At 43.5% G+C, this 70161-nt stretch overlaps 1 protein-coding gene, 1 long non-coding RNA gene and 1 pseudogene across 2 annotated transcripts; all 3 read left to right on the forward strand.

The window, feature by feature from the left end:
- Window positions 1-37852: 37852 nt before the first annotated feature.
- On the forward strand, window positions 37853-39207 carry LOC119282175. Its single transcript, XR_005138646.1, has 2 exons — window positions 37853-38612; window positions 38794-39207. It is a non-coding gene; the product is annotated as an uncharacterized LOC119282175 (long non-coding RNA).
- Window positions 39208-44765: 5558 nt separating this feature from the next.
- Window positions 44766-46107, forward strand: LOC119279988 (annotated as a pseudogene).
- A 2245-nt stretch (window positions 46108-48352) lies between these two features.
- On the forward strand, window positions 48353-48994 carry LOC119282176 (putative glutaredoxin-C2). Its single transcript, XM_037562494.1, has one exon. The coding sequence runs from the start codon at window positions 48427-48429 to the stop codon at window positions 48733-48735; it is 309 nt and encodes a 102-aa protein (XP_037418391.1). The 5' UTR covers window positions 48353-48426; the 3' UTR covers window positions 48736-48994.
- Window positions 48995-70161: the final 21167 nt, after the last annotated feature.

Consider the following 70161-nt stretch of genomic DNA (forward strand, 5'->3'; position numbering starts at 1 on the left):
GCTGAATCATATTGGACGGCCCACATGACGCTACTGGGCCTAATATGGATAGGGCATAACGGGCCCTGGGTTAGCGGGCTGTAAATGGGCTATATGCGAACATGCCGTTAACAGGCTTTCCGTGGGCCGGCCCGCCACTTTTTGACCAAGTCAAACGGGTCGGCCTTTTCACAAGAATGGGTCTCTGTTGGGCCGTGCCACGTGTCGCCGTATCATAGGCGCCTTCGGTCCAATGAGCGGATGACATCTGTCCCAATGGTGAGCCGACACGTGTTTCCTCCAGCCAATGATGATTTTACACGTGGAAAATCCCCATTGGTCGGGTTGTTAACAGGTTACCAGATCCAAAACCCCACCTGATAGCTTAACAATGTTCCGTTACGGTGGATGCCATGTGTCAGTCACCCTTGACGAGAGCACTTCTGTGACGCGCGATTTATCGTCATGGAAGTGGACACTTCCGTGATGATAATTTTGGTAATGTCATGGAACACATCTACGACAGCACAGGTATGACTATCTTGATTCTGTCATAAATTTGTCATGGATGTACATGCAGGACAAAAAACGCGACCTACTGTGACAAACACGTATCATCACGGAAGTGTATTTTTTTGTAGTGCTACAGATGAAACATAAATAGAAACTCAAACGACATCCACCCTGCTAGCCCAGGCTGCCGGCCAGGAGCCTAACCCCTGATCAAAGAAGAAGCAGAAGAACTCGAAAACAAGCAAGCATCGCTCTCATCTCGGATCATCGCATTATCTGTACCTGCCACTGTTATTGTAGTAATCTGTGAGCCATGAGGACTCAGCAACCCCATTACCATGGGTATCAAGACTAGCAAAGCTTAATGGGAATGGAATGGATAAGTGGTGAGGTTGCAGCAAGCGACTGATAACCCACAAGTGTAAGGGATCAATTGTAGCCTCTTTCGATAAGTAAGAGTGTCGAACCCAATGAGGAGCTAAAGGCAGAACAAATATTCCCTCAAGTTCTATCGACCACCGATACAACTCTACGCACGCTTGACGTTCTCTTTACCTAGAACAAGTATGAAACTAGAAGGACTTTGTAGGTGTTGTTGGATAGGTTTGCAAGATAATAAAGAGCACGTAAATATAAACTAGGGGCTGTTTAGATGAATACACAACTAAGTTAGTTTTAGTAGAGAGCTTTTTGTCACGAGAAAGTTATTTTTCCCTAGGTAATCGATAACTAGACCGATAATCACTATTGCAATTTTATTTGAGGGAGAGGCATAAGCTAACATACTTTCTCTTCTTGGATCATATGCACTTATGATTGGAACTATAGCAAGCATCCGCAACTACTAAAGATCATTAAGGTAAAACCTAACAGTAGCATTAAAGCATCAAGTCCCCTTTATCCCATACGCCACAACCCCCTTACTCGGGTTTATGCTTCTGTCACTGAAGCAACCCACTATAAGCGAATCATGAACATACTACAACACCCTACAGTGGGAATCCCTCACGCTTGCGCGACACAGAGAGCACCATAGGGCAGCATCAATAATAAAACATGCAACTCAAACCAATTACGGTCATCAATTAACCCATAGGACAAAACGGATCTACTCAAACATCATAGGAAAGCCATACATCATTGGGAAATAATATATAGCGTTGAGCACCATGTTTAAGTAGAGATTACAGTGGGTAAAAGAGAGGTTACACCGCTGCATAGAGGGGGAAGAGTTGGTGATGAGGGTGGTGAAGTTGTTGGTGTAGATTGCGGTGATGATGATGGCCCCCGGCAGCGTTCCGGCGCCAACGGAAGCAAGGGGGAGAGAGCCCCCCTTTTTCTTCTTTTTCTTCCTTGACCTTCTCCCCAGATGGGAGAAGGGTTTCCCCTCTGGTCCATGGTCTATGGCGTGGGAGGGGCGAGAGCCCCTCCGAGATTGGATATGTCTCTTTGTCTCTCTTTGTTTCTGCGTTCTCCTGTTCTGCCCTTTCACCGTTTCTTATATATCCGGAGATCCGTAACTCCGATTGGATTGAAACCTTCGCCCAGATTTATCTCCAAAAATTAGCTTTCTTGCGGCCAAAGAAGAGCAGTAATACGGGGTGCCCACGAGGGTCAGGGACGCGCTCCCTGCCCCGTGGCCCCCTCGAGCACCTTCTCGCGTTGGTTTTTCTTCCCAAAAATCATAAATATTCCAAAAATGATCTCCGTCCATTTTTATCCAGTTTGGACTCCGTTTTATATGGGGTTTCTGCCAAACATAAAACATGCAACAAACAGGAACTGGCACTAGGCACTGGATCAATATGTTAGTCCCAAAAATAGTATAAAAAGTTGCCAAAAGTATATGAAACTTGAATAATATTGGCATGGAACAATCAAAAATTATAGATACGACGGAGACGTATCAGCATCCCCAAGCTTAATTCCTGCTCGTCCTCGAGTAGGTAAATGATAAAAAAAGATATTTTTTATGCGGAATGCTACATAGCATAATCATGATCATATGTCTAACCATGGCATGAATATTAAGACATGAGTGATTCAAAGCAATAGTCTATCATTTGACCTAAGAACAATAATACTTCGAGCGTACTAAGAAAGCAATCATGTCTTTTCAAAACAACATGACCAAAGAAAGTTATCCTACAAAATCATATAGTCTGGCTATGCTCCATCTTCATCACATAAAATATTCAAATCATGCACAACCCCGATGACAAGCCACGCAATTGTTTCATACTTTTGATGTTCTTAAACCTTTTCAACTTTCACGCAATACACGAGCGTGAGCCATGGACATAGCACTATAGGTGGAGTAGAATATGATGGTGGAGGTTGTGTGGAGAAGACAAAAAGGGAGAAAGACTCACATCGACACGGCTAATCAACGGGCTATGGAGATGCCCATCAATTGATGTCAATGCGAGGAGTAGGGATTGCCATGCAACGAATGCACTAGAGCTATAAGTGTATGAAAGCTCAAACTGGAAACTAAGTGGGTGTGCATCCAACTTGCTTGCTCATGAAGACCTCGGGCATTTGAGGAAGTCCATCATCGGAATATACAAGCCAAGTTCTATAATGAAAATTCCCACTAGTATATGAAAGTGATAACTCGGGAGACTCTCTATATGAAGAACATGATGCTATTTTGAAGCACAAGTGTGGTAAAAGGATAATAACATTTCCACTTCTCTCTTTTTCTCACATTTTTTTATTTTCATTTTTTTTATTTTTTTATTTTTTGGTGGGCTTCCTTGGCCTCTTTTTTTATTTGGGCTTCTTTGGCCTCTTTTATATTTCATAAAGTCCAGAGTCTCATCCCGACTTGTGGGGGAATCATCCTCTCCATCATCCTTTCCTCACTCGGGCAATGCTCTAATAATGATGATCATCACACTTTTATTTACTTACAACTAAATGTTACAACTCGATATCTAGAACAAAGATATGATTATATATGAATGCCTCCGGCGGTGTACCGGGATGTGCAATGATCTAGCGTAGCAATGACATCAAAAAACGAGCAAGCCATGAAAACATCATGCTAGCTATCTTATGATCATGCAAAGCAATATGACAATGAATGCTCAAGTCATGTATATGATGATGATGGAAGTTGCATGGCAATATATCTCGGAATGGCTATGGAAATGTCATAATAGGTAGGTATGGTGGTTGTTTTGAGGAAGATATAAGTAGGCTTATGTGTGATAGAGCATATCGTATCACTGGGTTTGGATGCACCGGCAAAGTTTGCACCAACTCCCCAGGTGAGAAAGGGCAATGCATGTTACCGAAGAGGCTAGCAATGATGGAAGGGTGAGAGTGCGTATAATCCATGGACTCAACATTAGTCATAAAGAACTCACATACTTATTGCAAAAATCTATTAGTCATTGAAACAAAGAACGATGCGCATGCTCCTAGGGGGATAGATTGGTAGGAAATACCATCGCTCGTCCCCGACCGCCACTCATAAGGAAGACAATCAATAAATAAATCATGCTCCGACTTCATCACATAACGGTTCACCATACGTGCATGCTTCGGGAATCACAAACATCAACACAAGTATTTCTACTAATCCACAACTACCCACTAGCATGACTCTAATATCACCACCTTTGTATCGCAAAACTATTGCAAGGAATCAAACATATCATATTTAGTGATCTAGAAGTTTATGTAGGATTTTATGACTAACCATGTAAATGACCAATTCCTATCATCTCTCTAAATAGATATACGTGAAGCAAGAGAGTTTAATTCTTTCTACAAAAGATATGCCCACGCTCTAACAAATATAAGTGAAGCAAAAGATCATTCTACAAATGGCGGTTTTCTATGTGAAGAGAAACATGCCATCCAAACGTCAAAAGATATAAGTGAAGCACATGAAGCATTCTATAAAGCCATACTCAAAAGATTTAAGTGAAGTGCAATGAGAATTCTATAAATCAACCAAGGACTATCTCATACCAGCATGGTGCATAGTGAAAACTAAACGCAAAAGACGCTCCAAGACTTGCACATATCGCATGATCGAAACGAATCCGAAAACATATCGATACTTGTTGAAGAAAGAGGGGATGCCTTTCGGGGCATCCCCAAGCTTAGACGCTTGAGTATCCTTGAATATTTGCTTGGGGTGCCTTGGGCATCCCCAAGCTTGAGCTCTTGCCTCTCTTCCTTTTCCTCATATCGAGACCTCCTCGATCAAACACTTTATCCACAAAAACTTCAACAGAAAACTCGGTAAGATCCATTAGTATAATAAAGCAAATCACTACTCTAAGTACTGTTGCAAAAAAATCATATTTTGTTTTTGCATTGTGTCTACTGTAATATAGCTTTTCCATGGCTTAATCCTGTAACACTCCAAGATTCTTTTATTTGGTTTTTATCAAACTCTTTAATTAAATGGAAGGAGGTTATTTAATTTTTTTAAAGACTCTCCTTCTCAAAAAAATTCTTTTAGGACAAATTTTTTTTGGTTCTTCTCAACCTTGATTTTGGGTCTTGAGGGTTTTTCATCTTGTGTTGGCTCAACACAAATGATCTTGGAAAGTTTCTACAATTCTTTCTATTAAAAAGAATTCCTATAAATTATGAATTTATTCTTTCCCACTCAGAGATTTCTCTCTTGTCATGACCTATGTAGAATATTTCCTCCAAAACCCACCCCTCCTACTTTGGGTCAAGCAAAACCTCCAATTCCAGAAAGTTTCAATCTCTTTTAGATTTTTATTCTACTTATTTTATCCTCAAATCATTTTCTGTCATTTATTTTTTGACCTTGGTGGCTTACAAAGGAACTGCCAGGTTCCTTTTGAGTTTTGGTCCCAAATAAACTCCTATGGCTAGTTCTTAGTACCCACAAGCTAGATCCATCAAGCTCTGCTAGTCCATAGTTCAAATTTTTCAAAATTTGCTTGGTGCAAGTTTGGACCAGATTTGCCATTTTTTGTGAAATTCATTTGTTTTCTTTTCCTAAAAATCCGAGATAAATCAGGAAGCCTCTAGATGAATCAAGAGATCACCTCACCAAGTCCCAACTCCAGAAAAATTTTCCTCGTGCCCAAAACATTTCGTCGAACAGCTGGCGTACACTGTTCCTATCAAATTCAGAGTTTCAGTGATCATTTTCAGTCGTCAGTGTCATTTTCTTCAGAGCCTCATGTCGATCTCGCCAGTAACTGCAGTGGCGCCATGCTCCCTGTTCCTCCTTCTTATCCTTCGTGCCGCACGGTCATTTGGACGGGCGCAAGCGTCGGTGCCGACGTGTCTCACCAATGCCGGCCTCTTCCGCGGTGGCAGAACCGCCCGTGGCGGTCAGCAGGGGCCAGCTCTGCCATTCGGCGCCGTCCAGCACCGCCCACTCCACCAAAAGCCTTCGCGTGGCCGTCCTCTTCCCCATGCGTGCTGCAGCACAGTCACCGTGGCCAAAGAGGCGCAGAGCACACTCCCTGCCGCCGCCGAGCCCATGAAGCTGTTCCATTGAAGGCCTGGAGTATTGCCCAAGTCGTACCAAGATTAGCCTCTGGATGGAACCAGTAGACCAATCCGTAGCTGCCCAGTCACGTAAACCTCCAGCCCGACCACTGCCTCGCCGTAATTGCTCGTCGGAGATACCCCGTTCTCGGCAACCACCTCGGACCGGCTATAAAAGGAGGCCTCGAGCTCGTTCTCGACCAAGCACCTCCCCTCCTCGCCTCAGAGCCTCGCCACACCCACCAGAGGGCCTCGGGAGAGCCTTCTTCTCCACCTCCGGCCGCCCCGATCCGCTTCGGGCTCCGGCAAGACCCTCTTTGGTGAGAGCACCCCCGCCTCCCAAACTGCGTCAGTAGCCCCCTAGCACACCCACTCCTCTGACCCGCGCTTCAATTTGGCGTTTGCAGCCCTCCTCGGCGAGATCCATCACCGCCCGAACCACCGTCCGCCGGAGTGAAGGCTGTTGTCGACGTGGTGCTCGCCGACGACCAACTCCACCACCCACAAACGCGGGAGAGCTCTGTGAGTCCGTGGGTACCCTCCACTCCCCCTGCCTCGCCGTGGATCGACGCCGGCGACCACTGCAAGCGTCGGGCGCCGGCGGGACTCTATTTTGGTATTTAAACCTAACGGCTGGGACCCCCTCATCAGCTTTTTCTCTTTTTCGAAACATTTTTTGAAAGCGCCTTCGGGGAAAATACATTTTCTAACTGAAACGTTTTCTGTCTTTTTTTTTTTAAACTAGCCCCTGGAAAGTTTCTGTTTCATCACAGATTAGTCCCTGGACTAAACCCCTTATAACTTTTAAACAAAAGATGATTTTGAGTTGATTCTTTTTCTGCCATATTTATTTTTCTATCTAGTTTTTTATCATATTTATTTGAAAATTATTTGGAACAAATTTTATGCAGAATCGGTATTTACGTTAGTATCCGATTTTTTTAACATAGATACCGAAGGAGGTGACGGAGCCGCAAACTTCACCGAGCTAGACTCCGACTACTCTGAACCACGCAAGCATGTTTGAACCTTTGATATGATGAGTGTCTTGGATGATTGCTTAGTAGTGTTCTCATGGTATGTTTACATAAGCATTAGTGAATGTTATATTGCATGCAAGGTAAGCTACAAGTGAGCTTCGAAATTTGATGTGTTCATATGATGGTGAGATAACCTGATCATGTGGTGGCATGATAGGTTGCAAGCTAGTATTGTTGAAGCATGCCAGTCTTATACCAACTGTTTAATTCTAGTATTAACGTGGATCAAGTCATGTTCCCGTTCATTCCTTTTTCGTGCTGCCACATGTCTTCTGCAAAGAATGCGGTCTAGTCAGTTGCAAACCTCTTTCCTTGTACACACCAAATAGAGGTGCCGTGATGAGGGTTCCATGGCAAAGGGTTAAAGCCCGTCATCCAGTCAGGGGGCATGGGTGTTTCCGGTTGGGACCGAGAGGGGGGCACCCCTTAGAGCACGCGATATAAATTTGATCCCATGCTACTCAAGGTTGTGGCCTCCCCGTATTAAAGTTTTTATTGAATGTTGCCTAGGGTGATTCTTGGCAGCGGAATGTGGAATGGGTGCGTACTAGTTAGATGTGTTTCTTCTAAAATACCGTAAACGGAACTAGTCCTTTGTGACTACGGAAATCCGTTGGCTGTGGGTAAAGAGTACAACCTCTGCAGAGTCAAAACCATTCGAGTAACCGTGTCCATGGTCAAGGACTGTGATCAACATATCAATGTCAGTGTCAGTGTCAGTCTCAACGTCCGTCTCATCGTCAGTCTTAGTGTCAGTTTCAGTGACAATCTCCGGTGAATAAACATGAGTGGTAAACCCGGCTGAATGTTATTCCTGTGGATGGACTAACCCTTTTATTATTATGTATTGAGTATTTCCTTGGGATGATTTAAATTCATGAGCTACTTGAATTCAAATAGTGAAATATAAGCCCTTTATGTGATGTCGCTCAGACGTCCGACTATGGCATTCTCGTTATTTACTTTTGATATAAGCCCTTTATGTGATGTCGCTCAGACGTCCGACCGTGGCATTCTCGTTAATTAATTTTGATATAAGCCCTTTTTGTGATGTCGCTCAGACGTCCGACTGTGGCATTCTCGTTATTCACTTTTGATATAAGCCCTTTATGTGATGTCGCTCAGACGTCCGACTGTGGCATCCATGTTATTTACTTTCATTGTAAGCCCTTTTCGAGATATCGCTTAGACGTCCGACTGTGGCACGCACTGTCATTTACATTTCAATATAAGCCCTTTATGTGGTGTCGCTCTGACGCCCGACTGCGGCATGTTAATCTATTTCTTTCCTTTCGAGGCGTCGCTTCAGACACCCGATTGGTCTTCAGTTATTTTATTGGGATTTCGGGAGGACTACCGCCTGACTTCTTTTTTATTTAACATGTCGTGCAAATTTATTATCCAAGTGTCCATTACTAATCTGCTCATGTGCGTCATGTTTGCATTTGTTATATCTTATGTCCAAACTGTCTTGAGAGTACATTCAAAGTACTCACCTGGCTTGTTGATTTGGCCAGATGTTGACGAAGGCGATCTTATGGATGAAGAGTACGATAGCGAGTCCGACGCCTAGAGGAGTCCCAGTCAGTTCCGTGCGATCCTGGAATTGGTCACTTGTATCTTATACGCTTCCGCTACCCAAATAAAATCATCGAGCCTCACTCCAGCGCTCGATGAGCTGTAAGATTTAGGAGTCATGTCACCCACGTCACTGTGACATATCCACCACCACTTTTATTACAAGTCAGTAGTTATGCCACCATACTCCTTGTGCCATATCCGCCTTTATGCATAATATCGGTGTGCTTGTAATAAATTGTTGAGCAGCCTCAACTCAACCTTGTATAATAATTTAGTATTGGTGGATTTCTGTATCAAGGATTTATCTACTAGTAAGGAAGATTTTACTATACTGGTCTGATAAAATGGTCGATTTTTCAATAAATATTTTATTGGAAAACCGGTCCTGACAACCTTGGTATCAGAGCCAGGCTGACTGTAGGAAGCCACTAGGTGTGATCACTAATCGGTTATTAGCATGATAAGTGCTTTTATTTATCATTTTGCAAATGTAGCAATTTTCTGCTAGTCATCATAAATTTATGATTTGACTATTCGGAATTTTTGTCTACTTTTGTAGATCGCTGGCAGCGACTGTGAGTCATAGGTGTTCACCAATGTACCTGAGGGGTTTATCAAGCTTCTCGTCTCCATCACCAAAGTCGCGATCGGGCCATCGGCTCGTCCGGAGTTCACACTCTCCAGCACAAGATCAGCGACAGCGTGTCCATGCACCAGGCCGCGGTGCAATTCAAGGGAGGATGTTCTGAGTCACGCCGCTTCGATTTGTGGGAAGGGCCATGCCTACGGAGAGGCATGCCATGTAGATGGCTGCCCATGAGGCGATAGCTCATCTCCGGGATGCCCTCCCTTCGATGAAGGCTCGTCGCTACCGCTACCTCCCATGCCACGTGCCATACACATGTCACTATGCGTTCACTTGCGCTAGGGGGGAGAGAGATGAGGCTATTGAGATGTTGGTTGAATATCTCAAAGCTCTTGAGGCAGCTTTTGATAACCTCATGGATGACCTTGTGGCTGCTCGTATGGACTTTGTGCAGGGTTGTTCCGCCAACAGGAGGGAGCTCCTCCATACAGCACCACCACTGAATTACGTCTCGTCCTCAGCATCCTATGCACCTGCAATCTTTGCCAACACTCGCCGCCTACCTACCCCTGAAGAGTTTGACCAAGTCATTGCTCCTACTCCAGTCAGGGCTGCACCAGCTACCCCGCCCGCACCAGCTCCTCAACCCAGTACTTCACGCCTGGAGCCTATTAGTGAGGAGGAGGTTGAGTCTCCAGCATAACTTGGTCTTACCCTTGGCAGGCCGAGGGAAGTTCTTACCATCTACGACTGAGTGCACTAGCAGCCGTGTGATGTACCAGCTTGTATGATATGTTTATATGTATATAGGTTTGGTGAGAAGTAGTTTGTGTGCGCATCATGCAGGAACTCGGAGAAGTGCACTAGCCTAAATAACATGTCAGGAATGTGTACGCACATCCTGAGTGATGTATTGTATAATTACTGCTTGCATGTAAGATATGTACTAAGCGGTCCTTCTCCATGCGCAATCAAGTATTTTCTTGAAAAATCTTGGAGTTTCGCCTTGGCAATATTATTTAATTTTGCCACTCGGTTTTTCTCATAAGTTCTGCAAAAATACCCCAGAGTGGAAAATGCCTCGTCCCTGGACTCGTTCCATGCCAAGTCCACCGGAAGAAAATTATGGTACCCACACAAATAACAATTTCACACAGGGGCAGTCAAGTCAGCAAGGCAGTGAAGTAGCATTTTCTCAAGTATGCCGCCTTTATGAGCAAAGCCAGCAGTAGCATCAAGAAATGATGAACCATGTTATCAATATGGGAAATCACCGTGGACCATATCAGCAGTATTCCAAATTGTCTGAACTACAAAAGACACGTCCCTCAACGTTCTCTCACACTGATAGACCTCTTGACGCCGATGATTAGCTTCGAGATATTGAAAGGAAGTTAATTATTGAACAATGTTCGGACCGTGAGAAGGTACTTTATGCACCTCACTACCTCACTGGAGCAGCTGCATCATGGTGGGAAAATTTCCTACACATGCACCCCAATGAAAATAACATCACCTGGGAAGAATTTAAGGAAGGTTTTCATGGGGCACACATTCCCAGGAGCATTATGAAGATCAAGAAAAGGGAATTTGATGACCTCAAGCAGAGAAGCATGACAGTGACTGAGTACAATAGTCAGTTTACTCAATTATCTCGTTATGCCAACGAAGAGCACATGACTGAAAATAAAAAGATGGAAAAATTTCTGGACGGTCTGGCACCAGCACTTAAATGCCAGTTGGTCGTACACACCTTTCCGGATTTCAAAACACTTGTGGAAAAAGCCAGTACATTGGAAAATGAGCGCCGCAGCTTGGAGGATTTTCGCAAGCGCAAAAGAGACAAGACTACTCATGCTCGCAACAACCGGAACAAGACTGATTTGCAGAAAAGTGGAGCAATCAAATCCATGACCAATGTCCCACGCCCAAACAAAAACTTTCATGCAAGGGACAATGATTTTACATATCGCCCAGGTGTTACTTGCTACGCTTGTGGAGAGGAAGGACACTATGCCAAACAGTGCCCAAAGCCAAGAAACTCAGCCCCAAAGTGAAACAACAGTGGAAATAATTCAACACCCAAGCGTAACAACTTCAACCCCAATAACAATCACAAGAAGGGTCACTTGAACCATGTGACCAAGGAGGAAGCACAGAATGCCCCGGATATCGTACTCGGTACGTTCCCTGTCAACAAAATAGCTGCCACGGTTTTGTTTGATTCTGGAGCTTCTCACTCGTTCATTTCAAAGAAATTTGCTTCGCAACATGATTTTTTTATGCTTCCCTTGGAAAAATCCATGATCATCAAGTCCCCCGGGATTAAGCAAATCACTCACAGTTACTGCCAAGGTGTGGTTATTGAGTTTGAGGGACTAAAGTTTCAGGCAAACCTCATTGTATTGGAAAATAAGGGACTGGATGTTATCCTAGGAATGGACTGGTTAACCACCAACAAGGGATTTATCGACTGCTTCAATCGGACTGTAATTCTTACCCATCATCACGGGAAGATGATAAAAATTGCAGCTCAAGAAAGACCAATGTCATGGCAACCAAGGTTGAACAAGGTGGACGTTTCAGAGTTAAGACAAGCTCCAGTGGTGTGTGAGTTCCTCGACGTATTTCCCGAAGAACTACCAGGCATGCCACCAGACCAGGAAATAGAGTTCATCATTGAACTAGCACCTGGAACCACCCCCATTTACAAGAAACCCTATAGAATGGCACCCTCCGAGTTGGTAGAATTAAAGAAGCAAATAAAAGAATTACTGGACAAAGGATTTATACGAGCCAACTCCTCACCTTGGGGTTCACCAGTATTATTTGCCAATAAAAAGGATGGGACACTGAGATTATGTATTGACTATCAAGCACTCAACATGGTCACCATAAAAAACAAATATCCGATGCCATGGATAAATGATTTATTTCACCAGCTCGCGCAAGCCAAGGTTTTCTCAAAAATTGATTTAAGGTCGGGGTATCATCAATTAAAAGTACGGACAGAAGATATCCCCAAGACAGCATTCACCTCTAGATACAGACTATATGAATTTACAGTAATGCCGTTTGGACTGACAAACGCCGCTGCATATTTTGTCCACCTCATGAACAAAGTGTTTATGAAATTTTTGGACAAATTTGTTGTGGTGTTCATTGATGATATTCTGGTATACTCCAAGACACCAGAAGAGCATGTTGAACATCTCAGGATTGTACTAGGAGAATTAAGCAAACATCAATTATACACCAAATTCAGCAAATGTGAATTTTGGTTAAGACAGGTTGGTTTTCTAGGCCATGTGTTGACCCAAGAAGGTGTTGCCATAGACCCAGAAAAGGTCAAGGCCGTACTTGGCTGGAAACCACCAGCCAACGTAACGGATGTACGAAGTTTCCTGGGAATGGTAGGATATTACCGAAGGTTTATTGAAGGGTTCTCCACCATAGCAAAACCAATGACACAGTTACTCAGAAAAGATAAGAAATTTTTATGGACTGAAGCTTGCGAGAAAAGTTTCTAAGAACTCAAAAGGAAATTAACAACAGCACCAGTATTGGTTGTACCAGACATACACAAAAGTTTTGAAGTGTATTGTGACGCATCCCGGAAGGGCCTTGAATGCATATTAATGCAAGAAGGCAAAGTAGTCGCATACGTTTCCAGGCAACTACGAAAGCATGAAGAAAATTATCCTACGCATGACTTGGAGTTGGTAGCAGTCATTCATGCGCTCAAAGAGTGGAGGCACTTTTTGCTTGGAAATCATTGTGAGATATATACGGACCATAAAAGCCTCAAATGTATTTTCACACAACCAGAACTCAATTTACGACAACAACGCTGGTTGGAATTAGTGAAAGATTATGATGTTGGCATTCACTACCATCCAGGAAAGGCGAATGTAGTGGCAGATGCTCTTAGTCGAAACCCCAGCTCGAGCAACGACAGTCTACAGAACTTGAGACCTGAATTTCAGCAGGAGTTCGCTAAACTCAACTTGGTGATGGTCACTGAGGGCAATGTGTCAAATTTGTAAATACAGTCCACCCTAATGGAACAAATTAAGTAGGCTCAGCATGGACACCCCAGCATCGAAGGCATAAAAAGAAAAATGGGTTCGGACAAGACCTCAGAATTCGTCATAGACGATAAGGGGATATTATGGTACGGAGACAGACTTTGCGTACCAAATATAGAGGACCTCAAACGGCAAATTCTGGCCGAAGGCCACACCGCTCCATATTCAATCCACCCTGGAGGAACCAAAATGTACAAGGACATTCAGGAAAAAATTTGGTGGCACGGTATGAAGAGGGATATAGCCACATTCATTGCATGTTATGATTCATGTCAGTGCATTAAAGCCGAGCACCAGAAACCAGCAGGACTATTACAGCCAAACAAGATACCTGAGTGGAAATGGGACGAAATTGGAATGGATTTTATCGTCGGACTACATCGGTCACGACACGGAAATGATGCCATATGGGTCATCACAGACAGATTAACTAAGGTGGCACATTTCATCCCAGTAAAGACAACCCATACCACTCAGAAGCTTGCCAAACTGTATCTCTCTCGTATAGTTTGTCTGCATGGAATTCCAAAGACTATAATATCCGACAGAGGCACTCAGTTCGTCTCTAGATTTTGGGATCATTTACAACAAGCTCTGGGAACTCAACTAGTATTCAGTACAGCATACCACCCCCAGACTGGAGGACAAACTGAACATGTGAACCAAATTCTAGAGGACATGTTGAGAGCATGTGTTCTCACCTATGGAACCAGTTAGGAAGAAAGCTTGCCGTATGTTGAGTTCGCACACAACAACAGTTACCAAGCCAGTCTGCAAATGGCACCTTTCGAAGACTTGTATGGGCGGAGATGCCGTACCCCATTAAATTTGTCAGAAATAGGAGACAGTCGTATCTTTGGCCCCGACATACTCAAGAAAGCTGAGGAAAAATTTAGACTAATCAGGGATCGACTCAAGACAACCCAGAGTCGACAAAAGAGTTATTACGATAAAAAACATCATGAAGTCAGCTTTGAACCCGGTGAATATGTGTACCTACGAGTATCTCCTATGAGAGGCCTGCAACGATTCAAAGTTAAAGGAAACCTAGCTTCACGGTTTATTGTACCCTTCTGTGTGACTGCACGAAGAGGCACAGTAGCCTACTAGCTAGACCTACCCAAAGAACTGTCAGACGTCCACGACGTATTCCACATCTCACAGTTGAGGAAATGTGTAAGCAACCCAGAAAAACATGTATCTCATGAGAGCATTGACGTGCAACCAGACCTCACCTATAGGGAACATCCAATAAAAATATTGGAGGAGTGTGAAAGAAGGACTCGTCAGAAAACAATTAAGTTTTTCAAGGTTCAGTGGAGAAATCACACCGAGGGTGAAGCAACAAGGGAAAGAGAGGATTTTCTTCGGACAGAGTACCCACACCTATTTGAGGATCAGCTGAAATCTCGGGGACGAGATTTTTCCTAAGGGGGTAGGTGTTGTAACACTCCAAAATTCTTTTATTTGGTTTTTATCAAATTCTTTAATTAATTGGAAGGAGGTTATTTAATTTATTTTTTAAAGACTCTCCTTCTCAAAAAATTTCTTTTAGGACAAATATTTTTTTTTGGTTCTTCTCAACCTTGATTTTGGGTCTTGAGGGTTTTTCATCTTGTGTTGGCTCAACACAAATGATCTTGGAAAGTTTCTACAATTCCATCTATTAAAACGAATTCCTATAAATTATGGATTTATCCTTTCCCACTCAAAGATTTCTCTCTTGTCATGACCTATGTAGAACATTTCTTCAAAAACCCACCCCTCCTACTTTGGGTCAAGCAAAACATCCAATTCCAGAAAGTTTTAATCTCTTTTAGATTTTTATTCTACTTATTTTATCCTCAAATCATTTTATGTCATTTATTTTTGGACCTTGGTGGCTTACAAAGGAACTGCCAGATTCCTTTTGAGTTTTGGTCCCAAATAAACTCCTATGGCTAGTCCTTAGTACCCTCAACCTAGATCCATCAAGATCTGCTAGTCCATAGTTCAAATTTTTCAAAATTTGCTTGCTTCATCTTTGGACCAGATTTGCCATTTTTGGTGAAATTCATTTGTTTTCTTTTCCTAAAAATCTGAGATAATCGGGCAGCCTCTAGATGCATCAAGAGATCACCTCACCAAGTCCCAACTCCAGAAAATATTTACTTGTGCCCAAAACATTTCGTCGAACAACTGGCGTACACTGTTCCTGTCAAATTCAGAGTTTCAATGATCAGTTTCAGTCGTCAGTGTCGTTTTCTTCATAGCCTCACGTCGATCTCGCCAGTAACTGCAGTGGCGCCATGCTCCCTGTTCCTCCTTCTTATCCTTCATGCCGCACGGTCGTTTAGATGGGCGCAAGCATCGGTGGCGATGTGTCTCGCCAACGCCGGCGTCTTCCGCGGTGGCAGAACCGCCCGTGGCGGTCAGCACGGGCCAACCCTGCCATTCGGTGTCGCCCAGCACCGCCCACTCCACCAAAAGCCTCCGCGTGGCCGTCCTCTTCCCGGTGCGTGCTGCAGCATAGTCACAGTGGCTAGAGAGGCGCAGAGCGCGCTCTCTACCGCCGACGAGCCCGTGAGGCCGTTCCGTTGAAGGCCTGGAGTATCGCCCAAGTCGTACCAAGATTAGCCTCTGGATGGAACCAGTAGACCAATCTGCAGTTGCCCAGTCACCTAAACCTCCAGCTCGACCACTGCCTCGCCGTAATTGCTCACCGGAGATACCCTGTTCTGGGCAACCGCCTCGGACCGGCTATAAAAGGAGGCCTCGAGCTCGTTCTCGACTCAGCACCTCCCCTCCTCGCCTCAGAGCCTCGCCACACCCACCAGAGGGCCTCGGGAGAGCCTTCTTCTCCACCTCTGGCCGCCACGATCCGCTTCGGGCTCTAGCAAGACCCTCTCTAGTGAGAGCACCCCCGCCTCCCAAACTGTGTCAGTAGCCCCCTAGCACACCCACTCCTCTAACCCGCGCTTCAATTTGGCATTTGCAGCCCTCCTCAGCGAGATCCACCACCGCCTGAACCATCATCCGCCGGAGTGAAGGCCGCCGTCGACATGGTGCTCGCCGACGACCAACTCCACCACCCACAGACGCGGGAGAGCTCCGTGAGTCCGTAGGTACCCTCCACTCCCCCTGCCTTGCCGTGGATCGACGCCGGCGACCACCGCAAGCCTCGGGCGCCGGCGGGACTCTGTTTTGGTTTTTAAACCTGACGGGTGGGACCCCCTCGTCAGCTTTTTCTCTTTTTCAAAACGTTTCCTGAAAGCGCCTTCGGGCAAAATATGTTTTCTAACTGAAACGTTTTCTGTCTTTTTTTTAACTAGCCCCTGGAAAGTTTCTATTTCATCACAGATTAGTCCCTGGACTAAAACCCTTATAACTTTTAAACAAAAGATGATTTTGAGTTGATTATTTTTCTGCCATATTTATTTTTCTATCTAGTTTTTTTATCATATTTATTTGAAAATTATTTGGAACAACTTTTATGCACGCTTGGTATTTACGTTAGTATCTGATTTTTTTAACATAGATACCGAAGGAGGTGACGGAGCCGCAAACTTCACCAAGCTAGACTCCGACTACTCTGAACCAGGCAAGCATGTTTGAACCTTTGATATGATGAGTGTATTGCATGATTGCTTGAGTAGTGTTCTCATGGCATGTTTACATCAGCATTAGTGAATGTTATATTGCATGCAAGGTAAGCTACAAGTGAGCTTCGAAATTTGATGTGTTCATATGATGGTGAGATAACCTGATCATGTGGTGGCATGATAAGTTGCAAGCTGGAATTGTTGAAGAATGCCAGTCTTCTACCAACTGTTTAACTCCAGTATTAACGTGTATCAAGTCATGTTCCCGTTCGTTCCCTTTTCGTGTTGCCACATGTCTTCTGCAAAGAATGCGGTCTAGTCAGTTGCAAACCTCTTTCCTTGTACACACCAAATAGAGGGGCCGTGTTGAGGGTTCCATGGCCCTGGATTAAATCCCGTCATTCGGTCAGGGGGCATGGGTGTTTACGGTTGGGACCGAGAGGGGGCCACCCCTTAGAGCGCGCGATATAAATTTGATCCCATGCTACTCGAGGTTGTGGCCTGCCCGTCTTAAAGTTTATCTTGAACGTTGCCTAGGGTGATTCCTGACAGCGGAATGTGGAATGGGTGTGTACTGGTTAGATGTGTTTCTTCTAAAATACCGTAAACGGAACTAGTCCTTTGTGACTACGGAAATCCGTTGTTTGTGGGTAAAGAGTACAAACTCTGCAGAGTCAAAACCATTCGAGTAACCGTGTCCATGGTCAAGGACTATGATCAACATATCAATGTCAGTGTCAGTGTCAGTCTCAACATCCGTCTCATCGTCAGTCTCAGTGTCAGTTTCAGTGACAATCTCCGGTGAATAAACATGAGTGGTAAACCCGGCTGAATGTTATTCCTGGGGATGGACTAACCTGTTTATTATTATGTACTGAGTATTTCCTTGGGATGATTTAAATTCATGAGCTACTTGAATTCGAATGGTGAAATATAAGCCCTTTATGTGATGTCACTCAGACGTCCGACTATGGCATTCTCGTTATTTACTTTTGATATAAGCCCTTTATGTGATGTCGCTCAGACGTCCGACCATGGCATTCCCGTTAATTACTTTTGATATAAGCCCTTTTTGTGATGTCGCGCAGACGTCCGACTGTGGCATTCTCGTTATTTACTTTTGATATAAGCCCTTTATGTGATGTCGCTCAGACGTCCGACCGTGGCATCCATGTTATTTACTTTCATTATAAGCCCTTTTTGAGATGTCGCTTAGACGTCCGACTGTGGCACGCACTATCATTTACAATTCAATATAAGCCCTTTATGTGGTGTCGCTCTGACACCCGACTGCGGCATGTTAATTTATTTCTTTCCTTTCGAGGCGTCGCTTCAGACACCCGATCGGTCTTCAGTTATTTTATTGGGATTTCGGGAGTACTACCGCCTGACTTCCTTTTTATTTAACATGCCGTGCAAATTTATTATCCAAGTGTGCATTACTAATCTGCTCATGTGCATCATGTTTGCATTTGTTATATCTTATGTCCAAACTGTCTTGCGAGTACATTCAAAGTACTCACCTGGCTTGTTGATTTGGCCAGATGTTGACGAAGGCAATCTTATGGATGAAGAGTATGATAGCGAGTCCGACGCCTATAGGAGTCCCAGTCAGTTCCGTGCGATCCTGGAATTGGTCACTTGTATCATATACGCTTCCGCTACCCAAATATAATCATCGAGCCTCATTCCAGCGCTCGATGAGCTGTAAGATTTAGGAGTCATGTCACCCACATCACTGTGACATATCCACCACCACTTTTATTACAAGTCAGTAGTTATGCCACCATACTCCTTGTGCCATATCCGCCTTTATGCATAATATCGGCGTGCTTGTAATAAATTGTTGAGCAGCCTCAGCTCAACCTTGTATAATAATTTAGTACTACTGGATTTCTGTATCAAGGATTTTCCTACTAGTAAGGAAGATTTTCCTATACTGGTCTGATAAAATGGTCGATTTTTTAATAAATATTTTTTTGGAAAACCGGTCCTGACAAATCCACTGATAGAAATTGATAGTTTCATCAAAACAAGTAAACTATGCATCAAAAACAGAATCTGTCAAAAACAGAACAGTCTGTAGCAATCTGAACATTCACCATACTTATGGTACCCCACAAATTCTACCAAAATTAGGACAAATAAACAATTTGTATTGCAAGACAGTGCAAAAATAATCAGAACCATTTGACATTCCAGCAAAAAATGTAAAATCGCGCACTACAGACAAAGTTTCTGTCCTGCACTGTACAAACAACATCCTAAAGGCAAACCTTGGCACATTATTTTTATAATACAATGGAATTGTACAAGGGGATAATTATTTTTTATGAACAGTTTCTGTAATTAAGATTCACAAAGTTTCCGTGAGCATGAACAAAGTTCAAGGAGCTCCCCCACTTCAACAATGCTTGTCTTTCTCACTTTCACTTTCCTTTTTGAAAAGTTTTGGGTTGCCCTCTTTATTTTTTTGTTTTTAAACTATATAAAATCACTCAACAGAAATAAATGATTCCCTAAAAGTTCCGGGTTGTCTCCCTGGCAGCGCTTTCTTTAAAGCCATTAAGCTAGGCATATAGTGCTCAAGTAATGAATCCACCGGATCCCAAGGTATATCAAAGCCAAATTTAATTAACAATGATTTGTAATTTAGTAGTGAGCACAAAGTAACATATATCATGCAACAACAAAGTCTAACTCTCTTCCTATGCATCGGCATGTCATAAAAGAACAATTCATGCACACATAGTAAAGGCCAATGCATAGTATAAGCAACTTCTTAAAATTTTATCATATTGGAAACATAGAGAGGTGGAGATATAGTTCCCCTCTCATAATAATTGCAAGTAGGAGCAGCAAGCACATGCATATTATATCTATCAAAATCATCATGTGTAGTAGTAAAACGCAACCCATCAATATAATCCTTAATAAGCACAAACTTCTCCGATATAGTGTAGTAGGGAGAATTCAAGAAGATAATAGGACTATCATGCGTGGATGCAATATCAACAATTTCATGTTTAACATAAGGAAGTATAGCAAGTTCATCTTCATAAGCATAATTCATATTGACATCTTGGCCACAAGCATAGCAAGCATCATCAAAAAGGGATATTTCAAGAGAATCAACGGGATCATAACAATCATCATAGAAATCATCCTTCGGTAAGCACGAAGGGAAATTAAACAATGTATGAGTTGAAGAGTTACTATCATTAGAAGGTGGGCACGGGTAGCTAATCCGCTCTTCCTCCTTTTGTTCTTCGCTCTCCTCATCATATTTTTCATCCAATGAACTCACAGTTTCATCAATTTCTTCTTCCATCGACTCCTGCAAAATATTAGTCACTTCTTGGATAGCGGAGACTTCCTCAATAAATGCATCAATATCGGAATTGAATTCATAATTCTCATAGAAATATTTAAGTATAGCAAAATTTCTAGGTCTGTAAACAAAATCATAAAGATTTTCACATGTTTTAAACAAAGATTCAATTTCATAAGCACTCGTAAAAGCAACAAATTCTTCTATTTGTTCCACGTCATAGTAATCATATATACCATTAGTATAAGAAGCAAAGGTTTCATTATCATTAAATTTGCATGAAAAGGAAAGGTGTGGAACCTTCATCCTAGAGAAACAAGCATAACCATATCTCAAGCATAGTTCCCAAGCATACCAATGCAACATATGAATTTGATCCCATAATAGTTTCCCTTTTTGAGTCAAGCGATAATCCCTAAAGTATTCACGTTATTCCAACGTGTCTCCCATAACATAATTGAATGGGGTTTTCTCAGGATTATCAAAGTAGTACATAATATATTTCACATAACCAGCATCGAGGGTTTTAGGAGGTTCCTGATACGTCTCCAACGTATCTATAATTTATGAAGCATTCATGCTATTTTATTATCTGTTTTGAATGATTATGGGCTTTATTATACGCTTTTATATTACTTTTGGGACTAACCTATTAACTGGAGGCCCAACCCATATTGTTGTTTTATTGCATGTTTCAGTATTTCGAAGAAAAGGAATATCAAACGGAGTCCAAACGGAATGAAACCTTTGGCAGCGTGATTTTTTGGAAGAATATGATCCTGGAGACTTGGAGTTCATGTCAGAAGATCCTCGAGGAGGCCAGGAGATAGGAGGGCACGCCCACCCCCCTGGGCATGCCCCCTTGTCTCGTGGGCCCCTCGAGCACCCCCCGATCGACTTCTTTCGCCTATATAAGCCCACGTACCCTAAAAACACCGACAACAAAGATAGATCGGGAGTTCCGCCATCATATGCCTCTATAGCCACGAAAAACCTCTCGGGAGCCCGTTTCGGCACCCTGCCGGAGGGGGAACCCGTCACCGGTGTCCGTCTTCATCATCCTGGCGGTCTCCATGACGAGGAGGGAGTAGTTCACCCTCGAGGCTGAGGGTATGTACAAGTAGCTATGTGTTTGATCTCTCTCTCTCTCGTGTTCTCTCTCGTGTTCCCTCTATGGCACGATCTTGATGTATCGCGAGCTTTTCTATTATAGTTGGATCTTATGATGTTTCTCCCCCTCTACTCTCTTGTAATGGATTGAGTTTTCCCTTTGAAGTTATCTTATCGGATTGAGTCTTTTATGATTTGAGAACACTTGATGTATGTCTTGCCGTGCTTATCTGTGGTGACAATGGGATATCATGTGCCACTTGATGTATGTTTTGGTTACCAACTTGCGGGTTCCGCCCATGAACCTATGCATAGGGGTTGGCACACGTTTTCGTCTTGACTCTCCGGTAGAAACTTTGGGGCACTCTTTGAAGTACTTTGTGTTGATTGAATAGATGAATCTGAGATTGTGTGATGCATATTGTATAATCATGCCCACGGATACTTGAGGTGACAATGGAGTATCTAGGTGACATTAGGGTTTTGGTTGATTTGTGTCTTAAGGTATTATTCTAGTACGAACTCTTGAATAGATTGATCTGGAAGAATAACTTTGAGGTGGTTTCGTACCCTACCATAATCTCTTCGTTTGTTCTCCGCTATTAGTGGATTTGGAGTGACTCTTTGTTGCATGTTGTGGGATTGTTATATGATCTATCTATGTTATTGTTGTTGATAGAACTTGCACTAGTGAAAGTATGAACCCTAGGCCTTGTTTCCTATCATTGCAATACCGTTTGTGCTCACTTTTATCATTAGTTACCTTGCTGTTTTTATATTTTCAGATTACAAATACCTTTATCTACCATCCATATTGCACTTGTATCACCATCTCTTCGCCGAACTAGTGCACCTATACAATTTATCATTGTATTGGGTGTGTTGGGGACACAAGAGACTCTTTGTTATTTGGTTGCAGGGTTGCTTGAGAGAGACCATCTTCATCCTACGCCTCCCACGGATTGATAAACCTTAGGTCATCCACTTGAGGGAAATTTGCTACTGTCCTACAAACTTGTGCACTTGCAGGCCTAACAACGTCTACAAGAAGAAGGTTGTGTAGTAGACATCAAGCTCTTTTCTGGTACCGTTGCCGGGGAGGTGAGTGCTTGAAGGTATATCTTTAGATCTTGCAACCGAATCTTTTTGTTTCTTGTTTTATCACAAGTTTAGTTTATAAAAGAAAATTATAAAAAAATGGGATTAAGTTTGTCTCATATGCTTCATCTTTTTAATATCTTCCGTGAGAATGATGGTAAGGAAAATTGTGCTCAAGTGCTAGAAGAAGAAGTCTATAAAATGTTTGGCACTAAATATGTGAATGATGAGCATGATTGCAATGTTGTTAGTATGAATTCCGTGAATATCCATGATGCTAATGATATGCAAAGCCACAAGCTTGGGGATGCTATGTTTGATGAATATGATATTTTTTTCCCCAAGTTTTGATGAGAATATTTATTATGATGAAAGCATTCCTCCTATTTATGATGATTATATTGATGAAAGTGGGTTTGGAAGAGTGTCAACTTTAGGTAGTATTGATCCCACTATTTTGGAGGATATTGAATCTTATTGTGATGAATATGAAAGTGGATTTGGAAGAGTGTCAACTTTATTTAGTGATGATTCCACTATTTCGGAAGAGGTTCCAATTGATTATGAGAACAAAGTTGCTATCTATGATGGTTATTGTGATGACTTGTATTCTATTAAGAGTAATAATAACCATGAAACTTGTCATCATGATTTTAGTTTCAATTGGATTATGCCTCACATGATAATTATTTTTGTTGAGTTTGCTCCCACTACTATTCATGAGAAGAAATTTGTTTATGTGGTGAGTAGCAAATTTTCTATGCTAGTAGATCATGAAAAGAATGCTTTAGGTGCTGGTTATATTGTTGAATTCATTCATGATGCTACTGAAAATTATTATGAGGGAGGAACGTATACTTGCAGGAATTGCAATAATATCAAGTTTCCTCTCTATGTGTTGAAAATTTTGAAGCTATGCTTGTTTTGCCTTCCTATACTATTTGATTATTGTTCCCCTAAGTTGTTTGCTCACAAAATACATATGCATAGGAAGTGGATTAGACTTAAATGTTCTACTCATATTCTTCATGATGCTCTCTTTATGTTTCAATTCTTATCTTTTATGTGAGCATCATTATTATCATCATGCCTAGCTAGAAAAGGCATTAAAGAAAATCGCTTGTTGGGAGACAACCAATATTTACCCTACTGTTTTTGTGTGTTCACATGATTATGCTACTGTAGTAATCATGTTTTATAGCTTTTTTTTCAATAAAGTGCCAAGTAGAGCCTTTGGGAAGACTTGGGTGAAGTCTATATGATCTTGCTGTAAAAACAAAAACTTTAGCGCTCGCGAGATTAGCTGCAATTTTTTACATAAGAGTGATTTTAGGTTTATTGTTTTTGAAGATTATTAATAGACAAATTCCTCAGGTCCAGCAATTTAGTTCAGAATTTTTTGAGTTCCAGAAGTATATGTTTGATACAGATTACTACAGACTGTTCTGTTTTTGACAGATTCTGCCTTTCGTGTGTTGTTTGCTTATTTTGATGCATCTATGGCTAGTATCTAAGGGTATGAACCATATAGAAGTTGGAATACATTAGGTTTAACACCAATATGAATTTATAATGAGTTCATTACAGTAAAATAAGTGGTGGTTTTATTTTCTTATACTAACGCAGCTTATGAGTTTTGTCTTGAGTTTTGTGTGGTTGAAGTTTTCAAGTTTTGGGTAAAGATTTGATGGACTATGGAATAAGGAGTGGAAATAGCCTAAGCTTGAGGATGCCCAAGTCACCCCAAGGTAATATCCAAGGACAACCAAGAGCCTAATCTTGGGGATGCCCCGGATGGCATCCCCTCTTTCGTCTTCGTTCATCGGTAACTTTACTTGGAGCTATATTTTTATACACCACATGATATGTGTTTTGGTTGGAGCGTCATTTTTTTTTGTTAGTATTTGCTTGATTTTATTTATAATAATGTTTTGCATCTTTATTTTCAATAAAAATGTCAAGGATAGCCTTTACCATGCTTATTTTGCTAGTATACACGTTGCTGTTTCAAAACAGAAAGTTTACCGCTGTTGCAAAAATTCCCTAGAAAAGTCAGAGAAGGATATAAGGTTGAATCTTTTTGAATATTGAGCTCTGATAAATCGTCTACAGCGTAGTATTTTTCTTATTATTTTTGGAGTTAGGGAAGTATGATGAATCTTGCATTCTTTACAGACTATACTGTTTTGGCAGATTGCTGTTATGGTTGCATTGTTTGCATATGCTTGCTTGTTTAATGATTCTATTTTAGGATAGGAGTATTAAATATGCAGAGGCATTTAGTATTCAATGTTGAATAATGAATTTAGTGATTTGTTACAGTAGAAAATGATAAGGTTTTGCATTGGTTTATACTAACCTATCTTACGAGTTCTTGTTGAGTTTGGTGTGGATGAAGCTTTTGGTAAAAAGAGAAACCATGATATGAGAGGAATTAAGGAGACACAAAAGTTAAAGCTTGGGGATTCCCAAGGCACCCAAAGATAATATTTCAAGAAGTATCAAGCATCTAAGATTGGGGATGCCCCGGTAGGCATCCCACCTTTCTTCTTCAACAACTATCGGTTAGTATCGGTTGAACCTAAGTTTTTGCTTCTTCACATGAGTTGTGCTATCCTTGCAATGTCATTTTATTTTGTTTTGCTTGCTGTTTGAATACAATACCAAGATCTAAAATCCTTTAATGAGAGAGAGTCTTTGCATAGTTGCATAATTATTTAACTACTCATTGATCTTCACTTATATCTTTTTGGAGTAGTTTGTCATTTACTCGTGTGCTTCACTTATATCCTATGAGTAAATGGTTGAATGAGTTGAATGTCATAAATCTGAATTTATATATGTTTAATTTGCTTATCCCATGGGGATTAATGCCTTCACATCTAAGAAGTAGAGGTTGTAAATTTATTGACGGTTAGCAAGCATTGTATTGGTCATTTGAACAATTCATGAAAGAGTATTGAAGGAAGAGAGATTTCACATATAAATATACTATCCTAGACATATTTTATAATTGTGAGCACTCATTAAGTATGACATGCTAAAGAGTTGATGTTGGACAAGGAAGACAATGTAATGGGTTATGTTTTCTCACAACTCAGTTAAAGTATATTGTCATGGATCATTCAGACATGTTGAGCTTGCCTTTCCCTCTCATGCTAGCCAAAAATTCCTAGCACCAAGTAGAGATACTACTTGTGCTTCCAAATATCCTTAAACCCAATTTTGCCATGAGAGTCCACCATACCTACCTATGGACTGAGTAAGATCCTTCAAGTAAGTTGTCATCGGTGCAAGCAATAAAAATTGCTCTCTAAATATGCATGACTTATTTGTGTGGAGAAAATAAGCTTTCTACGATCTTGTTATGGAAGCAATAAAAGCGACGGACTGTATAATAAAGGTCCATATACAAGGGGCAATATAAAGTGACGTTCTTTCGCATTAAGATTTTGTGTATCCAACCCTAAAAGCGCATGGCAACCTCTGCTTCCCTCTGCAAAGGGCCTATCTTTTACTTTATGTCTTTTACTTTATGCAAGAGTCAAGGTGATCTTCACCATTCCCTTTTTCATTTTATCCTTTGGCAAGCACTTTGTGTTGGGGTGATCCTGATATATATATCCAATTGGATGTACGTTAGCATGAACTATTATTGTTGACATCACCCAAAGGTGAATACGTTTGGAGGCAACATTATAAGCCCCTATCTTTCTCTGTGTTTGATTAAAACTTCATAACCACAAGTATTGCACGAGTGTTAGCAATTGTAGAAGACTATATGATAGTTGAGTATGTGAAGTTTGCTAAATCAAAGCTCTGACATAGACCCTTCCTGAAAATAGGATGAATTGCAATTGTTTGATGACTAAGAATGAAGTTTGCTAGTTTTCAAGAAAGTTTATGGTCTATGCTTTAACATGTGAATAGCTTGTTACTTGATCATGAAAAGTTTTATGAGATGAACTACTATTATGACATATAATCATGCTAGAAAAGGTGATTGAAATTATCATTGATCAAACTTGGGCACCTACTAACATTCACACTTCATAAATTCTTTCTTTATCATTTACCTACTCGAGGATGAGTAGGAATTAAGCTTGGGGATGCTGATACATCTCCAACGTATCTATAATTTATGAAGCATTCATGCTATTTTATTATACACTTTTATATTACTTTTGGGACTAACCTATTAACCGGAGGCCTAGCCCATATTGTTGTTTTATTGCCTGTTTCAGTATTTCGAAGAAAAGGAATATCAAACGGAGTCTAAACGGAATGAAACCTTCGGCAGCGTGATTTTTTGGAAGAATATGATCCTGGAGACTTGGAGTTCACCTCAGAAGATCCTCGAGGAGGCCAGGAGATAGGAGGGCGCGCCCACCCCCCTGGGCGCGCCCCCTGTCTCGTGGGCCCCTCGAGCACCCCCCGACCGACTTCTTTCGCCTATATAAGCCCATGTACCCTAAAAACACCGACAATGAAGATAGATTAAGAGTTCTGCCGCCGCAAGCCTCTGTAGCCACCAAAAACCTCTCGGGAGCCCATTCCGGCACCCTGTCGGAGGGGGAACCCATCACCGGTGGCCATCTTCATCATCCCGATGCTCTCCATGACGAGGAGGGAGTAGTTCACCCTCGAGGCTGAGGGTATTGACCAGTAGCTATGTGTTTGATCTCTCTCTCGGGTGTTCTCTCTCGTGTTCCCTCTATGGCACGATCTTGATGTATGGCGAGCTTTGCTATTATAGTTGGATCTTATGATGTTTCTCCCCCTCTACTCTCTTGTAATGGATTGAGTTTTCCCTTTGAAGTTATCTTATCGGATTGAGTCTTTTATGATTTGAGAACACTTGATGTATGTCTTGCCGTGCTTATCTGTGGTGACAATGGGATATCATGTGCCACTTGATGTATGTTTTGGTTACCAACTTGCGGGTTCCGCCCATGAACCTATGCATAGGGGTTGGCACACGTTTTCGTCTTGACTCTCCGGTAGAAACTTTGGGGCACTCTTTGAAGTACTTTGTGTTGGTTGAATAGATGAATCTGAGATTGTGTGATGCATATCGTATAATCATGCCCACGGATACTTCAGGTGACAATGGTGTATCTAGGTGACATTAGGGTTTTGGTTGATTTGTGTCTTAAGGTGTTATTCTAGTACGAACTCTTGAATAGATTGATCCGAAAGAATAACTTTGAGGTGGTTTTGTACCCTACCATAATCTCTTCGTTTGTTCTTCGCTATTAGTGGCTTTGGAGTGACTCTTTGTTGCATGTTGAGGGATTGTTATATGATCTATCTATGTTATTGTTGTTGAGAGAACTTACACTAGTTAAAGTATGAACCCTAGGCATTGTTTCCTATCATTGCAATACCGTTTGTGCTCAGTTTTATCATTAGTTACCTTGCTGTTTTTATAATTTCAGATTACAAATACCTTTATCTACCATCTGTAATGCACTTGTATCACCATCTCTTTGCCGAACTAGTGCCCATATACAATTTATCATTGTATTGGGTGTGTTGGGGACACAAGAGACTCTTTGTTATTTGGTTGCAGGGTTGCTTGAGAGAGACCATCTTCATCCTATGCCTCCCATGGATTGATAAACCTTAGGTCATCCACTTGAGGGAAATTTGCTACTGTCCTACAAACATGTGCACTTGCAGGCCCAACAACGTCTACAAGAAGAAGGTTGTGTAGTAGACATCAGTTCCCCATCTCCATGAGTAGCAAGTACACCTAATTTTTTTTGGTATTTCATGCTCCATATCCATAATTAAAGATAAAGAAAAACTAAGAACAGCAAATAAAAACTACTTAATGATAAAGCAAACAAGCACACACGAGAATATTCACCCCACGCTATGACTCCCCGACAACGGCGCCAGAAAAAGGTCTTGATAATCCACAAGTGTAGGGGATCAATTGTAGCCTCTTTCGATAAGTAAGAGTGTCAAACCCAACTAGGAGCTAAAGGCAGAACAAATATTCCCTCAAGTTCTATCGACCACCGATACAACTCTACGCACGCTTGACGTTCGCTTTACCTAGAACAAGTATGAAACTAGAAGGACTTTGTAGGTGTTGTTGGATAGGTTTGCAAGATAATAAAGAGCACGTAAATATAAACTAGGGGTTGTTTAGATCAAGACACAACTAAGTTAGTTTTAGTAGAGAGCTTTTTGTCACGAGAAAGTTATTTGTCCCTAGGCAATCAATAACTAGACCGGTAATCACTATTGCAATTTTATTTGAGGGAGAGGCATAAGCTAACATACTTTCTCTTCTTGGATCATATGCACTTATGATTGGAACTATAGCAAGCATCCACAACTAGGAAAGATCATTAAGGTAAAACCCAACCATAGCATTAAAGCATCAATTCCCCTTCATCGCACGCCACAACCCCCTTACTCGAGTTTATGCTTTTGTCACTCAAACAACCCACTATAAGTGAATCATGAACATATTACAACACCCTACAGCGGGAATCCCTCAGGCTTGCACGACACGGAGAGCGCCATAGGACAGCACCAATAATAAAACATGTAACTCAAACCAATCACGATCATCAATTAACCCATAGGACAAAACGGATCTACTCAAACTTCATAGTATAGCCATACATCATTGGGAAATGATATATAGCGTTGAGCACCATGTTTAAGTAGAGATTACAGCGGTAAAAGAGAGTTTACACTGCTGCATAGAGGGGGGAAGAGTTGGTGATGAGGGCGATGAAGTTGTTGGTGTAGATTGATGTCTACTACACAACCTTCTTCTTGTAGACGTTGTTGGGCCTGCAAGTGCACAGGTTTGTAGGACAGTAGCAAATTTCCCTCAAGTGGATGACCTAAGGTTTATCAATTCGTGGGAGGCGTAGGATGAAGATGGTCTCTCTCAAACAACCCTGCAACCAAATAACAAAGAGTCTCTTGTGTCCCCAACACACCCAATACAATAGTAAATTGTATAGGTGCACTAGTTCGGCGAAGAGATGGTGATACAAGTGCAATAAGGATGGTAGATAAAGGTATTTGTAATCTAAAATTATAAAAACAGCAAGGTAGCAAGCGATAAAAGTGAGCGTAAACGGTATTGCAATGGTAGGAAACAAGGCATAAGGTTCATACTTTCACTAGTGTAAGTTCTCTCAACAATAATAACATAGATAGATCATATAACAATCCCTCAACATGCAACAAAGAGTCACTTCAAAGCCAGTAATAGCGGAGATCAAACAAAGAGATTATGGTAGGGTACGAAACCACCTCAAAGCTATCCTTTCTGTTCTATCTACTCAAGAGTTCGTAGTAAAATAACATGAAGCTATTCTTTCCGCTCAATCCATCATAGAGTTCATACTATAATAACACCTTAAGACACAAATCAACCAAAACCCTAATGTCACCTAGATACTCCATTGTCACCTCAAGTATCCGAGGGCATGATTATACGATATGCATCACACAATCTCAGATTCATCTATTCAACCAACACAAAAGTACTTCAAAGAGTGCCCCAAAGTTTCTACCGGAGAGTCAAGACAAAAACGTGTGCCAACCCCTATGCATAGGTTCATGGGCGGAACCCGCAAGTTGGTCACCAAAACATACATCAAGTGGCACATGATATCGCATTGTCACCATAGATAATCACGGTAAGACATACATCAAGTGTTCTCAAATCATTAAAGACTCAATCCGATAAGATAACTTCAAAGGGAAAACTCAATCCATTACAAGAGAGTAGAGCGGGAGAAACATCATAAGATCCAACTATAATAGAAAAGCTCAGGATACATCAAGATCGTGCCATAGAGGGAACACGAGAGAGAACACAAGAGAGAGAGAGAGAGAGATCAAACACATAGCTACTGGTCAATACCCTCAGCCTCGAGGGTGAACTACTCCCTCCTCGTCATGGATAGCACTGGGATGATGAAGATGGCCACCGGTGATGGGTTCCCCTCCGGCAGGGTGCCAGATGGGCTCCCGAGAGGTTTTTGGTGGCTACAGAGGCTTGCGGCGGCGGAACTCCCGATCTATCTTCGTTCTCGGTGTTTTTAGGGTACGTGGGCTTATATAGGTGGAAGAAGTCGGTCGGGGGTGCTCGAGGGGCCCATGAGACAGGGGGGCGCGCCCAGGGGGTGGGCGCGCCCTCCTATCTCCTGGCCCCCTCGAGGATCTCCTAACGTGAACTCCAAGTCTCCAGGATCATATTCTTCCAAAGAATCACGCTTCCGAAGGTTTCATTCTGTTTGGACTCCATTTGATATTCCTTTTCTTCGAAATACTGAAACAGGCAATAAAACAGCAATATGGGCTGGGCCTCCGGTTAGTAGGTTAGTCCCAAAAGTAATATAAAAGTGTATAATAAAGCCCGTAATCATTGAAAACAGATAATATAATAGCATGAATGCTTCTTAAATTATAGATACGTTGGAGACGTATCATAGATCGCGGTGATGATGATGGCCCCTGGCAGTGTTCCGGCGCCACCGGAAGCAAGGGGGAGAGAGCCCCCTTCTTCTTCTTCTTCCTTGACCTTCTCCCTAGATGGGAGAAGGGTTTCCCCTCTGGTCCATGGTCTCCATGGCGTGGGAGGGGAGAGAGCCCCTCCGGGATTGGATCCGTCTCTCTATCTCTCTCGGTTTCTGCGTTCTCCTGTTCTGCCCTTTCACCATTTCATATATATTCGGAAATCCGTAACTTCGATTGGATTGAAACCTTCGCCTAGATTTTTCTCTGAAAATTAGCTTTCTTGCGGCCAAAGAAGAGTAGTAACCACCTTACGGGGTGCCTATGAGGGTGAGGGGTGCGCCTCCTGCCTCGTGGCCCCCTCGGGCACCGTCTCGCGTTGGTTTTTCTTCCCAAAAATCATAAATATTCCAATAATGATCTCCGTCCATTTTTATCCCGTTTGGACTCCGTTTGATATGGGGTTTTCAGCAAAACATAAAACATGCAACAAACATGAACTGGCACTGGGCACTGGATCAATATGTTAGTCCCAAAAATAGTATAAAAGTTGCCAAAAGTATATGAAAGTTGCATAATATTGGCATAGAACAATCAAAAATTATAGATACGACGGAGACGTATCAGCGACTAAGCATAGTATGGTGGCTAACTTACGAGTACAAGAGTAAGATGAGAAGCTACGCAAATGGTCGCAAACTAGTAATGATATATAAGTGATCCTGAACTACTTACGTTGAAACATAACTCCACCGTGTTCTCTTATCGAACTCACCCGAAAAGAGACCACCACGGTTACGCACGTGGTTGGTGTATTTTAATTCGAATCTGGTGTCAAGTTCTCTACAACCGGACATTAAAAATTTCCATCTTCCACATAACCGCGGGCATGGCTCTCGAAAGTTTAAACCTGTAGGGGTGTCCCAACTTAGCCCATGACAAGCTCACGATCCGCAGAGAAAATCCTCCATCGCGGGACATCCGGTCAGACTTCGGATCCCGGTGCACAAGACATTTTGACAATGATAAAACTAATCCTGCAAGACCTCCCGACGTGCCGACACCCTGATAGTAGCCGTGTGTATCTCGTCTCAGGCCACAACGGATGTGCTAAGCGTACATGTACTAAAATACCCCAAGTTGCCAAGGGGTGGTCCCGCACGGTGCTCTAGTTTGGGACCAACATCATCAGCACTGCCCCCCTGTTTATGTGGAACTACTCCTCAGGTTCATGATGCCATATGCCAATTAATTAATTAATTTAGTATTATTATGTAGGCAAATGTTAAAACCAATGTCGGGCCTTCCTGGAAGAGTTTTATTCAAAGCGAACTGTCAAGAGGGGCCCATAAACCCTCATCGTGTTAGGGACACAAAATCAAGGAATATAACACCGGTATGACGGAAACTAGGGCGGCAAGAGTGGAACAAAACACCAGGCATAAGGCCGAGCCTTCCATCCTTTATCAAGTATATATGTCCATTAATTAAATAAGAGATATTGTGATATCCCAAGATATCCATGTCCCAACATGGAACAACCTACAACTGCACCTGCAACTAGCAACCCTATAAGAGGGGCTGAGCAAAGCGGTAACATAGTCAAACAACGGTTTGCTGGGATGGTGGAAAAGGTTAGAGGCTGTTTCATGGCATATAGGGAGGCTTGATAAAAAAGTGGTACGATGCGCGACAAAGCGATAGCATCGAGACAACTAGCATGGCAATGATAGTAGTGAGATCCAGGGTAACGGTCATCTTGCTTGAAATCCCGCTAAGAAAAATATCGATTCCATGAAGAAGACGAACAGGCGTAGACGAACCAAGCGTAGTCGAACGAATCCTCATGATCGCAACGAAACAGGAACTATCGAGAAGAAACACAATCGGAAAGAAGCAAACAACATGGTAAACACACAACACATAAACATGGCATGATGCTCATCCAAATATGATGCAAGACAAGGCTATATGATGCTACTCATGGCAAGGGATGATGGATACAAGAACATCACATCAAAGCAAGTTTAAATGAGGCCGGAAACAACATATAACAATTCGGATAAGTCCTCATATGTAAATTTCGAAATTGGTCCAGATCTGAATAACACATTATGTTCAAGTTGTTAAACAGCAAGTTAAGATGCACCATGATGATCTACACGAAATTCTAGTCAAGTTACATATATAGTTCATTTAATTCGGAGCTACGACCTAGAATATATGAGCAATACAAGTTAAACATGGCATTGATGCAAAAGCAAGCAAAACACAATCACGAACACTCCAAAATATGGATGCAACAAGATAATATGAATCTATATGCAATTCTAAGCAATTTTCATATAGGACATGATCCAAACGGAGCAACGGAGAACCAGATACACTCCAAATAAGTTATAACAACAATCTGCCCAAAACAGCAAGTAGGTACTTTGTAGTCATCAAAACAACATGCTACAGGAACTATACATAGCAACCAAGGGCACGTCATCAAAGTACACATAACAAAGAGCAAATAATATCAAGGCATCATACGCACATGGCTCATGGACTAGTGGGAACCAACAAGATAAGTTTGAATGTTATAACAGTTTCAACAAGTGTAAAACAACAACATTATCATAGCATGTTTGCAAGCCTGGAATAGAGGTCATATGAAATCCAAAATTAACAAACAAGGCATGTGGACAAAGTACTCATATCATAATTCAATTCATGTCATTGGAGAATCTCCAAAAGAGACACAGATTAATTACTATCAAGCTCACAACATAGCATCATGAAGTTAATAGAAAACTGAAACATCATTTAGGAAAGTTCATAGCAATGAAAACATATGCTACAAGACATATATGAAGCATCAAAGGGCATGGCATGACAGATCATAACATGTACATTAAAACATGTCAACTAAGCATCTCCCGATTATGCATGAATTAGATGGTAGCATCAAGCAAACATAGCAACATGTTATAACAGATTTAGACTTGACAGAACAATAACAGCAAGTAGCCCACTTCACAACCTTGATGCACTCACCACAGGGCATATCAAAATAAATGGATTACACTAATGAAAGATGACATGAATATTCTCCCAGAACATGTTGACATTATGCTGAAAATAAAATCACGCAAAAAGATATAAAAATGACAAATAGACATGTTATAATAGTTTTCAGCAGTTAACATCAGCAAGCACTTCTGCAACAGAGATTAACATGTCAAGATGCACCTGAAAATGAATGAAAATGCAACCAACATGAAGAGCACTCTGAGCTGAACATTTGCATATCAAGATCATCACCATAGGACCAACAGGACAAAGTTACAACACTCACAAGATGCATACATGATGTTAAGAAGCAGCAGATTTCAGCAGTTTATATCACTTAGCAGTTTTGCAACGGAGATTAAGGCATCAAAATGAATAGTAACATGCATGCAAACTACTCCATCATGTAGATCATCAAGAGATGAACATTTTTGACATATTATACATGCAAAACGGAGCCCCGTGCACAAATTTACAAGCACACAAACATGCATACATGCTGATGAAATTCCAGGACTTGGCAGTTTTTACAGAAAAACACGGGTGAGCATAATATAGTACAACACGCACTGGGCGAGGGTTTAGTGGGCTCACCACTGGGCTCGGCCCAGGTCGAGGAGGAGGTGACGCGGGCCGGTGGCCGGGCCTTGGGTCGGCAGTGACAGAGCCAGGCCCAGCAAGGCCATGGCCCACATGGGCGCTCCCGATCCAATGTGGATTGAGCGGTAGCTCGATAAGAGGTTGCAGGGGGTCGTGGCCGGCGGCAGCTCGACGACGGCGGCGGCTTGCAGCAGGCTCCAGCACGGGGAGAGCTCGGAACGGGCAGCTCCCGGCGGTGGGGCATCGGATCTGGGTCGTAGGTGGAGCAGGAGGCCATCGCGGCGGGCTCTTGGAGACGGGGAGCTGCGGGGTACGGTGGCGGCGTGAGGAACGGGCAGGAGGTGGCGGTGCGAGCGAGCGGCGGCGCTGCTCTGGCGGTGGCCTACGGCGGCGGGGTCAGGCATAGAGGGAGTGCGGGGAGGCTGCGGGAGGAGGCGCTGGAGGCAGGGATGGAGGCGCGGGGCGCTCGGGAGGAGGAGCACCGGGGCGCTCGGGCCCGGGCGGAACCGGTGCGGCCCGGGGGCGGGCCGGATCTGGGCCGCGGCGGAGTGGGGCGTTGGGGCGCACGTGCCGTAGCTTAAGTGGACAGAAGCGGCGACGGGTGACGGCGCGGCCAGTGGCTGCACGCCAAGTGGCAGCAGAGGAGCTGCTTGACGCGGAAAATGATGGGGAAGGCGGCTGGAGGCGCATAATTCAAGGGGGAGGTTGGTAGAGGACAAAAATGGCAGGGGAGGTGTATAATATATGGAAGGGGGCTAGGTTAGGTGTTTTGGGTGCTTTCGGAGCCCTCCGATCTCGATTGGACGGTTCCGATGAGAGGGGGTCTAGGTGGGCTGGTTTAGTGGCTGTGAAGAGGCCGTGGGCTGTGGGAGAGAGGAGAGAGAGAGAGAGGCCCAACGACAGTTTCGGAGACCGAAACATCCGACGAATGAACCGGCAACGATGCTGTTATATGTTTAACGGTTGGGCTACCAAACGGACTCCGAATGCGATGAAATTTGGCAGGCGGTCTACCTACGCTATAATAAGATCGCACGCCAACTTTCACCCAATTTCGAGAACATTTTTATGCTTTATAAAATAATATTTCGGAGGTGCCGCGGGCGTGTGCGAGTGTGTCTGTGCTCAAAACGGATAACGGAGAGAACCCGGAGAACCCAGGCGGAGGCAAGTTTGAAAAACATGCAGATGAAATGCACATGATGGCATGACAACATACAATACGCAAGCGAATGACATGGCAACGACAACGAATGACTGGAATACACCTGGCGCATTGGTCTCGGGGCGTTACACTGAGGGCATGGAGAAGAAGGAGAGAAGCTAAGTGGGAGGCTGACATTGGCGAAGGAGAAGGCTAGATGAGTGTTGGCATTGGCAGACAACAGGTCATTGTGGATGGCATTCACTGAATTATTCAGCATTGAAGCTCCCAAAATGATCAAATAAATAAGATAGCAATGAGACATAGAATGTCGTGTTATTAGTTATTTTTCTCCTCAAAAAGGATGTCATGATAGTAGTCGTGATTTGCATATAAGTTGCTTCAATAACTATATTCTTGAAATGATGTGCCATAGGTAGGTGGAAAAACTAAGAAATACAAGCATTCCTTTGTGTGTGTGTGAGAGAGAGAGAGAGAGTGCCCTACAGCCTCCCCTGCACTGACCCACTTAGAACACAAGTTAATGGATATTGTAATTATGTTGAGGGTAGAGAGTGAGCGGGATGGGGCTTGGGGTTGGTCTAAGGCTATATGACCGGAATAATTTTTTTACTTTAGAAAATGTGGCCAATTGCATTTCATTAGAAATGGCTTCACAGAAGATTGCATGAGTGAGTTCATTTTTTTCACAAGCAATACATTTTTTTTGGTTAGGATAGAAGGGTAAATGCATTGGTTGTTTTTTATAGCGTTAATACACGCTGGCGTATCGTGGTAATGCATGACATTCAAGTGTATGTTACAACGTGGCAATAGTCAGGAGACATCGGGTGTGCCGTCTTGGCTCAGCGGCGTCATGAGCAGTGCATGCCTTCTCCTCCTTGATGGCGGTGGCGGATCGGCAGAACACGGGGATCATAGCAGAGAACGGGGTGGCTCGTGGGGGACTCATCCTTAGCAGTCCGCAAGGAAGTATAGTGTGAAGGAGATATGGCACTATGACGAATGGACGTGGGTCTCATCTAGTTTTAAAGGAGAGGGCTTCAGCGAGAAATGTCCTGAAGGAAAAGGCAAGGGTGCATCATGGGTGGGTTTTTTGTGTTGGACAGCGTGGTGAAGGTAACATGCTGGTAGATTTTTGTGTTGGACCTTATGTTCGTGATAACAAGATGGATAGTCCGGATAACTACATTTCTCCATCATATATGAACTGGATTTAGAAGAGTCTTGACTATCACACTATTAAATTTTAAGGAGTTCCGTTGGACGCATGTTTAATGTCCCGACACATCCGAACGTATGAGAAAGAAATGACTTTCAACTTTGAAGACGGCATTAATTATTTGATTGATTCATTTAGTAGCAATGTAGCTCATAGCAACGCAAGGCATTCTACTAATAAGGATAGGGTGTGCGTGTGTGCGTTTATAGGGGTGAGTGTATGTACGTGTAATGAGCGCTTGCGTCTGTACTGTATTAAAAAAAACTTATAAAAAGAATGGGCCAGAGAGGCGACCGTCCTGGATCGGCAAGCTCGTGTCATCGTGTACCTGTCCGGTCCGTATGTGTTTCACGAAACTTGGTGTACGTACCTGTGTCATCGTCGTCCAAGGGATTGATGAATTAGCACACACTTGCCACGAGCCCACGGGCTCATGTAGTCGCGGTGGCGCGCAGGACACGGCAACATATGTCCAAGCGAGAATCATATAGCGCGCGGCGTGTGCTACTACTTTCGAGTAAACCGCATTGGAAGCCAGAAATTGTGTTTGCCTCCATAGAGCCCAGTTTTTGAGAAAATCCAATAATAATAATACGATTTTTAGGTTTCACAAAAATACTACATCTCTATAATTTAGATATATTAAAACTGAGCACACTCCCAGCCCTTACAGGCCATCAGCCTCTAGACCGTCCATTTTTATGATTTATGAGTTTCTGGCCGTCCGATTTTCATTGCTCGAGCTGTCCTGGAGGGGCGCTACTCTGGTAGAAAAATTAGAGCGTTCCTGTTGATCGGGCCTATGGACCACGGCCCAATTAACTAATCTCACTCAGTTCCTGATCACTTCTACTTCCTCGACTTTCTCTCAAAAAAAAACTTCTACTTCCCCGACTCGCTCCTCCCAAACCCTATTCTAATAGCGCCGCCGCCACCCACTCGACTCCCTCACCTCTCGATCTCCTCCAGCACTTACCACTCCCGAGTCTCTCCCTCGCCTTCCCCTCGTTTCTCCCTCTCTCATGGCGTGGACTAGCAGTGGCGCCGGGGAAGCGGGATGAGGGGGTGGTGACCAACAAGTGCGTCCCAAGGAGCCCGGCGTGGGAAAGTGCCTTCTCAAGACCTCAACACCAACCTCACCGGCGACAACGCGCCCTGCAAGGCCTGGCACATGGTCTACACACCAGAGATCCACGTCATGGCAGGTATGTTCGCTCATGGACTTAGCTGAATCTCGGTAACTGAATTCATGGGGATTGATCTGCTTGCCGGGGAGGTGCTGTACCGCAAGGGGCAGCCGATCTGTGTGATGACGGATGGAGAATGGGAAGCCGGACAAGCTGCGGGCCTGCGGCTCTACTCCATCCCCACCAGGACTTTGGGATGCGAACGCGAAGACAGCACACCAGATCCTCTCTTGTTATCTGTGAATTGGCAGACATATCAGTGAGACAGTGACATCTCTGAACCCTACGCCTTGGGCACGCCCCTCTCACAGTGCCACTGCCTCAAGGTGATGACTGATGATGCATGGAACACGTACCCAGCGGCTATGACTTCGGTTTGGGCATCCGTCTACTGGACCACCACAACTGACGACCATGATCCAGTGTGGCTGCGGTGCTCTCCATCTCTGCTCCACCATGTATCAGGTTTGGCCATCCTCTAGGTACGTAGAACTTGCCAATTTCTGGATAATATAGTACTTCACTTCCACGAATGAAATTACTGGATGCTATAGAACTAATGAACTCTAGAACTTGACAATTGACTAATGGAATTACTGGATGCTAAAACTAATGAATGCGTCCTGCATAAATCATCGCCTTCCTCTTGTCTTTGTTACGCAGGAAAAACAACAAGAAAAGACTCCAATAGATGCCTTCTCAGTTCTCATCGATCTGGTAGCCGCAAGTTCAATTCTGCAGCCTTGACCATTTCGGCTACTCATTTAATTGTTTCATGTTACACTGGTGCAAGCCCAAGAATCGTCCTCTGCATCCTATTACAGCCGGCATCTTCTCTTTATTGCTTTGATCGGTGAAGATCTAGAACAAGAAGAACGTAGACGATGATGCATTACTGGCTGCCTCCACCCACTGTACAACATTGGACGACCTGCTTTCAGCAGTGCTCTCCACCTTTCCTTGCTGATTCGCCTACCAACTAGACTAGACACTTCAATTGACGTCATGTTTTATTGTACAGAACTTATAGTCTCTATACATATAAAAACATTAGGTCCTTACTTTTTTGGACACTGATTGCTCTTCTCTAACTGAAAGAAGGCTCTTATATTTTCTGATAGTTAGAACTAACCACTGAGCCTTGCTTTAAATTTTACATTACTTCTAAACCCTCTTTATATTCTTTAGAGTATGATTATTGGGAGATTATCTTCATTACAAATTTCAAATGGAATCTCTAAAAGGTCCTATATTTTGGAACAGAGGGAGCAACTCCCATCTATTATCATGGTTGATGCACATGACTATATGTTCTCACCTACTTTTGTTTGCTGGTTTGTGAAAATATCTGGAGTCAGACAAGGCATGGCAAAATGGGTGATTAGCGCATTTATATGTTTGGTATTTTGAGCAGCCTGTCTGGTTTGTCACACTTTTAAATGAAAAATGATAACTAGAAATGACGGACAAATCTTCAATTAATATGTATACCCTCCTTCCCTGAATTAAGACTAATACTTATTGATTGAATGGTGTAAACAAGTGGTATCTATCAGTTGGCATGAATGCTGCCTCATTAGTTATTCTTGAGCTTATTTTCGGCTTGCACATTTTTCTTTTGTGCTTAATTCAAGGCCACATTAAGTTCTGGCAGAGGGGATCTTACAAGCCAGATGCAAATATTTTTTATCAAAAGATTCGTAAATGTTCATGGACCATCAAGTGGCTGGTTTGGGATCTTCATCACACATTACTGTATTTACCTCTTAGCTACAAAATCAGGTAAACTTCGTTAGTAGTAATTTATTTTAATATTTTGCCGTATCTTGAAGCAAGTGGCTAATTTTACTCCAGCGTTAGCATGTGAAAGGTATCATAAATTTTATGGGCACATCAACATGCATGCACATACACGAGCTTTAATCAATTCATGCAATTCTCATTTTATATAGTAAGGACAGTTTTGTAAACCACTCAATTTATGATTCTGATTTGATACATGGTGTTTGCTTACCGATAGTGTTATGTAGCCAATGTTTTAGTAATTGTTTCCTTCGTCAACATACACAATGTCATTTAAGGAGCAATTATAACTGTTCTGCACTTCTCCTTGAGACACTACTTATGTAGTTATTTCCTCAATTTATATACCTTTCTAACATGTGTTTTGTTTGTACAACCTTTGTTGTATCTAACACTAAAACGCATCTAGATAAATACAAATCTAAGACAAGTAATTTGGGACGGAGGGAGTACTTCAATGTAAGCAATTGTAAGTTGGTTAAGATGCAACCCAACTTGAGCCATTATTTACAACAGTCCACTGGCATTTGATATTAAGCTTAAGAAAACTTCTATTATTGTAGATCAGATGGAATTCTACAACCTCAAATCTGAGCAATTACACATTCAGTTATCTATCATGGCTCAATGCAAGAATATTTGTCCGTTAGAATACGATGTTATAAGTGTATTACTGGCAGAACGCATTGCCATTTTTTAGATAATAAATATTGTCCAATAGTTTTGAAATATCCTTGCTGCCTATTTTTCTCTCTTAAATATTCCTGATGTATTTCCTCAATATTTCTATTTTTTAGTTATTGTGATATGAGCCTTTGCAGGAGAGTCTTTCTAGGAGTCAAAACAATGTCACGATCCATATCAATCGTCCTAATTCATATCGAATCCGCTTAATACCACAACTCAAACATTAGACGTAAGGAAAAAAACTCAAAACACTACTTTTTTGCAGATCAACTGGACTGGATTTCTCTCTCGAGTTACATATTATTATATTCTTGATTTCTTTCTTTAGTTACATGCCATTATGGAGGGCACAAGCACACTATTTAAAAGCATTGCAAACAAATATATACAAGTTACTTTATATACCTAACAACTAAGAGCAAAAATAGACGGGCGCAGCAACGCGCGCCATCAATGATCTAGTATTCTACATAGTGGATCAGTTTTAAATTGGACTGAGAGCATCGGTCATAACGGTTGGTCTTCTAAATCCAACTACCATTATCAGCACGATTCGTATGAACAGGAGACAACTTTTTTTTGAGACAATAGACAGCCTTTTTCTTCACTATGTTCTACTCCCTCCGTTCCTAAATAATTGTCTTTCTAGAGATTTCAACAAGTGACTACATACGAAGCAAAATGAGTGAATCTACACTCTAAAACATGTCTACATACATCCGTATGTTGTAGTCCATTTGAGATGGCTAGAAAGACAATTATTTAGGAACGGAGGAAGTAGAATCATCACGTGGCTCTTCCAGAATAATCATGTGGCCCTTCTATAAAAGAGAAGCCCATAACTAGTGCCTCATGGGCTGTGTTGCCACATGGTTTGACTGAGCCCAGGCATCCTGAAAGAAAGATTGAGCCCATGCGAGATGTTTTAGAGGGTGTTTGTTTCCAGGACTTATTGGTTTAGGGACTTTTTTAAGTCCCTATAAGTCCCATCTAAACCAAACAGGAGGGACTTATAAGGACTTAAAGTAGGCATTTGGGACTTATGAAATAAGACTCTCAAGGAAAGTCTTATAGGGACTTATAGTTGTAATATGGTCTTATAGGGACTTATAAGTCCTAGGAACCAAACAGGTAGGGACTTGGAACTTATAAGTTGGGACTAAAAAAAGTCCTAGGACTTATGAACCAAATAGGGCCTTAGTAGGAGAATGTGGAGAAAGTGAAGCAATGTGCAAGACAACCTGCGTGGAGAAAGAAAACTTCGCGTCTTACTAGGCTTTCTAGTCCCCCCGCTGCGATTTTTCGCCGTCGTCAAGATTGTCTTTCCCTACATCAGTCTCGTTCCGCCGTTCTTGTGCTTGATCAGGGGGTGTTCTCTACGACGCCTCCAGGTTTCTGGAGAGGCTATGGAAGGCGTAGGCTCTAGGGTTACCTCAGGAAGGCCCAGTCGATTTTCGTTCGGGTTAGGATTCGAGATTTCATCAAGCGAGGCTTCGGGGTATGGGGTTGCAGGTCCAAAGGAGATCGGTGATGTGGAGAAACTGATGAAAGAATTAGGGCTGCGAGAAGAGGATCTGGATGATGTGGTGTTTGACGAGAAGAGGCGCCGACGGTGGAGGCTCAGTGGATTTCTCTTGCAAGGGTACACTCCAACAAACCCTATAGTCAATTCTGGTTCTATAGGAACATGAGAGAAGCATGGGATCTTGACTGAGAGGCGAAATTCAAGCCATTGGAGCACAATCTCTATACTGTATAATTTTCCTGCCTAGGAGGTTGGGAGAGAGTCACCCAGGATGGTCCATGCCACTTTAGAGGCGACACAGTGATCATCATGCCGTACAATGGAGTGGTGAAGCCTTTCCAGTACAACTAGACACCATTGAGATCTGGACTCAAATTCATGATGTACAAGACTTATATGCACATCTTGTGCCATCTCTTGCGGCAAAGGTTGGTGAGGTTCTGTTTACAGAACCACAATCGCAAGACTTCACTGGTAACTTTTACCACGTCTAGATCAGGATCAATGTCATAAAAGCCTTTGAAAAATGTTGTCTCCATGATTCATGGTAGCAAGCGTCGAATCTACTGCACACCGTGTTTCTGTTCCAAAATTATGCTGCCGAGCAAGGAGTTAGTCCTCAGGATTATTTCGCGATTCGACCCGAGTCTCGGAGGCTACTGGGATCAGCGGTTTTATTCTATCCTCCAGGTGCATACCGACTTAAGCCCGGCACACAACAACTACTCGCTATACATCTCGCCACAGAATAAAATGCACCAATTAGAAAAAAAAAAACATCCAAGAACGAGGTGATGCACCACTTCGGAAGCAGTCTGGCACAAAGGCCGGCTGCGAGCGGCTAGCTACATAGAAGACTTTCCGGCGTTAAGCTTGGCTATTTTCAAGACCGAGGTGATTTGTGACACCTCGGATGCAGTCTGATATTGGAGCTCGACTTCAAGAAGACACCGCCGCACAATTTGTTTTAACCCGCCAAGGTGTGGCGTTTAATTAATAATACGTCTAATAAAGGCTAAGGGAACCTAGAAGGAGCTCCTCGGATGTCTGGCGTGTGAAATCTTCGGATACACCTTGGCGATCCTTGAGATCGGAGATGAGAAAACTTGTTAAACCAGCTTTCAACACTGACGACCGAAGACAAAGAACAGTTCGGAAGAATTAAGGAGTGCCCTGGCTTGAAGAGTGGTTCTAGGGGTACTGATGGAGTCCTGACTAGGGGTACTCACCATGTCGTCTCCCGGTCAGGAGGGCCGGGCCGAGGACCCTCATGGCGGTTCATTAGTGGGCCACTTCGGGCAACCCATGACGCATACAAAGGAAGACTAAACAAGACTTGGTATACGAGACAATGACTCTTCTAACTCCTAGGCCTCCAGTACATTATACAAACCGGGGCCATGCTAGTCGATAGATCATTAGAATCTTACACAACAATCTCATGGTAGAAACATGTACTCTTTACTATACCACATATGAATACAATAAAAAGCAGAATGTAGGGCATTATCTTTTCGAGATGCCCGAACCTAGGTAAAATCCTTGTGTTCATTGTTACCATCGCATAAAGGCTACTAGCTTGGGACCCCCTACCCAACATCTGCCGTATACGACTCTGTCAGCTGCGAGCACCGACATGCGTAGCTTCAATCGGCAGCACCAAATTTTGCGACCGACAGGCTGCAGTGGTGTTGGAACTGTGACAGTGTGACATGGACATGCTGGAACCTTGACATGGCAACGCTGGAACCAGTGCTCTCCAATGTTGAAACTAGTGTGCGCACGCGCTACAGTAGTGCAACCGGCTTCGCCCTGTGACAGGATTGGTGGTGGAAAAAGCTGCAACTAGCATCGGCTCATGCTACAACCGCGGCAAAAGCTGCAGCTGGGCATGGCAGACTGCAAACAATGGCGACCTATGTCAGGACTACCGGTTGAAAAAGCTGCAACCGTTGTCGGCTCGTGCTACGACTAGTGTCGGCGGAAGCTGCAACCGACTATGGCAGAGCTGCAACCTGTCGCGACCCTGCTACAAGCAGAGACCAGGCTATGACGCGCTCCTGTGCTGCGACGACAACGACAGATGACGTAAGAGATGACGCATGAGCACAATCCAATTGTTATTAGTGTCCTAATCCAACGATGAAAATTCGCTCGCGAGTTACTCAAGAATGAGTAGCATGTGTTAGACAAAAATGACGTAAGTGATGACACAGGGGCACAATCCAACCGTTATTTTCGTTCTAATCCAACGGAGAAAATGGACTGGAGGAATAATCGAGGATGAGATGCATGAGTGAGACGAAGATGGCGTAAGGGATGACGCGGGGGCACAATCCAACCATTATTAGTGTCCTAATTCAACGGTGAAAAATGAACGGGCGGAATACTTAAGAATGAGATGTGAGGCGAAAATGACGTAAGGGATGACGCCAGGGGCACAATCCAACCGTTATAATCCAACGGTAGAAAATGAATCAAGAAGAAGAAATAGGAAGGAAACAATCGATTCAGACGTGGCGTATCCATTCTGCCTACATAAATTCCTCCTCCGCTCCCATCGAAACCCCTCCAAACCCCTCCCACCGGAAAATCCCTCAAACTTTGGCCGGCCAAAACTATGAACGAAGATCGACGGTTGCCGGTGGCCGCCGCGCTCGCGTCGGCGGCGGCGGTGCTTGGCGACGACGACCTCCTGCACGAGATCCTCCTCCGCCTCGGCTTCCCCACCTGCCTCGTCCGCGCCGCCCTCGTCTCCAAGCGGTGGCTCCACCACGCCTCCAAGCCAGCCTTCCTCCGCTGCTTCCGCGACCGCAACCCGCACCGTGTCCTCGGTGTTTTCGCTTGCTACCCCGAGACACCATACAAGTTCCTGCCGCTTCCGCAGCCTCCAGAGCTCGCCGCCCTCTCACGCCGTGTGGCCTCCTCCTGCAACGATGCCTTCGCCGCCAGCTCATACAAGCGCGTCGTGCACTGCCGGAACAGCCGCCTCATCACCGTGTTCTTGCACGAGGGAACATACAGGCACTCCCTCCACGAGCCGCTGCTCACTGGGGAGTCCGAAGCGGTCCTCCCACAGACCCCGCTGCCCCGCCATCTCCCGCAGGCTCACACTCAAGGGGTATTCTCTCAGACTTTCCTACCCGAGGACGGGGGCCGCGACGGCAACGGCATCACCTTGGTGAGTCTATGGATGGTCTGGCGAGAAGTCCGTGCTGAAGTGTGCGTGCTGGGATCCGACGGATGGGGCATCCCTACCACAGCCGTTACAGATGTAGATCTCCCGTATGCTGAAACCAACTTTATAGAAATGCTACCACCCGTCCATGGCAAGTCATGGTGACCGGCTTTGGGTACATCCTGGGTCTAGATTTGGCCACGTCAACCTTCTTCACCCTTGAGCTACCAGTTGGAGTGCGGAGCAACTATATGCTTTCATGTGCGGAGGGTTCCGGGATCTATCTTGTCAGTGCAGACGGGTTTCATCTCAGTGTGTGGCTCCATGGGATGATGGGCGACAACGATGGTGCAGGCGGATGGCTGCTGGTGGACACATTTTGTGTCCGATGTTCTGCTGGTCGCGATTGGGTTTGGATGGCACAAGATGGTGATTTTCTTGGTGTTGCTGCAGTCGGGGACAATGCCGAGTTTGTATTCTTGGATTATGCGAGATATGGTGTTGTCCTCTATGTTCATCTGAGAAGCAGGGTAGTTGAGAAGGTGCACGAGCAGGCACTGCTTGATCATCATTTTATTCATCCGGGTATGAACCACATACCTATCTATCCCTTTATGATGATCTGGCCGCCTGTTTTCCCTGCACTGAAGAACAGGCGACATGATCAAGAGCAATGACCCCCCTATGTTTTGATCTTTGTAAAATCATCACTGGGTATGAGTATGACTATGACTTCTATGACATGAAAAAGCTATGTTTCTCTGATAAGGTATGGAAAATTGGAAATGGATGAGCAATCAATATTATTCAGATGGGCTTGATTACATCTCATCTAACTAGTGTATGCCACTTTACCGTGTTTTATTCTTTAGCATTTGTCACTACTCTGCAATCAACACATGCGGTCCTGTTTGTTCGATAGGCTTGTACTTAGTTCCGAGTTTCATAGCAAATATTAAGCTTACGAATACAAACGTAGATGTTTATGCCATGTCGTACAACACTAGATTTTTGTGGTCATGTAAGCTGAATCTTCAGAACCTCTGTTCATTTCACTGAAAAAACCTGAAGTTTGCAAAAGTGTATTGCAAGTAATCCGCGCAGAACTACATTGAGTCTTCAAAGATTAACCGTGGTGCGTATAAGATATTGCCTATAGTTATTTCTCTTCCTGAAACAGTAGGTATTGAAGTCCATCGGTCATGTAAGTTTGGAAACGTATAAGATATCCAGCAAACTGCACTGAACCTTCTAGGCTTGACGGCAGTGTATTAGATATTGCCCTTTTACCTTGTTTTGAACCACATACATATATCTCCCTTCATGATGATCTGGCCACCTATTTTTCCTGCATTGAACGGGCGACATGATCAAAAGTAACGACCCCCCTGTGTTTTAATCTTTATAATATTGTCACTGGGTACGACTTCTATGATAGAGAGCTATGTTTCTCTGATGAGGTATGGAAATGGATGAGCATTGAGCAATCAATATTATTCAGATGGGCTTGGCTTGCACTCAGCTAACTAGTGTATGCCCTTTTACCTTGTTTTATTCTTTAGTATTTGTGACTACTATGCAATCAACATGTGTTGTTTTGTCTGCAATTTGGCCAATAAGTATATGAGTAGGCTTGTACTTGGTTCTGAGTTTGTTAACAAATATTAAACCAAGCAGTTCAAATGTGTAGACGTTCATGCCACGTCATAGAACACTAGATTATGCGGTAATATACGTTGGATCTTAAGAACCTCTATTCACTTCACTGAAAAACCTGAAGTTTGCACAAGTGTATTGCAAGTTATCCAGCAGAACTACACCGAGTCTTCTAAGATTAACCATGGTGCGTATAAGATATTGCCTATAGTTATTTCTCTTCCTAAAATAGTACTCCCTCCGTTCGGAATTACTTGTCGCGAAAATGGATGTATCTAGATGTATTTTAGTTCTAGATACATCCATTTCCGAGACAAGTAATTCCGAACGGAGGGAGTAGATATTGCAGTCAATCGGTCATGTAAGTTGGGTAACCTCTGTTCATTTCAGTACAAAAAACTGAACTTTGCAGAGGTATATTGCAAGATATCCAATAGAACTGCACTGAATCTTTTAAGTTTGACGGCAGTGTGTATAGGATATAGCCTATGTGAAGACTTTATGGCAATGGCCGGTAGTGTAGAAAACTTTGGAAGACTTCGAAATTAAAATGACCAGCATCTGAAAGAGGAAATACTCTGGAAATGGCTGGAAGTTTCCTTTTGTGTTCACTGGGGTGGCTGAAACGACAAGGCAAGGTACACATATTGAATGTTATTCACATTATTCTTTTTTCAAAATTTAATTCCTTTTTTTGCATTTTTTATGTTAATAAAGCTGTAATCCACCCATCACCACTAGTTACCACTAGCAATTCTAAGGGTAAATTTGATATATGCCATTTCATGGAGTGGTCTTAATGGCATTCCTTGTCATGCACAATTCCGCAACTGAGAAAAAGAAATGTGACGCATGATGTCCACAACTCCACCCCAGTGATATTCCTTGTCACACACAAATGGCAAAACAGCCAATTAGAGTGGATCCTAATCTAGCTTATCAAGAACCTAATGAATCAATAACTGGAGCCTGGAGCATTGACCCCTAAAAAAATAGCTGAAGCATTGAATTTGATCCATCGGTACCACCATCCTTTTTTCTATATATGTTAGTAATGACCAAAGTCCCGCCAGCTTATCTTGGATCTTATTCGTCTTTGTTTTTACTTATTCAAAACATCATAAAATAGTACAAAAGACTAGCCCCAATTCTGGCCGTACCTAACTGTATGATTTTTTTTGCCCCTCCCAAAAGCAATGTTTACAAGTAGTGCTAGAACAGAACCTTTTAACACCGGATGTATATTATCCCCGATTTTCTACACGTCACAGCTATCCTCTTACACCTCGATTAAGCACTTCCTCTTATCAACAAACTTTGCCCCAGCCATCTATAAATGTTGGGTCATCACCATCACAAGCTGCAGGAAGCAGCAGCCTATAGCTAGCTCAAGTGAAGTGAACTGATCGATCGAGATACAGAGGAGAGATAGCTAGGCAATTCAGCAATGGCGGAGAGGGTGACCGCGATGGCGTCGCAGGGCACGGTGGTGATCTTTGGGGCGAGCTCCTGCTGCATGTCCCACACGATGACGGGGCTCTTTGCGCAACTGGGTGTGAGCTCTACGGTGCACGAGGTGGACAAGGACCCCCAGAGAGAGGATCTGGAGAGGGCGCTCGCTGGCATGGTGGGCCAAAGCCCGGCGGTGCCTGCGGTATTCATCCGTGGCGCCCTCGTCGGCGGCACCAGGCAGGTCATGGAGCTGCACCTCGGCGGCCATCTCGTGCCCCTCCTCCGCCAAGCGGGCGCCCTGTAGTCCTGATATGTACTTACATATTTGTTTATCAGTTGTACCTCTTGTTAAGGGAAGGGAATAATTATTTGTGAGAGAGTGTTCATTCTGATGCTGATTAAATATTATGCTTAATTTAGACACAAGACATCACACATAGCTCCCATGGAGAGTTTCTGAGAGAGAGTGTTCATTCTGATAGATCCCATGAAGAGTTTGCGTGAAACAGTGTTCATTCTGATGTGTACTGGTTACCAAATTGAGCAAATACTAAGCTTAATTAGCAATGCGAATGTGTAGAGTTTGTACCACTGATTCACAGTTGTAGAACACTAGGTATTGCAATCTTGTAATTTTGATCTTAAGAGCCTCTGTTCATGTCAACGAAGAAGCCTGAAGTTGGCACTGAAGATTTTAACGTAGCGATCAGTAATGCCACATGAAAAAAAAAGAGCGGCAACTGCAATAAAAATATGTAAATAATTCTGAAAGTACTGCTTGTGGTGAGGAAGCTTCATTTGTGTTCTGGACAACCAGGTGCGCATATTTTCACCTTAAAACTTAATTTTGTTTTCCAGTATTTGTCCACAAAGATATTAATCTGTCCATCATCACAAATTCATTACCAGTAGTCCTAAGAGAAAATCTTTAGGTACGATCTGGAACTAGTTCCATACTTTATTTTCTGATATCCTTGCATCACTTTTTCTATACAAGTACTAAGAAGACCTAGAGATAAACGAGGAACATAATTCTTCTATGACAGAAAATAGAAACACATCACACATAATAGTTAGCACAGAATTTTAAACACACATCAAAATGACTTGATAATCTTGGAATCAACATGCTCAGTAGGCACTTTGTTCAACATGGAAGGGTATCGAGACACGCATGGATTTCATGCAACTATGTAACAGCCAGAGCGTCATGAGTAGAATTTTACTTGCATCATCAAAGAAGCTAGTAGCTCATAGTGGATCCAATTCATATAACTTGCAGCTCATGAGGATACAAACATCAATGATGTTACGAAGCACCAACTCACTCAACAATCTTTAGATGAAGGGCGGAGCATTACACAACCTTCTAGTGTCGAAAAGAAGGTTTGCGGAACAAGAGTTTGTTTGAAATTAAAGTGACTAAGACCGACTTCTTTGTGATGGGAAGTGGCGACCAACTTGCCATCCATGCCAACAAGAAGAAGCCACTCGTCAAATTTGACCAACACGAGCAACTCACCATCCCCCGGCACAACCATCAAATCCAACCTACCGTCATACTTGTCATACTGCACCTTGATCTCCGCAATTGGCAATTCAATCTTCTGTTTTAAGGCCCAGACCTCCCTTTCATAGTCTTGCAACACCCATATATCAATGGTTTTCACATAATCAAAGGCGGACATGCTGAGCATGTTGTCCATCTCAAACAAGTCAGCGCAGTGAGTAACAACAGGAGCAAGCATCTCCCGGAATGACTCAGATGTGGTGTCAAACACCACTATCATGGTGTTTTTGACTTCATAATACAATGGGTACCAATGCAGGCTACCACGGAATAGCACACGAGGGTCCGATTCTAGCTCCGTAATCATATGTGTAATCGCATCTGGCCACCCGATGTGCTTCGGAGGCTGGACGGGGCCCAGTGCCAAGACGTGGCACGCAGCATCACTCCCGGGTGCCGGTATGTAAGAGTAGAGCAATAGTCTGTACTCGCCGGTAGGGGGGTGAGGGTACATTCCCAGAATCCACCAGTTAAGATGTGTAGGCAGTGGGATGCGAGCATATTGGCGAGTTGCCGGATTGCAGATGGAGAAGTTGTTGAGCCCGCTGCGGAAGATGAGGAGGCCATCACAGGAGGTAACCAAACAAGAGAAGGGGGTCTCGTCGTTGCAGAAGGCGTCATCTAGAAGAAAGGAGGTTTGGTCAATTAGTCGTCGGGTGACGGGCTGGGGATGGTCAGGGGCGGCCACCCTTGGCCGATGGTCGAAGCAACAGACGTCTAGGCCTTTTCTGTAGGAGCTCTTTTACGGTACCCCAAAATTAATATGGACCGTCTATTTCTCCAAATCCAATGGCCATCATGATTTGGCACTCCACCAGTAGTCCACAGAGTACTAACTCAAAATGTCACGGAGTACCTTGATTCAAGGGGCAAAACCGTAATCATAACAGACCTTCTTTTTTACTCTGTTCTTTTTTTGTCCCGCTGGTAACCTCCGAGTATTCAGCATCTGAAAAAGTCATTCCTTTTTACCAAACCCTATTCTATTCATGGCGGCCGGAGCTTGGATTGCCGGCCACCACCACGGCACCACCACCCTGCGTTTGGGTGAAGCCTGTACAAGCTAGTTGAGCCTGAAAACGACACACGCACGTCCATGGCAGCTCGTTGACTGGAGGAAATTTAAGTTGGATGGACGAATGAATTAGTAGAAAAAAATGTGTCGCCTCCTATTTTATCACAGCCATACTCGTTCTACAAACTACAACTTCAGTAGTATTCGAGAGCGATGAACTGGCGACGAATCTGCTGCTCCTTGGTTTCCTCTGTACTCGACGTTTTCCTGATCCAGACGTCAGCGTGTGGTACATCAATCTCAAGCACGCGGCGTGAAGAAAAAGCAATCGGATCAGCGGCTGCTGGTGCGCCCGGGCCAACCCGAGCAGCGGAGCTGAGCGATCGATGCGGGAGGGCAGAGTAGCGTGCGGCGGAGAAGTGGATTGGGCTGAAGGCGGCGCCGCCACTCCACCGGGATGCGCCGAACATTCAGGATATCTTTCTTCTTCTGGTAGCTGAATGATCGGGATGGTGGCCTCCGGGTTGATGATGAAAAAGAAAACAAATTACCCTTAAAAAATGACTAAGCTGCCCTCCACCAAGGACGGTCAGATATGCTTGGTACTCCGGTGTGTGATTTTGGAGTACCAGGGTACTGTAAAAGAGTACTTCTGTAGTTTTCATAGTTGCGGAGGAGAGGAAGAGCGGGCTGGCAGGTGTGGTGGGCGAGGAGGAAGTCGTAGGAGGAGGTAACGCTGCACCAGGCGCGGCAAACGGCACGGCAGCGGAGGAGGGCTTTGGGTGGCAGACGGACAAGGATCTCCCATACGACGATCTCATCTGGGAGGTTGCGGTGGTGAGGCGTCGCCCCTGCCCTTGTGGCCATGGCCATGGTCGGCGGCTGGGAGCTATCGATTCGTCCCAGGGGCAAAGCAGGAGGAGTTGTGACGGCGGAATAGGCGTGCAGGATTGCCGTTGTGAGATGCGATCCAGCTAATCTCTATATTTATAGGGAGCGGCTAGGGAGCGGCCGGCTGCTCCCTAGTATTCCCTGGCAGCCGGCCATAAAAGGAAGGATTTGGTCCCCCCCCTGACGAAAAAGGAAACCCACCTGTCCGCGAAAAGCATGCCCACCCTCCCCGCGAAAGGAAACCCATTGTATCACGCGAATTTCATGCCCACCCTCCCCGCAACCCAACTCCCCCCTGGTCCCCCCGTCACGTGACTCCCAGCCGTTCCCTTTCTCCTAAGCAAACCAGCCCCGAATCCCCATCTTCTTCTCCCCCAAGCCTCATTCCCAGATCTACAGAACTCGGCTCACCCTGCAATGGCGACATAGGAGGGATGTCAGTCAAAGGAAATTGACAAAAAACTGAAAGAAAATACAAAGCAAGGACGCACAGGGAGATCAGGTTTGCCCAACTCTTCCATATAATTTGCCTGGGATTTGCCAAAAGTACCTACTTGTGTCCCTGTTGATACTTCCTGTAATTTTTTGATTATTTTGTTCAGGTTTATACGAAAAAGACTACATATACTCATCTAAATTGTGCTACAACTCCTTTTTTATGAGTGCTAGTCAAAAAAAGAGATCTTTGTGTGGTTATTTTTATCCCAAAAATTACTAGGATTTAGGATCTTCTGTGAGCAAATTCTGTTGATTTTGAGAGCAAATTGTGATGTTATTTCAAGCAATGAAAAAACTGTGATTGAGACAGGGCTAGGATAGCTTTGTCTGCAATATTAGTGAAAACCCTTGTTCTGAGCAACTACATTACTTACTTTAGGCAAAAGCTATGTTCCTTGTAAGCAAATGCTATGGTTTTTAAGGCAAAAAAGAACTATGTTGGTTTCAAGAAGATAAACTGTAGGTATTGCTGATCTACTGTGCTTATTTTTGCCCTTATGTTTATCCCAAGAATTCCTAGGATTTATAAACAGATGTTTAAGCAAATTCTGTTGATTTTGAGAGCAAATTGTGATGTTATTTCAAGCAAACAAAAAACTGTGATTGACAAAACAGAGTTAGGATAGCTTTGGTTCATGAAACCTTTTATGTGGTCTCCAACATTAGTGAAACCCCCCCTGTCCTGAGCAACCACCTTACTTAGTTTAGGCAAAAGCTATGTTCCTTTTAAGCAAATCCTATGGTTTTTAAGGCAAAAAAGAACTCTGCTGGTCTCAAGAGTATAATCTGCAACTAGAGTTGATCTACAGTGGTTATTTTTATCCCAACAATTCCTAGAATTTATAAAGACATCTTTAAGCAAATTTCTGCTGATTTTGAGAGCAAATTGTGATATTATTTCAAGCAACGAAAAAACTGTGATTGATAAGCAGGGCAAAGATAACTTTGTTTCATCAAACCTTTTAGGTGGTCTGCAACATTAGTGAACACCCTTGTTCTGAGCAAGTACCTTGCTTACTTTAGACAAAAGCTATGTTCTTTTAAAGAAAATGCTACGGTTTATAAGGCAAAAAAGTACTGTGTTGGTTTCAAGGAAATAAACTGCTGATACTGTCATCAGCTTTTCAGCATCTACTGAGTATCCTAAGCAACTTATACGAGATACTGCATATTACTACAACAAGAAAAAAATGAATGAAATAAAAAAAGTGCCTAGTAGTGAATATTACCTTCAAGGAAAAATGGTTGAACACTGTTTCCTGCTATAAACATCGACATGTTATGAATAGTAGGATGCTCCAGTTGCATTCTGAAAAATTATCTTTGTTTTGGAATGACCATACTAAGTGCCCAATAATGATTCTGCAAAGAAGGATCATATGGAAAACGGAAAGACAAAAAGGAAAATAGCAAATGAAAACGGTCTTGTGCATAAAAGATAAATGTTTTGTTCCTCCCAAAACAAAGCAACTGAAAAACATATTTGAACACATAGAGTGCATCACCCTTGGCTACTCCTAAAAAATCGAACATATAACAATCTGCTCTCGATATCAGTCATGTTGACACAAGCTTCTTCATCAGTCACTTTGATGAAGAAATAATCTTCTCCATCCGCCTTGCTTCACCAAAACCTTGATTTTCACATGGTGAACTGTTGCTCTCCTGTGAACATTTAGAAAACCAAAGAAATTACATCACGGAAAAAATACATATGTTGTAAGAAACTACTGTTGATATATTGTGCCCAAATAAATGAAAACATGTGTAGAGAAAGAAGCAACTTGTGTTTGGTTTTTCATGCATGTATGCTTACTGTATTTTCTAGCAAACACTTTGGTAAAAAAAGAAAATTGCATCAAGCTGAAATGTTGTTCTCTTATTAATTTTCTTGCCTACACTCTGTGTTTTGGATGCTTACTTGATTCACCTGACTTGCTTCGTCAACTTGGTGTGTGCAGGGTGGAGATGATTGACCTAAATGAGTTGCCAGTGGAAATTGACCCTCAAATGCAAAATCCTGACAGCAGTAATCTTGGAGAACATGTATTCTGCACACAGCACAGCAACCCCCCCGGTGGTGCTCAGTCTCCTAATCCTATGCTTACACAAAATGTTGCAACACCTGTGACGGGCACAGTGGACAGGGCTGAGCACTCCATTGACAATGGGGGGACAACAAGAGGTGCAACTGTGCCTGGGGAAGAAGCAACGGATACGGATGCACACACAATTGATGTCACAGCGACTGCAGATGAAACTGGGGGTACTATTGGAAATGGTTTGGCAGGCTTGGAAGGTGAAAACGATGATGAAGCTTGGTCACAGCCTAAGGAGCCATATGTTGGAATGGGGTTTGACACTGTGGAGGGTGCCAAAGAACACTACAACGCATATGCTTTGCAACTTGGGTTTTCTGTCAAGAAGAACACTTCAAGGAAGTCTGTTAAAACTGCTGAGTTGATAAAGCAGCAATTTGTATGCAATAAATTCCGCAAACCTAAAGTTGATGATGGAGGAGCAGAAACAATTCCTGCCCTAGACAAGATTGCAGAACAAGGTGAAAATATTGATGAAGAGGATGAAATTGTCTTTCTTGATGATGAAAGCAAACTAAAAAAGAAAACCAAGAAGCGGAAGCGGGATACAATAGTGCAAACAGGTTGCAGAGCCAAGATGGTGGTGAAGTTATTAGATAGCCGTTGGGAGGTCATTTAGTTTGTTGCTGAGCACAACCACCCGTTGGTTGACAAACCATCTTTGACTAAGTACCTGAGATCACACCAAGGGGTACCACCAGAAGAAAGGGCTTTCCTCACACATCTCCATAATTGCAACTTGACAACAGGTTTGGTTCCCTTCCTAAACTATGACTAGGAAGAATCATGAACTATCCTTGGCTTCCTGTGTTAGTTGGTCATACCTTATGCAAGTACTTCTTGGTTTCTCTTGATTGTGGAAAAATTAACTTTGTTCCAAAGACTGACCTTGGTTTGAGATGCTCACCCCACCTTGTGTTATGATTAGCACCAAAAAAAAGATGGGAAAATTAGGTTTGTTCCATGATTTCCCTTTGTATGCTCTGTAAGTTGCTCAAACCCTACAAACCTGCTTGCATGTATTGTTTTTTACACGCTTAAAATGATGGAAATCTGTTTTCTTCCTACAATTGCCTTGGTTTTTGTGTGAGTTGCTTGCACCCTACTTGTATGCATTATTATTTAAAGCCTGAAAAATGATGGAAATTTGTTTGTTTTTTCCTGTACTTCACCTGTCTTGTTTGCGTGAGTTGCTCATACCCTATGCAACTACTTGCCTGGTTTATTATTAAAAAAGCGGGATTTTGGTTTCCTCGTGGACTTGCCTAGTCCTGCTGTGTAATTTGCTCAGGCCCTGACCAAGTGTTGACTGTAGTACACTTCATTGTCCCTTGGTTTCAGTGTGTTAGTTATTATTCGCCACCAATTAAAACCCATGGGTACTACTTTTTTTATTCGCCACCAATTTAAACCCGTATGCCTTTAGTTACTTGCAAAGAATGTATTAGTTTGTTGAAGATTTTGTGGTACTGTCCAACTACCTCTACATACAAATGCACTAAACTAACTAGCCACTTCGTTTTTGCTTGCAGGCCGTATGATGCACATCATGTCAGACTACTATGGGACAGAGCTGATTGTTCCTTATGGTACTAAACATATTTCAAACTTGAAGTCAGAATTGAACAAGCATCCCACGAAAGAAGGTGATATGATTGAGACAGTTGCCTACTTTAAAGACCAGCAGAAAGAGGACCCAGATTTCTTTTACAAGATAAAGTATGATGAGGAGGACAGGGTGGAGAATATTTTCTGGGTTGACGGTGCAGCAAGGAAGGCTTATGCAGAGGCATATCACGACTGTATCTCATTTGACACCACGTACATGACTAACATGTATAACATGCCCTTTGCACCATTCATTGGGATTAATCGGCATGGACAATCATTCATGTTGGGATGCGGGTTTGTGAGGCAAGAATTGGCAACAAGCTTTGATTGGCTGTTTGGGACCTTTCTTGAAGCAATGCATGGTCTAGCACCTACTAACATCATAACTGACCAAGACATCGCGATGCCACAGTCAATTAAAAGGATGTTCCCAACAAGTGTCCACCGTTGTTGCCATTGGCATATAATGAAAAAGGCTCAAGAAAAGCTTGGTGCCTTGTTGGGGCGAAACCCTGGATTGTCGGAAGATTTCAATAGCTATATTGACTTCAGCTTGACGCTGGATGAGTTTGAGGCTGCATGGACTGCTCTGATGTTGAAGTATGAGGTTATGACTAACACACACTTTGAGAACCTATATAAATACCGGGAAACATGGGTTCCTTGCTACTTCAAACACCAATTCTTCCCATTCCTGCAGTCAACACAACGCAGTGAGGGTTTCAACGCTGTTCTTAAGCGATATGTGAACCCACACAATTCCATTCTCAACTTCGTCAAGGAATATTCAAAAATCCAGACTCACATACTTGTCCGGGAGGGTGGAAAAGACTACCGAACTGAACATTTGGAGACTGAAATGTGGTCATCTTTTCCCATTGAGAAGCAAGCGTATGGTGCCTATACTAGGGACTTGTATGAGAAGTTTCGTAACGAATTCAAGTTGACTGGGAGATACAATGTACGACCGCATGGGGGTCACTTGTATGAGATTTACCCCAACAATGCCAACCCTGACAAATCACAGAAATGGGTTGCTAAGTATGGTTCTAGGAGTTATTTCGTGATAGTAGACCCTGCTGCTGGAGACTACACGTGCCAATGCTGCAAAATGGACAGGGACAGCATGCTCTGCTGCCACATCTTGAAGGTTTTCACCTACCTTGGTATAGATGAAATACCTGCACAGTACATTCTGAGGAGATGGACACCTAAAGCAATACCCAGTGCACCCCCTACAAATGACGGTCGGCCCGATGAGTTGCCAGCACAGTCCAAGAAAGAACTTAGACATGCAAATTTGTCCTTGGATTTTGCAAGCCTTGCTCGTGTTGCTAGTGCGTCAGATGCTGCTTCAGACATCGTGAGGAAGCATATGCGGGCAGCTCGCACAGAAATAAAACACTTGAACTTGTCAAGAAAAAAGAAGCCAAAACAGGTCCTAGTGCCCCCCCCGGTGGTCCACCCCCGAGTAGTGGTTCTGCACCGCAAGGCAACCCTCCTCCAACAAATAGTGCCCCTCCACCACCTCCTGCTGCAGCTGCACAACCACCTGCTAACTCTATGCAGCGTCCCACTACTTCTGTACCACAACAAAGAAAAGCAGCCCAAATGGCTGATCCTTATGGAGTGCTTGCACACCCCAATATGGGATCTGCACCCCAAAGCACAACAGCGCTAACCCAGCCAGTGGTGCCTACACCACCAGGAATGTTTGCAGCACAGCTGAGAGGGACTAGAGAAACAATCATAGGGCATGCACAACCAGGTTGGTGGCCTCTACAACTACCAACAGGGGGAGCACACCTAGCCAGGGGTCCTCCAGCACAAAACAGGTGGCCAGCAGTACAACCGAGGGTGGGCGCCCCGCCGCCCCCATCAGGACTTCAACAAATGCCTGCTGGAATTGGAGAGCATTCTACTTCCTCCACATCACAACAGAAAGGGCAACAAAACAGTGGAGGGGCATTGTTGACTTCTTCTGTAGCACCGCCTGGGAGACATGCGCAACCACCTCTCTAAATTGAGCCAATACACGGGGGTGCTGGAATGCAACCAGGAGTTTCTACAATGGAACAAAACCTTGGATATCCTACTCCTACTGTGGCTGACCCGCCAATCCCTAGAGACTGGCCAAAGTCAACAACCAAAGGAAGAGCAAAAATGAAAAGGATCCAGTCAGCACTTGAGCTGCACCCTAAGAGAAAGAACAAGTGTAGTTATTGTGGTTCTACTGAACACAACTCTGCGCTATGCAAAACAAGATTGGTGTGAACGTAAAGAAGGAGCGGAAACGGTGCTGACAAAGACGAAATTTGAATTCTACAGCTTCGGCTGTTTTTTTACTTTGTTCTTATTCTGCAAACAAATTTGTATTGGAATCTCTTGCAAGTTGTATGAATGACTCAGGCAACTATCTGTTATCTGTTCTTTTCGCATGTGGAGAATTTATGTTGATAAAAAAATCCATCGTGGGAGAAATCATTGAAAATTGTCATGACTGCGGATTAAATTGCAGGCAAACTCTTGTGTAGTGTTCGGGCAAGTATAGACAGAAATGCAAGCAACTAAGTCATACAAAAACAACTACCTGCTATCTGTTCTTTTCGCGTGTGGATAATTTACATTGATAACAAATTTCCATCATGGGAGACATTTCATTGAAAATTATCATGACTGCGGATTAATTTCTCGGCAAACTCTTGTCTAGTGTTCAGGCAAGTATATGAATAAATGCAAGCAACTAAGTCATACAAAAAAAATAAAAAAATCATGATCAAAGAACTGACCTATTTCAACTTCAGGATGTCTTTCCAGGAGCCTTGTTGCAATCAGTGTCGACCCAATTACTTGTCAGTTGTTTCCTAATGTTTGGGATGTCGTCTGGGGTGAATCTTGGAACAACCCTTGCTTCCCAACCAGTAGTGAATTTAAGAGCATAAACCCCGCAGTCAAACCTAGACGACAAAAAAATATGGAAAATAGTATGTTCTTCGTTACCTAATCTCATATATGTACTATCACTTAGATGACCTAAAAAAAGAAGAAGAACATGACATATCAACCGGTTTTGAGAGGTATGGTTGCTTACTCATTGTTTTGCTTCGGTACATCGATATTGATTAGTTTAAAACCATCCATGCCAATATGAGATTTTGGGTAATGAGTCTCCCATAGAATTCGAACACTTGCAACCATACGCCTTGCACAATCATCCAGGGACTTGTTGGCAAGAGTCCTCCGTGAATCGAGCACCTCAAACTTTCTGTCCCTTAAATTCACATTGAAAACCCAGTAATGATTCCCTGTAACTGGCTTCGTTTCGTCAATGTTTTCTATGACAGGGAACATGATCTGTATGTGGAGAAAACAAGTATGTATAAAATGTTAGGAACAAACCACATGTGGTGAAAAAATTGCATGCAAAAAAATACTTGTATTATCATGCAAAATTCCCTGCATGATTGTAGGCAACTTTTTGCTGCATGGAAGCAACTTGAAAAAAAGAACACATGGTGGTGGAGAAGGGGGTGTTGTGTGGCAACTTATGTTGCTACTTAAAGCGAGTCCCAAAAAACATGTCAATGTTTCTCTACTTAAACAACTACTACCATACTGTATGTGTATTTGCTCATGTGCGAAAGGAACACATATATCAAAAAAGTAGGATAAAAAAGTCTGACCATATCTTTATGGTTCAAACAGTTGGATTTGCTGAATCTGTCAATCACCTCTTTCTTGTCAATATCCATCTTCTGCAACCATTTCTACCAAAAAGAAAAAAAACATGAAAAAAGGTGCAAAAATGAAAATAGAAAAGGAAGACTTGATTACTGATATAACTGCCATTTTCTTACCGAGAATCTTAGTGGCATTACCACCTTCTTTGAATCTGGTGGCAACTTCATCACAATGGACTGTATGCCAATCTCAACAACATGGTCCAACAGGAATCCTTCCTTTTTCATCGCATTTGCCAACTCCCTCATAGTTACATAGTATCGACCATAGTCAATTACCTTGGGGCTGCAGTAAAAAAGATGATAAAACAGAAAGATAAGTTCATCATGATGGCATGTGCCCCAAAAAGATAAAATGTCTTACTGATAACGAACTTTCTGCCCACCACCACAATGTCTAACTTATTGCTGTACATTAAGTAACCTACTACTGTTTTTTATGAACTTGCCTGATGATAATATATTATATGCCTGAATGACAGTAAACAGGTTGCTTAAACAAAAAAATTAGTTAGGCAAAACATTGTACCTGGTATCTACACCTGGAGAAACTTCTTCATTTAATCTCCCATGTAAGATAACCGATGAATATAACCGATTGACATCAGGTTTGCAGTGAAACATTTTTTTCTCATTGTAGTCCGTGAATGGTGACCTGATGCAGGGTGATGGTTTGATGATCCTCCTCTCAAATTTGTTAGGGACAGGCTCTCCAGAACTGCTGCTAGTATAGTTCTTGCTGCCTGAACCATCTTCTACTTGTTCAGTAGTTTTTTCTAGTGTAGATACCACGGTTGCCGACCGGCTACCCTCTGCACGAGCTCCAAGACTCTCATTGGACCTTTGTTTTGGTAATTGACACGCTTCGTTGACGCCTCCAAGTTCACACTCCTCACTGTCATCAAATGTTTGTATGAACTCGGGGTCTGCAAGTATGCTTGGCCCATCACATACAACTGCCTCGACTGCTGTTTCTGGCACAAAGTCATCTATGCCAAGAGAAAATGATGGGGCTGGGCAGTATTCATGAACAAAGCTGTCTGATCCTGAACTTTTGGTTTGCTGAAACTCCAATCCATCAGTCTCTAATCGAATGGAATTGGATGATTTGTTTCTTGAGCTTTCTGCATACTTGTTCCTTGGAGGTGCACACCTAGCTATGACCTCACTGATTTCCAAGACATTTACTTCTAGAGAATTTCTCGTATTGTCCTTGAATTGGATGGGTGGACAATTCTCTTTGTTTCCATCGCAAAGGTTGAATCTCTTGGCTTGAGGGCTAATTTTTTGGGCAATCTCGATGATGGAAGCTGAGTATGCAGGAAAGTTGCCTTGTGACAATGAATTGCTGCTTTTCAATGAGATGTCAGTGGTGCTTACTGCCTCACCTGAAACATGAGGGGATGGCAGGGGGCAAAAAATTTACTGTAATGACGCTTTCATCTTCTGCTCTTTGCCACCCTGATGACCATTTAGCTCAACCATTTCTGCTTGACCATTCAGCTGCACTAATGGTTGCCTACCACTTGTTTTTGTTGTGCGCTCCGGTATTTCTGCTGGCATATTGCCTATTGGTTCTTTTTTGTAGCTTAAGTTCCTCTCTGAAGGATTTGCCTGATTGGTAATGCAAATTGCTTGCTTCTTGACTTGAATTGCCTCACTCTGATTGACATTTGCCTGGTATTTGGGATACATGATGGCAGCCTCATCTTGCTCTGGCACTGTTGGTACTCCACAAACTGCATCCTTGTTGCATCCTGGGCCATTAGGTGCTAATGTCGAGCTTGATATTCCGTTCGCATGAAGCTGGGGCTTGTCAATGACACACCTTGCATCATTTTCTGAAGTAGTTTCCTGTTTTTGCTCCTGTAAATGTCTGGATTTCTTAATAGCTGGCATCCTTTGTTTGGCACTCTGGCCTTGCAACTTAATATTCAGCCGGCTTGCTTGCAGTTCCTCTACTGTAGCTGTCACTATTGTTGGCTGCAGGATGAAGCTGACATTCTTTTTCTTCTTGGGTGGGAGAGGTGGTAGTTGGTTCTGTACAACTACCTTATCTTTGCTTTCCAAGACATGTTCTGCACCTATTTCCTGCATTATTCTCTTGTGAGTGGCTTTCGGGCAGAATTCCTCAAAGTTCATTGTGCACACTTCCTTCGTCTCTAATACATCCAAAAGTTCTTCAAAAAGCTTTTTCGCTTCCCATGCACCGGATGGCCCATCACAAACATCCTTGACTTCAAGCAGTGGAAATTCTGGCGAATTATTTTGCCGCTCCATCACAATGTCTCTGATGTCAAATGAGTAAGACTCGTCAGACACTAGCTTCGAAAACCTTCTTCTTTTGAAGCAGAAACTGTAGTGTGCTCTCCTCTTCGTCATTGTCCGAGCTGCCAGCTACTCCATCCTCGTACCTAGCGTCCCACCACCATCACCGTGGCCGCTGTTGTTTCCTCCACTGTTCTGTTCATTAGGATTATCACCACCCTTTCCATCCTCCTCCTTATCTTCATCCTTATTACCACCTTTACCCACATCATCATCGTCATCGTCGTCATCATCATCATTCTCATCATCCCCCCTCCCAACCTCTTCCTCTGCATCTTCATTCTCTTCATCATCTTCCTCTGCATCATTACTTTCATCTGTATTATCTCGTTGAACCTCATCGTGATCATGTTCCACTCTTCCTTCATTATGGTTGCACCCGCCATCTTTGCTTCCGACTTCATCGCCAGAGTCTCCATCACCGTCGCTAGCAGTTTTGTCTGCATCATCATCTGATTCCTCGAAATCACTGTCGCCTTCGTCGCTACCATCAGTATCTGACTGGTACAGCGCTTCTTCGCTATCACTGGCCTGTTGTTCCCTTCTTTTCTTAGAATGTTGCCTACTTGTTCCAACTTTACTAGGCTCTGCCCTGTCTGCCTCAGTTTCCTTCTCATCAATCCTGCCAAAAGCATGAACAAGCTTCCCAGCTGAGTGTGAAATTTCTGAGCACATTTCATGGACAATGACTGAGAACTTCTTTTGTTTCTGCAAAAAAATAGGGAGAATTGAGGGGAAGCTTAGCACATCCAAACATACTGTAACAAAGTTGCATATAAAAGCAGTTCATGAATAAGAAATTCAGACTTTTCGCAGATTTAAAATGACAATAAAATTAACAAATTGAGTTTCCTACTCTCAAGTAAGAAATTGCCTGCACACATGGTTAGAAAAATGCCAGGGGATCTAAATGACTTACTTCTTTATCATAGGAGTTGGGTAATCTTGCTGCAACAAATTTTGTGATGTGATCCATGCTTCCGAATAAGCTGTCGCCAGCACACCGGGAGAACTCAGCCTTCAGCTGATGTGAGCCATCACAAAAAAAACGACGAGTACATGATGTGCATGTGCACTAAAAGTTAAACTCGATTACTACCATAAAAAGAAACATTGACAGTTACCCACCACCTCCCGTTGAATCATAAAACACATACTCTGTGCATAACATAAAAATGTGGGGTGCTTCTTGGAAAATTGCCTAAAGAGTTGCATGCCAAGATGACAAGACTTGCCAGACTTAAATACATGAGTTGCCTGTGTTTTGGTTAAATGTTGTGACTTGCACTTTAGACAGAAAAAGACAACTAAAAAGACATATGTGGCCTAATAAAAAAGACTTACCCGCAGTTTGCCATATTGACCCGGGCCCTTCTTATCCTTCTTCACAACTTTTGCAATTAGAGCAGAATTCCAAACCGAAACTCTTGGTGTGGAACTTGGTATAGGTTCATCCACATCCAGCGAGTCTAGGTACAAGAGCTACAAATGAAAAAGATGACATTGAAGACAGAAAACATATAAGTTTGCAAAAATATAACAAACAAGATGGAGGATAGTGTTGAGAATGAGAGATAATCGTTTGAGTTTAATGCACTTACTACGAGATGGAAAACACAGCAGCATACAGCATTCTTCTTGGTACCCACATCTTTAAATGCTGCCTTTAACTGATCAACAACAAACTGGCAAACATTCGTCTCTGTTATACCATTGACATCCATGACAGCAGGGAAGCTTTTTGGCGAGATGCTTAGACTTGTTGATGGTGCAAGGAAGCATGAAAAGGCAACTGCTAACCAAGCACGAAGAAAATCGTCATCGTAAGCTCCATTCATATTTACAATCATCTTGCACCATGCTGTGAGGGTTGGTGAGTTCTTGGTTGTGATATTGTAGATGTTGTAAATTGCCTTTGTGATGTCAGGACGATTCTCAAAGCAGACCTTCCTCCCCCTGTTTGGCAATCCCCAAATTCGATGCACACTCGCTGCATCAACAGGAATCTTCCCCCTATCTGGTATAACAAATTGGGACATCTCAGGGTCGTAGTGCTTCATAATCCATTGGCTGAGATCTGCATCCATACTAGTTGCCGCAATATCCAACAAACCCCCAAACTCTTTATTTATGATCTCACCCTTCTGAAGAGGAACAAGTGACTGGTTTAGTTTGTACAGCCTTGCAGGCGATCCCCTATTCCTAAAACCCTAAAGAGAGAAAATAGAAACACCAGAAAAAGTTCATTAGAAGAATCGACAAGATAGATTTATGTACAGATATATTGGTTAGGCAACTCAAAAAGACAATTAGTTGGCGAGGTAGAGGGCAATTAGCAAACAGTGTGCATGCAAGTTGGTGTTCACATTCTAGGCAAGAGCAGTGTAGATGTTAGGCAAGTTGGTGTTCATCTTCTAGTCAAAAAGAAAAAAACAATAGTGTAAAAATCAGGCAAGGTAAAGGGCAATTAGCAAAACAGTGTGCATGCAAGTTGGTGTTCATATCCTAGGCAAGAGCAGTGTAGATGTTAGGCAGAAAAAAGTGACTGCAAAAAGTGAGGCAACAGTGCATTACCTCGTTTCTAGCAGTCTTCTGGCGCTTTGGTTTCTTGGTGCGATGTTCAAGGTCTTTGTCGAGACATACATCTTTGTCAACTCCGGCAGCGTTATCAGCATCTGTAGATGTCTCTTCATTGCTATCAATATCTGATGGCCGCGTCCCACGAGTTATAATACCTTTTGCCCCTCGTCGACGCTTGTAACCAATTATGGGTGCATTACTACGACCCTACAGGAGAGACAATGGAACAAACGAAAAATAAAAAAACAGGACATGAAAGAACATATGGAGACTGCTAACCAGTATATGCACCACATATAAAAAAAAGAATTCAGAAAATTTTTCTGCCCGTGTACATCTGGTTGGGAATCACTGATGATAAGATGAGAAGGCTCGTCATCAAGGTTGGTTGTGGGCGGGGCTTGCTCGATGCCCTTACTACTGCTCCCAGACATTATTCACTGCAAAAGATAATAGGGACAAGTATAAAACAGTGTTATGTGACAAAACACGCAAGCAAGTTCACATGCATCTGCCAAGCAAAAACCATAAAAATATCACGCATGTGGCTAGCTAAAAGACGCCAATATTGGCGTTTAAATGAATGAGCTAAGCAAGCTTCCAATTACTACCCTCCCGTGATAAAGTTTGACAAGCCAACTATCTATCTTCCAGTGTAACACTAGCAATCTGCATAGGTCGAAAAAAATGCTTTTAGACAACATACAATATTCACCATATGAAAGCATAAGTGAAAACAAAGGGCAATTGGCAAACAGGCAAGTTGGTGTTCATATCCTAGGCAAGAACATTGTAGATGTTAGGCAAGTTGGTGTTCATCTTCTAAGCAAAAAGAAAAAAGAGCAGTGTGAAAATCAGGCAAGACAAAAATGGGCAATTAGCAACAGTGTGCAGGCAAATTGGTGTTCATCTCCTAGGCAAGAGCAATGTAGATGTTAGGCAGAAAACAAAAGCTGGTGGGGCAACACTGCGACTGCGTACGAACTGAAAAATGTAAAACAATGACGCACCTATGTGCTGGCAAGTTGGTGTTCATCTCCTATGCAAGAGCAGTGTATATGTCAGGCAAAAGTTGGTGTTCATAACCCATCTAATATATCTCTAATTGCCAGAACAAAACTAGCATCCCCTGGCAAAAAAAACTCTATACATCATGTAGGGCATCGTGTAAAATAGGGACATGATCTCGTAACGCAAGTTTCTAGCCCCAGGATCTCGCACACTCTTCAAATTTCTGCCGAATCTCACACAACACCAGAGGTAAAAAGGGACGAAAAATTGACCCCCTGGAAACAAGCAATCGCCCCCGGAGCAGAGTAAATCAGAGAGAAGAGGTAAATCGAGCTCCTCCACCCTCCGTCATTTCACGCGCATCTTCGCATCCACTCCCGTAGGAAAACATCCCCAATCGAACAGGGATTCGAACAGCGGCTAGACAGTCGATTGGGGAACGAAATGGGGCGATGATTTACCTGCGTTTTGCAGTCGATTTTGCTCTTCCTCAAGCAATCACAGCATCGCTCCCCCCTCCTTCTTACAACCTGACCACCGCTCGCTTGGAGATCCCGATCGCCGACGCCGCCACGACCTAGACGTAGCCGCTGCAACAACTGCTCCGCCCCTAGGAAAACATCCCCAATCGAAAAGGGATTTGAACAGGGGCTAGACAGTCGATTGGGGAACGAAATGGGCCGATGATTTACCTGCGTTTTGCAGTCGATTTTGCTCTTCCTCAAGCAATCACAGCATCGCTCCCCCTCCTTCCTACAACCTGACCACCGCTTGCCTGGAGATCCCGACCGCCAACGCCGCCCCGACCTAGACGTAGCCGCTGCAACAACTGCTCCGCCCCCCGCACTCAAATGCTCCGCGGGCAAGTGGAATCAATGGGTGGAATAGAGGAGACGCGGAACGGATACTGCGAAACCGCCGGATTCGTCGCTGGATGAGCAACTCCTCTCTGCGGGGGTGGGGGGAGTGGAACTGGGAACGATAGCCTGCGGGGATGGGGGAGCGGTGGACTTAGTCGTTGCGGGATGCGTGGCCGTCCAGACAGGACGACACCTGAAACACACCTGCGCGCGTACGATTTGGATCGGACGACCAGGAAGGGTGTGCGCTTGGGACGACTAAGCAGCACAGCTGCACTTTTTAGAATTTGGGATATTTATATAGCTCGTTTTTTCCACCGCCTGTGTGTACGTGTGGCCGCGGCTACGATCCACGGACCGGCCGAGTTGAAGATGGATAGGATCCGTCCCCGAGCAAACGCATCGCGTAATAATTCTGTCATGGAACAACTCAATCGCAAAGCTCGACCACGACATATATTTTTTTTTTGACGGAGCAGCTTTTCTTTTCAATTATAGAAAGAAAGGTGTTACAGATATTGTGGCCGAATAGGAACAAAGTAATTAACATCAGGCATCACAACAACTATACATCAATGCCCAAGTCAGTCCGGCTCATGTGGTCTATCTAGAATTCGCTGAATCCTGTGACGCCCAGCCTGGTTCCATAGCATAAACTCATCCATCATCAAGTTGAACACTCCGCTAGCAGTGGAGACCTTGTTTTGGAAAATCTGAGTGTTCCTCTCGCGCCAAGTGAACCACCAGATGGCCGGCCGGTCGCCGCACGAGCGTACGATAAGACTACTCGCAGGCTACAGATCTGTCCCCTGCTTCGTCCTTCTCAGGACCGAGTTCGGAGCACCACCCCACCGCCGGGATTCACCACCGCTCGCCTTTCATGCAGAAGCTCCTACCCCCGCTCTCACTCCATGGAGCTTGTAGCATGAAGCCTTGCCATGCCACCGTTCCAGCTTCGCACAACACAGGATGTAGCTTTGTGATCTGCGGTTGCAACAAAAAAAACCGTTGTGATCCAGTGGTCACCATGGTCGCGGTCGAAGAAAGAAGTTTGTTCCAGCAATTCTAGTTGCCAGTTCCAGCAAACGCTGCAGCTGGTTGCAGAAAAAAAAAGCAAAAGCATCGTGGTCACTATGGTCGCCATGGTGGCCGTCGTTCCAACAATTTTGGCGCCGGTTCCGCTCGCAACAGCGACTCCAGCAAATGTGGTTGCCGGTTCCAGCAAATCTTGATGCCGTTTCTAGCATTATCACGGCACACCCGTCGCAGCTTATGTGGCGCCAGTCGTGGCTTTTTTGCCAGATCTGCAACTTGGGGGCGGGTGCGAGTGCACGAAAGGGGCCAGACAAAGCTGGCCACCGAAGTCGCCGAGGACAATCCCGTCTCCAGATCCGAGCGGAGGAAGGTCTCAGCCCCAGCAAGTGCCCATCGGCAACAGGATTTTTTTTGGAATAAAGACGCTAGAAGCGTCCGGCTTTAAATTAATAAAGCCACCAGGCCAACGTAACAAACGTTCATACAAGCGTTACAACAAAGTTCTAGCGCAAACAGGCGCAAAACATAAACAAGTAGCCAGGCTTACAAGAATCGTTCGTCATCTATGCGTGCACCCTAACCCTTCGACTACCACCATCTCCAAAACGAGAAAAGACCAATCTAAGGAGGCTGCCGCACAGCCAGCAGTGTGCTTCTGATCTTCTCCATGGTCTCCGACATCCGCTCAGCATCGCGGTGCTTCCCCAACGGTGTCCACATCTGTATAAAGAGATGCCATTTAAAGATCACATCAGCGGGGTGGTTAGGAAACTTCTTCTCGATCGTCATTTTGTTCCTAACAGACCACAAACCCCAAAGAAGCGCCCCTACGCAACGCCATAAAATTCGGCCACTAGATCCTTTTTGGGATTGAACAATGTGAAGTAACTCAGAGCCCGTCGCCGGGCTCCAATTTTGCTGGAATGCGTCCCTCACTGCACTCCACGCGAATCTAGCTAACATGTATTGAAAAAAATACATGATTCGCATCTTCGTGGGTCCCACACACTATACATGTCCCATTGGAAGGGCCGTTCCTTTTGGCCACATTATCCGCCGTGGGCAGGCGATTTTTAAACATTTGCCAAAGGAAAAAAAATTAACTTAAGAGGGATCCCTGCCCTCCACAGCCCTCTGGCAATATCTAGAGTGTTGCCTTCCGCCAGTTTGGCGTATAAAGACTTCACCGAGAATTTCCCAGAGGCCGTCAAACCCCAGGACACCTCAGCTCCCAAGCTCAAAGGTGTCGCCCCAATTTTCGCCAACAGCTCGTTCCACCTACCTCTTTCAGGCTCTGTCACTGTACGCTTAAAGTAGATAGCTGGGGGCGACGAACTAAGGGCCTCTCCAACCAGCACGTTAGTGTCTGTCACAAGCTGGTAAATGGAAGGGAAAATCTGCCACAACGGCCGGGGGTCGATCCAGCTATCAAGCCAGAAACGAGCAGACCGTCCGTTATGAACAGCAAACCTGGCCCCCACCGCAAAGGCTGCTCTAACCGCCTGGATCCCATTCCAGAACGGCGACCCTTTGATCTTGGCGTTGAACACATTTCCATCCGGGAAGTATTTCGCTTTAAGGATGTCGGCCCAGAGCCCCGACTCTTTTTGGGCCAGGCGCCACCACCATTTCGCAAGTAGCGCCACATCATCAATTTAGAGTTAAGGATTCCCAAACCACTGAACTACTTCGGTCTACAGACTACCGCCCACCTAACCAAATGGTACTTCTTTTTCGTACCGCAACCTTCCCAAAAGAACTTAGACCGGGGCATATCCAGCTTCGCATGGACCCCATCCTCTAAGAGGAACATTCCCATCGTGAAGAGGGCAGGGATGAGAGGCTAGAGTTAGTGAGAATAAGTCTTGCCGTTGAAGACATGAACCTCCCTCTCCACGGGCTCACACGATTAGCCACCTTGCCATATAACGGTTCCCATTCCGTAATTGACAAGTTCCGGTGTGAAATCGGTAAGCCAAGATACTTAATTGGAAAGCTCCCTAGCTTACAATTAAGAAGACACGCCACGTGCCAACTCTCCTGATGACTCATCCCGATAGAGATAACCTCACTCTTGAGGAAGTTAATCTTTAAGCCGGAGAAAAGTTCAAAGGCAATCAACAACAGTTTAACCGAAGCGATGCTATGAAGGTCAGGCTCGAAAAGGAGCATCGTGTCGTCGGCGTACTGTAGGTGTGTGACCCCCCTGGGATAAGGTGGTCCATGACCCCTTTGATGTGACCAGCTGATACGTCTCCAACGTATCTATAATTTTTGATTGCTTCATGCTATGTTATCTACTATTTTGGACCACATTGGGCTTTATTTTCCACTTTTATATTACTTTTGAGACTAACCTATTAACCGGAGGCCCAGCCCAGAATTGCTGTTTTTTTTCCTATTTCAGAGTTTCGAAGAAACGGAATATCAAACGGAGTCCAAACGGAATGAAACCTTCGGGAACGCGATTTTCTCACCGAACATGATCCAGG

This window comes from Triticum dicoccoides, chromosome 3B, assembly GCF_002162155.2.
Source record: "Triticum dicoccoides isolate Atlit2015 ecotype Zavitan chromosome 3B, WEW_v2.0, whole genome shotgun sequence".
Taxonomy (NCBI): domain Eukaryota; kingdom Viridiplantae; phylum Streptophyta; class Magnoliopsida; order Poales; family Poaceae; genus Triticum; species Triticum dicoccoides.

Excerpts from the sequence above, each read along its gene's own strand:
- LOC119282176 (XM_037562494.1), top strand. The coding sequence starts at position 48,427 with ATGGCGGAGAGGGTGACCGCGATGGCGTCGCAGGGCACGGTGGTGATC.